This window comes from Artemia franciscana, chromosome 21 (genome assembly GCF_032884065.1).
Source record: "Artemia franciscana chromosome 21, ASM3288406v1, whole genome shotgun sequence".
Classification (NCBI taxonomy): domain Eukaryota; kingdom Metazoa; phylum Arthropoda; class Branchiopoda; order Anostraca; family Artemiidae; genus Artemia; species Artemia franciscana.
Window position 1 is genome coordinate 23,770,365 of NC_088883.1, and position 72,089 is coordinate 23,842,453.

Sequence of the window (72,089 nt, forward strand, 5' to 3'; positions counted from 1 at the left end):
AGACAGACAACTTATTTTTATATATATAGAAGATATATATAAAAATAAGTTGTCTGTGTGTGGATCTGTGGATCAGGTGACGTCATGTTTGTCCGCATATGACGTCTGAATTATTTCACACTAATACAAAATAAGAAAAAAAAACTAAAAAAGGTAAAAACTACAAAAAAACTAAAAAGAAAAAAAAAACTAAAAAAGCTAAAAAACTAAAAAAAACTAAAAAAAGGTAAAAAACTAAAAACTAAAAAAAATACTGAAAAAACTAAAAAAAGGCAAAAACTACAAAAAAAAACTAAAAACTAATAAAAAAACTAAAAAATCTAAAAAACTAAAAAAACTAAAAAAACTAAAAAAAGGTAAAAAACTAAAAAAAAACTAAAAACTAAAAAAGAAAAAAACTAAAAAAAGGAAAAGACTGAAAAATAAAAGAGAAAAAGAAAACTAAAAAAATATGAATAAAAATACAAAAAAATAAAAAAGATAAAAACTACAAAAAAATAAAAAGAAAAAACGAAAAAAAACTAAAAAAGCTAAAAAAATAAAAGAAGCAAAAATCTACAAATGACGACCGGGACACCGGCACATAGGGAATATGAATGACGACACTCAAAGAGAAAGCGACCGGGACAAAAGGAATGTTCGATTAGCAATCAACAAAGCACCGGGACACAAATGACTACCGGGACACAGGGAGTATAAATGACGACCATGATATAAGTAAAAAAAACTAAAAAAACTAAAAAAAAGGTAAAAACTACAAAAAAACTAAAAAGAAAAAAAAATAAAAACTAATAAAAAAACTAAAAAATCTAAAAATCTAAATAAACTAAAAAAGAAAAAAAATAAAAAAGGAAAAAAATAAAGGAGAAAAACAAAACTAAAAAACGAATGTATATACAGACCGGGACACCGGGATACAAATGACGACCGCGACACAGGGAATATAAATGACGACCGGGACACAGGGACACAACTACAACGGGGACGCCGGGGGCACAGGGGGATATAAATGACGACCGAGACACCGGGACACATGGAATATAAATGACGCCCGGGACACTCAAAGAGAAATCACAGACTGGGACACCGGGACACAAATGACGACCTGGACAAGGGCAATCATTAGAATCATGAGGTATAGATCTGAATACGGATTGTTTTCCCATGGACCATTATATGTTGCATTTTCAAGAGTCGGTAAACAATCTATTTATATGCACAGACAATGGGACAGCAAAGAATGTTGTATATTCGCAAGTTTTACGTAGTTAAAAACATATATATATATATATATCTATATTCACAGGTGGGACATAGGGACACAACTACAATGGCGCGTAACTAATATGGTGCGTAACGACTTACGCGCGCGGGGGGGCTTGGGGGGGGGGCGAAGCGCCCCCACCAACAGCTAGTATATATATATATATATATATATATATATATATATATATATATATATATATATATATATATATATATATATATATATATATATATATAAATTGACAGCATTACCTAGCTTTTGTTCTTCATTTAGATGTTCTATATAGAAACTCCGCGTGTAATCATACAGCCAGTCCCAAGCCTGGATAAAGGAGGAGGGTTTGGCGGCAGACTAGCAGCCTGCCCCTGGAAAAAAGATTAGCCATAGAACTGTCTAATTGAGAGCCAACATGATACCGACTATGAAACCTGCCGACGACTATGGACCGCCCCCGGACTCCTTGACGACGAATTCGGACCGCCCCCGGACACGATTTTTGAAAACGAATTGCGAAATTAAACTTGGTTTTTGGAACGTAAGGACCATGGTTCAACTTTCTAAAACAGAACAGGTTGTGAATGAGATGGACAATTATGGCCTTGACATCCTAGCTCTGTCGGAAGTCCGTTGGACTGGTGCAGGTAGTCAAACCCTCAAGAAGGGATCCACAATCCTGCACAGTGGCACCGAAAAAAAGAAAGAAGCAGGCGTCGCCATAATGCTGTCGAAATCTGCGTCCAGAGCCCTAACGAAATGGACGCCTATAAATGAGAGGATCATCGTGGCACGGTTCACAGGTCGCCAAGCTAAGTTAACAGTAGTCGCATGTTACGCACCAACTAATGAGGCAGACGATACCACAAAAGATAACTTCTACAACACCCTACAAGCTGTCGCCAAGGATATCCCCAGCCACGATCTCGTCTGCTTTGTTGGTGACTTCAACGCCAAGGTGGGGAGCGACAAGTCCTATTGTCCTGAGGTTCTTGGGAGCCAAGGCCTCGGTGATATAAATGAGAATGGGATACTGTTAGTTGACTTCGCATTAGCAAATGACCTTATCATCGGAGGAACCCAGTTTCAGCATAAAACTATCCACAAATACTCATGGAACTCGCCTGATGGTCGAACCCACAACCAGATTGACCATATCTTGATCAACAAAAAGTGGAAGTCAAGCCTTCAAGATGTAAGAGCCTACAGAGGAGCCGACGTCGCCTCAGACCACGCCTTGATGATTGCAAAGCTGTCACTCAAACTGAAAGCCACAAAAAAATCCCAAACCAAAGAGAAACCTGCCTACGACTCTGAAAAGCTCTCAAACGCAGCAGTTAGTCATAGGTTCAACATACAGCTTACAAACAGGTTTGAGAGCTTGGCCCTAGATTTGGATAGAGAAGCCACTGTGGAGACAACCTGGGCCACCCTAAAAGAAGCCTACAACCAGACAGCAATAGAAACAATTGGGCACAAAAAAAGACCCAAAGACGAGTGGTTATCCGATAAGACATGGACCCTTATCGAAGAGCGTCGGAAACTAAAACAACGTCTTCTAAATGATGGAGATAACAGCGACACAGTCTTGAGTAACCAGCTGTATCGATACCAAGACAAGCTGGTGAAAAAGAGCGCAAGGGGAGATAAACGGAACTTTCTAGAACAAAAGGCAGCTATGGCAGAAGAAGCGGCCAAGCGCGGCGATTCCAGAGCCGTCTATAAAATCACCAATGAAATCATCGGGAAACGTCGCAACCTAAATGGACCAGTAAAAGACGGAAACGGGAAGACAGTCACAGCCCCCGATGAAATCTCTGAAGTTTGGGCCCAACACTTCGAGAAAGTTCTCAACCGACCTAGTCCTCCGAACACAGCAGATATCCCCACAACCCCTTTCCTGGAACTTCAAATCAATACGGAAGAACCGTCAACCGAAGAACTGGTACAAGCCGCTCGCAAACTGAAGAACGGCAGAGCACCAGGAAGCGACAGGATATCAGCAGAAATGATTAAAGCCTCTTTAGGCGCTTGCATAACTGTGTGGATCACATTCTTTGCATGTATATGGAAATCAGAGAAAGTCCCCGAAGAATGGAGAAAAAGCACACTCATCAAGCTTTTTAAGAAAGGAGAGGCAGCAAAATGCGATAACTGGAGGGGCATCAGTCTCCTTTCTATCCCGGGGAAACTATTCTCACAGATAATCCTTCGTCGCATCCAGACAGCCTTAGATAAGCACTTGCGAGACGAGCAACATGGCTTCCGCCCATCCCGCTCCTGTTCCAACCTTATATATGTCCTACGCATGATGATCGAGGAATGCAATGAATGGAGGCAAAAGATGTACCTTGTCTTTGTGGATTTCGAAAAAGCCTTCGATTCAATACACCGAGATTCGCTGTGGAATATCCTCCGATATTACGACATTCCAGAAAAACTTGTATCCTTGATCATTGCCCTATATGAAAACACCGAGTGCTGCGTTCGGACCCACGAAGGAAATACAAGGTAATTCCATATCATGTCCGGTGTCAAACAGGGGTGTGTCCTCTCCCCCTTGCTTTTTGTCATTGTAATCGATTATGTGCTCCGAGACTGCACGGGGTTTGGTATCCAAATCTGCGACAACAAACGACTAGCAGATCTTGATTTCGCTGACGACATCACCCTGATGGAAGCAAACAAGGAAAGGCTCCAGGATCTTCTCGAAGTAATCCGAGAGAAAGCGAGTCTTTTGGGACTAAAGATCAACTCGGACAAAACAAAAAGCATGGCAACGAGCGACTCACCACTGGGCTTAAAGTGCGGGGACAATACAGTAGAGCAGGTAGTAGATTTTAGATACCTTGGAAGTACAGTCGAACGAACTGGATCCAGCGAAAAGGAGGTGCAGTCTAGGATTGGACAAGCCAGTGGAGCTTTTAATCGACTAAAGCCAGTGTGGCGATCGAAAAAGTACTCCCTGAAACTGAAAATGAGGCTGTTCAACAGTAACGTCATCTCCGCCCTCCTTTATAGCTGTGAATGTTGGAAACTAAACCAACACCAAGAAAAGAGGATTCTTGCCTTCGAGAACAACTGTCTTCGCAGAATACTGAACATTAACTGAAGAGACCACATAACCAACCAGACTGTTCGGTCTATCTCGCGCCAGCCCCTGGTAACAGAGGTCATACGCCAACGAAGATGGCGCTACCTGGGGCATGTTATCCATATGGCGGGAGATAGACTCCCCAGAACTGTACTGGAGTGGCAACCAGAGGGAACCCGAAGAAGAGGGAAGCCGAAGAATGCACTTCGTCGTACGTACCAGCGGGACCTAAAACACATCAATGCGATAGTCCAACCCCAGTGGGAAGACGTCTGGGCAGCAGCACATATGAGGGACGACTGGCGGCTCTTTTTGGATGCCCTGGGTCCCTCTGGCGGCACAGGAGGAACTAAGGTCTAAGGTAAGGTAATATTTGTCCATTGCAAAAAAATGATAATATCTACTAACAATTGTTTATCCTGATTTTTGTTTAGGGGGAGAGGTACAGAAAAAAGCTTTAAAAACTCGTCAAAAATTAGTTTATATGCTTTTTTGTTACGTTTTTATGAGCTTGAAATTTTTTGAAGGGAGGGGGTCTAATTCGACCACCCCTGGATACGGGCTTGTCTCCTAATACTGCTTACATTTCATTGTAGTGCCGAACCAATTTACACCGACACAACTGCGCAATAACTCCTCCGTCCTAACCTACTCAAAGCTTCACTCTTGAATGTACCTCCTATGAAGTTGCTGTTTCCTTTGAATCCTTTCTCACGACCTTTTCCCATCCCAATGGAAGGATGTCCTTCTCTGTCATGGAACAGGTGGAGTAGCAAAGCAACCATGCTACTTGAAGTTTTTAAATTTGTTGGTAGATTTTGTCCAAAAATACCATTTTTAAACATAAAAATACTTTTTGCTCAAATAAATGCTGTTAAAACACATGTTGTGCTGCTAAAATGTCTGCTAAAGTGTTGCTGCTTAGTTGCTTTCCAATCATTTTCGACTATTACAAAGGGCAATAGCCCTTTCGGTTCCTAATCAAATAAGCCGTTTTCAAAGTTTCTACGACAACTCCTTCGATACATAGTGCCCTGGCCTAAAACAAAAAAAAAATACATTGCGCCCACATCGCTCTTTACTTAGGCAGCGCTATTGCGCTGCATATGATATGCTAAGACAAACAAAAAGGCAATTCTAAGTGACGTTTGCTGCGGCTTTTCTTTCTTTCTTAACAATTTGATGGCGCTATTTTTGCTGTTTGCGTTCTGACAGGCATAACAGACCGATTTATTAATAAAAGTATGTGTTATTTGCTGTACACATTATATGTGTGCATATAAAGTGTCAATACAGAGGGGAGCTCAAAATCTAGGAAGATACCCCTCCCTAGCTCATCCATTGAGGTGCTTGAATAGGAGAACTAGCATCCAAGAGTCTTACGATTAAAGAGCATACGATATTTCTCTGACTCAAACTCACTTTGCGTCAGAGAAATATCAAAGCTGATTGAACATGCGTTTAAGTTATCAATTGCCAAAAAGTGCAATGATTAGCATCTTAAAATCCTTAATTTGTAAAACTTAGCCCTCTCATCTTAATATTTCTTTCATTGAAGCCCTAAAAGGGGGAATCGGAGCATAGTTTTTGTTTACAATTTATTATTTGATACACGATCGTTCCAAATCTTGGTTTTTTCATTGTCTAGCAACCTCTCTTTTTTCTTTTTTTGTTATCGGGAAAAATAGTGGGTCTTTGTTCATTTATCAAAGTGTTCAGTTATTTCTCTAACCCAAGAAAAACGAACGAAAAAAGAGAAAAACACGGAAGGAAAAAGAACAGCTTCTTTTATGCATATTGCAACAAACATTATAAGCTGGTTAGGAAAAAAGAGTGGAAAAAAGGAAAAAGAATATAACAAGTATAAAGATAAAATAGTCAATAAAGTATATAAGTAATAAGAAAAACGAAAGAAAAAAGAGAAAAACACGGAAGGTGAAGGAACAGCTTATTTTTTATTTCTCTAACCCAGGTGAAATCTGCATTCACTCGGACCTTTAATAAAGAGGGACACCTTACCACCTATGCTAATATGAAAATGTCTAAAGTCAGAGGAGGTGGTGGTTTCGCCACTGAAGGGCTAGATGAGGAAGGCATGACTGCAGAAGAAGAAGAAGCTCTTTTAGAAGAAGATGAAGATGAGGACGATCTGAAAAAAGGTTTTTATTTTCCCTTATTTGGTTTTACTCTTTCTTATGTAGTGGTACTGATTTGGTTTTTAACGTTTGAAGTTTTTGCTTTTAACATTTTTACCAGTATATTAGTACGTGGATTTTTAGTAAAACTCTAGTATAGCCGTTAGTTAGGCAAATGTAAATCTCAAAAATAAAACCACTAAATTGTATATATTTTTTTATTATATATCTATATACATAAAAATAAGTTGTATGTTTGTGTGTTTGTGCGCATATGACGTCATTATAAGTATATAAGCCTTTGTATATAACGTCATGATAAGTATATAAGGGGGCGATTCAAAGAGAAATTTTAGTATAAATCCTACAATAGCAGAAGAAAAAGCCAAGAAAGCTGCTCAAAGAGCTAATGCCAAAAAGCTCTTGGCTAAAAGAGAAAGTAACAAAAGAAAGCGTGCCGAGGAATCACAAGAACAACGTGAAAACCGGCTTGCGGCTCAAAGAGAAATTACCAAAAAAAAAACATGCCGAGAAATCACAAGTGCTACGTGAAAACAGGCTTGTGGCTCAAAGCGAAATTACCAAAAGAAAGTGTGCCAAGTAATCACAAGAGCAACTTGAAAACAGGCTTGCTGCTCAAAGAGAAATTACCGGAAAAAATCATGCCGAGGAATCACAAGAACAGCGTGAAAATAGGCATGCAACTCAAAGAGACAATGCCAAAAGTAAGCGTGCCAAGGAATCAGGTACAGTCCAGTCGATGATTATAGCTTGAGTAGATGTGTTTCGCCTCAGGAAAAGTTAAACTTCCTCAACTGGCTGCACCACCAGAGCCATTGAAAACTTTGCTTACTGGAACTACGTCAGAACCTAAGCGTTTTTTTATTAAACATCAGAAAATGCCACACCAACAGCTAGTAAAATATATATTTGCATATGCTCAATAAAGCCTAGTATAGCGTTAATTTTATTAAAGAGAACTTTCACAAATAAAACTAACCCAAAGTTACAGTCTCGAGAACCTCCAATTTAAAAACTTCACGCTCAAAACATGCAAGAAATAAAAGACCAATAAATTAGAAAAATTCAGTGACCTTAGAGTTCAAAAGAATTTGAGGAAAACAACTTGGAAAAGCAAATTTTGGGCCTATATTTTTCAAATGTACTAAAGATTATAAAGAACTTCAAAAGTATTTTTTTTTTACTAATCAAAGATTTTATATTATAATTTCAGTTTTTCCTTTATCCAGCTGATTGAAGATGATCATCGTATCCCTATAATTTTTTTTTACAGTTTTTTAAGGTTATTTGTTACTTTTTGATTTTGTTCTTTTTTGTATTTCACTTTTTTGGACCAAAATCACGCAAGGGTTTCAATCTTTATCTTTCAAGAGCCAAAATTGGCCTGTATAAAATTTGGAATAAATAAAATGGAATAAATAAAAATGGAATAAATTGAACAGAATAGTGAATTCAAAAATAACTCTTCTGTTAGATGATATGATCTTAGCTAACATCGTGAACACAGTGTCTACTGGCTACTGCTGCAATCTATTGTTTTTAAACCTGTTTTATTTCTTTAGGTGAAAACTAAGCCACGAAGCAAAAAAACTGAAGGTGATTCGACAAGCAAAGGCAAAGGCAAGGTAACTCAGGGTGGTAATAAACCTGCAAGAGGAAGAGGAAGAGGAAAATAAGATAAATAAACACATGTAACTTTTTGGCTCTGTGGATTTATTGATAAATTTGTCTAATTTCACCAATTTGTCTAATTAAAAAGTTCGAATTTTAAAAATGTCAAAATGTAGGGAAGCGATGCAGCATTTGATAATGGTTAAATAAACTAGCCGCAAGACCCACTGTACAAGAGGTTTAGTGGCAACATGTTAAAAAATCTGAAGACTGCAATTAGATTTAAACTTCTTTTCCGCTGGTTAGGTTAGGCGATCAATATTTTCATAAACACCTCCAGGTGGGGGGGGGGGGGCTGACGTATGAAAGAAATTGTTATAAGAATAACTTATTTTTTCCCAGATGGTTACAAAGTATGCCTTTTCTAAATTGTTGGTTTTCTAGAGGGGATGACCTCTCCCCCTCGAGGGCTCTTTCAAGCTGGTTTTGCCATGATTGTTTATTAGTAAATTATTCCAGAGTAGCGCATTCAGATCTCAATTTAACTAAGACTGCAAAATAAAGAATTAAGATAGCTTATAAAATTAGTTTATTACTGGTTTATCTTAATGCTTTAATCGTCAGGTAGTGAAATATCCTGGACGTTATTTTTTGTTTCCCGTTTCACTTGTGTATGAGCATGCGCTGGAGTATGAAAGATGTGTTTAAGTTCATTTTACTCTAGACTTCTGTAAAAAAAATAGTATACTACTACTGCTACTACCATTAACAACTCACCGCATCACCAAGCCGTCTGAGGCTAACAGAGCTACGCACGCTCTTCCTCTATCCCAATCCGTTCAAAGCCTCCCTTTTTACATCCTCCAAGAAAGTTTCCATTTCCTTTAAATCTTACTTTATGACGTCCAACCACCCCAGACGAGGACGACCTTCTTTCCGTTTAGCCCTAGTTGGTTGGTCGAAAAGGACAATCTTTGGCAATCTATCATCCTTCATCAGCACAACGTCCACGAGGAATTTCAACCTTTCTTTCGTTATAGTCATAGAAAGCAGGATTGAGCCACATTCTTCGTACAGTCATTTGTTCGACATACGGTAAGTAAGTTGGGTATCAAGATCAAACCCTAGGCAATTTCTCCAGAAAACATCTAGCAAATCTTCATCCGCTTTTCGGACCGCTGTCTGTCATCACTGTAGCTTGTAGTTTTCAAAGCTTTGTTGGCCGACTTATCTTCCTATTCTTCCAAGTCTTTTTTAACTGTGAAAAAAACATCCCGAGCCTTGGCTATTCTACTTTTAATATCTTTACTGCTCCTACTGTCTTTACTAATAATGCTACCAAGGTAAGCGAAGCTGCCCACCTGATCAATCTTTTCGTTACCCAAGGTCAACTTTTCATCTTCACTTATTCCTAGCCTTAAGGACTTGGTCTTATTAACATTAATTTTGAAACCTATTCTAGCACCCTGAACTCGCAAAACCTCTAAAAGTTCATTCATTTTGCTTTCATTTTCATATAGGATGCTTAAAGCATCAGCATAATTTAAGTCCAGGAGAATTTTTCCTCCCCATTTGATTCTGTGCTTTCTTATTGACTTTCCTGTGCTCCTTGTGACAAGATCCATCAAAACCATCCATATTAAATGGAATAGAACACAACCTTGCTTAATTGATGATTTAATACAAGACCAGCTGCTAACCTGATTTCCTACCTTAACCAAAGCAGTTGTATTCTCGTACATAGCACTGATCATTTTAATGTATTTGTCTGGTATACCATACACGGATTACCTGGCTTACCACACAAGGACAAGACATTTGCTAAATATCTTCTATCAGAAGAATCAAACGCTTCTCATAATCTATACAACTGAGGACCAAAGGTGTTTGACAAGTAAGGCACTTCTCAATTATTAACCTACAAGTGAAAATTTGGTCTACACATCCTCCACCTTTTCTACCTTTACCTTCACCTCCACCTTTTCTAAAACCGCACTGCTCTTCTCTTACAACTTTGTCTACAACATCTCTAAGTCTAAAAAGTATCATATTACTAAGCAATTCGCTCCCTAATTTTTTTCTAAATTCCTAATTCCTTTTCTTATACAGTGGTTTAATTAAGGTTTTCCTAAAATCTTTAGGTACCTCCGCTATTTCAAAAATCATATTCATAATTTTCTACAGCTTTTCACCATAGTCACCATATTTAAGAAACTTATTTACCCCAGTATCAGCCCCTAGATCCTTATTTTTTTTCATCCTTTTAATACTGTTGCTAATTCTTTCTCACAAAACAAATCTTCCTTCATATCCAAGATATCACACATTTCTTCATTTTCCTATATATCTTTCCGCGCAAATCTATCTTGGTTTAGCAGATTTTCAAACTGTTCCGCCCACCTCTCTTTAACTTTTTCCTTATTACTAATTGTGGTCTCGTTCCTATCTTTAACTGGGATAAGTTCTGATTGACTACTTCCTCTAAATTTACTAACATACTAATGCAACATTTTACTATTATGCTGTCTGCATCCTTCAGATCTTCGGTAATTGTATCCATGGCCTCTACTTCAAACCTCCTTTGTTCATATTTCAATTTTTTCTCCGCTTTCTTACATTCCTTTTGTTTTTATATGATCTATCACTCAGATAATTCTTGTAAACGCCCCTTCTCCTCTCTATTAAATACTCTAGTTTAGTATTCAACTGCTCCTGGAAGATTTATCTTTAATTCTCATCTTGGAGTCTACCAGCATTATAACTTCCTGATAAGTAGTTACCATTTAGATATTTTCTCTTTAAATTAACCCTAGACACTAGTAGATGATGATCTTCAGTACTCCAGTATTAGTATTGATCCTGTCAGTTTTCGTTTTACTATAACATAATTAATAAGGGTTGCTGTCTTACCCTCATGTGAATACCACGTTAATTTATTGACCATTTTATGATCAAACGCCGTATTGGTTATAACAAGATTAGTATACCTGTAAAATTGCAGAAGTCTTTAGCCATTAGGCTGCTGTTTTCTTTTCCTGCACCAAATTTATCTAGGCTAGGATATCATATATCCCTATTTCTACTCACCTGGGCATTAAAATATTCTAGTAAAAACATCATATTTCTACCTGGGTTTCTGTCTATTGGCTCCTGTATAGTAACACAGTAAACTGTAAGTAAAATTAATCTATGGGGAGTCACTAGAATCGCTGTCAGTCGGTTCTACAGGAGATATTACTCTAACGGATACCATGAACTTTTTAGTCATTAAATGAGCAATTAGTATTCTATTAGTAATACCTCCCCAGTCTAAACAAGACTTAACAGCTCCCATATTCATTAGGAGCCCTACTTCTTGTCTATATACCCCATCCTTCCTACCTGAGTAAACAAATCCCATATCACCTAATTTTATTCTTCCTACCCCTGAGATATGAGTTTCTGAAACTCCTAATAAGTCCAGTTTGAGTCATCTTCATTCGTCAGTCAAAATGTAACTACGATAGTAATTTTTAACCTCATTAAATCCCAAGTTCCAATGTTCATGTTCTTTAAATCATTGAAATTATTTTGGCCTCAGGAAAAGTAATGATCCGTTATGCCAGTGCAGGATCACATATCTTATCAAGGCTACACCGAAGCACTTAGGCTGGTTTAGCAGGGTTGCAAACCCTAGTGATTTATCACTAGTTCTCATAATTTTTAAGTTGCCTAGTAATTTTCTTCTAGCTAGTGATTTTTGTTCTGAAGCCAGTGATATTTCCCAAATGTAGTGGTTTTTCATGATATAGCGCGCAGTTTTGAATTACCAAAGACAGAAAATCAATGTCTACATAAAACTGACAAAGCATTTAGTTTTTCTATAATCTACTGTCATCAGCTCGAAATTCACTATTCAGCAAATAGGCCCATTATCTGGCACCGTATTTTTTTTTTTTTTTTTTTTTTTTTTTTTTCGGATAGACCAACACAATTTCTCAAGTCTGCACCGAAGTTCCTAAGCCGGCTTAGAAACGGACAGCATTAAGTCCCTGGGACCTCCAGTAGGAATGGAGTTTCTTCACAATCTTGGGTCCACTCTTAACCACAACATAGTTTTCAGCACTTTACGATGCTCTTCTATCATCAAGAGACGAAATCCTGCACAGACAGTCTCAATAGTACAAAAAAACAAATTGAGAGAAACAAATTTTCATAGAAGGTAAGTAAAACATTATTGAAACTATCTCCACCAAGATCATGAAGCTGTACGTCTTTCTAAGTTCCTTGCAACTCAAAGAATATAGTTGTAAAAGTGGCAGGTGACGGTCGGTCAGAATATTCTACGGGAGTCACCGGATCGAAATTCTGAGATAGGGATTTTATTCACCATAGTCAAAAAACCTAATAACTATGTCTTTGTGGACGACTTGCTCCCAAACAGTCCCTGTGGGAGGGGCTGCAAGTGTCAAACTTTGACCGTTGTTTGCATATACTAATGGATATTGGGAAGTGTACAAACGTTTTCAGGGGGATTTTTTGGTTTGGGGGAGGGGAAGCTGACGGGGGGTTACGCGGGAGGATTTTTCCATGGAGGAATTTGTCAAGGGGGAAGAGAATTTCAATGAAGGGGGCGCGGGACTTTCTAGTATTATTTAAAAAAAAAAACAATGAAAAAATAAATATGAAAAGTTTTTTCCACTGAAAGTAAGGAGCAGCGTTAAAACTTAAAACGAACAGAAATTATTATGCATATGAGGGGTTCTCCTTTTCGTAATACCTCACTCTTCACGCTTAAGTATTTTTAGTAATTTCAACTATATATTCCATGACCTTTGTGATTCAGTGGTCATTCTTAAGCAATTAGGACAAAATTCAAGTTTCAGTGTAAGGAGCCAGGTATTCACGAGGCTCATTTACGTAATAAAACATACGAATATAGAAGTTTGTTACATAAGTTACGTATATATTTTTACTAATGATAGCGTTAGTAAAACATTCAAAGTTCTAGTTGCCTTTTTAAGCAATCAAAAAATTAGAGAGCAGCTTGGCCTCCTCCCTCGCTCCTTTTTCTCTCAAAATCTTCCGATTTAAACTGTGAGAAAGCCATTTAGCCAAAAACAATTAATATACAAATTTGTTTTAATTATTTATGTGCGGAGAGCAAAAATCAAAACATGCAATAATTCAAAAACATTCAGAAATTAAATATAAAAAAACAAGTTTTTAACTGAAAGTAAGGAGCGACATTAAAACTTAAAACGAACACAAATTACTCCGTATATGAAAGAGGCTTTTACTCCTCTACGCCCCACTCTTTACGCGAAAGTTTTTTACTGTTTTAAAAAGTAGAATTAAGAAAAATAATCAAACTTTAGCGTAAAGAGCGGGGCGTAGAGGAGTAAAAGCCCCTTTCATATACGGAGCAATTTCTGTTCGGTTGAAGTTTTAATGTCGCTCCTTACTTTCAGTTAAAAAACTGAAAAAACTTTTTTTCTATTTAATAGCGTAAAGAGGGAGGTGTTAAGGTGCAGTAGTTTTTTATTTTCATCTAATACAAGCTTAGCAGGAAGTATTACGGTAATTTACATTTGGTTAAATGGATTTATTATGTTTATTTCTATTCGTTTCCTTTTACACCATACCTTTATCATTATTTTAATATCTAACAGAAATAATATATCTTAAGATATAGTTTTACAATTAGCACCGTCAGAGACTTTAAATGACCTTAGAACAGTTTTGATATGGGTCAGACTTCAGATGCACATCATGCTTTTTATCTTGTCTCTGCGTCTTCTTCCGTCTCCTGCGTCTTCTTCCGTCTTCTTGAATCAAGATTCAATTCTTTTGATGTATCTATCGTTATCTAAACTCTGTAACTTACAGTTTCGATTACTATTGAGCCACATCGCTCCTTTCTTACAGTTCTTTACCAGGAACTGTTTGAGAAATTATCTTTGTTTCAAATAATCATTGACTTATTAGTTGCTCTCAAATTTTTTTAGCATTAAATTGCTATACCCAAGAAGTTGGCTCATTCAAAACTCAATAATTTCTCTACAGAAATGACATCTGTTTTACTTACACCTAGCATTTCTAAAAAGAAACGTCCTTGAAAGAAGCTGAAGAAATTGTCGAAGGGCGTATTGTGCAGAAAGTTTAAAAAAAGAAAAATGCTGGATTTCTGAATTAGTCAAAGCTTGATTTTGTCTCTTTGTAAGGCGTGTGTAATTTAAGAAGGATTGGAATAGTGGGTAAGTCAATTGAATTTGCTTAATTTAGTAGAGCAGATGTAGGCTATAACTTAACAAAATGTTTTCATTTGCTCATTGATCCTAAAAGGCTCAGTCCAAAACTAGCTTATATGTTCCTTAATTTGCACCTTGGAGCCACCTTAGGATCTGATCTGTGTGGATTTCAAATTTATACTGTTAAAATTGTGTTTTATCAAATAATTTGCTTGCTCAAAATTTGAATAGCCAACACCACTTCATGCATCCTTCAAAATGGATAGGCCTATCATTTACACTAATCAGTAAAATTCTATTTAATTGACTTCTTGCTATCTTAGAAAGGATTTTGGTTAGGAAAATGAAACTTTCATGGATGTATCTACAGGCTAAGGTAGTTTATGTCCCAGGAAGATATGTTAAAGTACCTACCTCCACTTCTTCTACCTCTAGAGGGCCCTGAAATTTGCCTACATGTCAGGTGAAATTTTGAATTGAAATTTTGACAAAACAACATTTTACCTTAATTTTCAGTTAGCCTAATAGTTTTTTTTCTCTGCCTTTAGTTCTGAAAATGCAATTCCTTTTATTTGAGTAGCCTTGAATTCTGAGCTGTATCAGTGTTTTTTTTTCAAAATTTAGGAAATGTATTTGCATGTCTTTAAAACCTTATAAAATAGAGTTGAGCAAAGTTATGAAGCTGAAAACAATTTTGTTGTAGCCTACTTTAATTAAGCAGAAGATCTATTTTGCAAGGTTTTACTTTTATAACACACATATTTGTACAGGTCATCAAAGGTCAGGGCCCTCTAGAAAGAGAAGGAGAGGAGGAAGTTGCTTCAAAATACCTTCCCAGTTCCTAGGACATACTTTAGTCTGTAGATTCATCCCTGAAAGTTTCATTTCCCTAACCTAAACCCTTTCTGAGATAGCAAAAAGTCAATTAACTAGAATTTTACCCACTAATCATTATGTTTGCAATTTTGACCCAGCCCTTCCTCCTAATGGGGCCAGATATAGACTGTATAAGTAGTATATATGACTATCAGTTATAACATCATACAACTTAATAGGCAAGGCTAGTAAGGGAGCTCAGGGTTGTTTAGGACACAGGTTGGCTTTGATACTGCCATTACAAGAGGCCATTCTAAGAAATGTCCTAAATGCCACATGAACACAAGAATGTATCAAAACTTCTTCTCCAAAAGAATTGTCAATGACTAGAATTCCCTCTCTGAGTCTACAGTGTCAGCAACTTCACCTATTACTTTCAAGAAGTCACTGGATAACAAGTGGTCATGCAGGAACTAGAAATACTGCTTGCAAGATTCAGATCAGTTACAGATGTCAGTCATCATCACTCACAGAGCAACACAGATCCATTGGACCTTATTGCTCTGAAGTGCAAATTAAGATCATGCCTTTTCTATGCTCTTTCCTTTTTTCATCCTAGGAAATAAGGGCACAAGCTTCAATAGAGCTGGATGAATGCATTCCTGAGGTGAGAACAGTGCAATTTCCATCTAATCCTCCAAGGCAACATGTCAAGATAAGTTAAAGGGCTTCAACAAAGTGTTTATGGGGAGATTACTTGCTAACCTTACCTTAGTCTATGCCTAATACCAAATCCCTCCAGACCATGTTTGGCACATCTACAAAACAGGGGTCCCAACTCTATTACCTACTCCTAGAGTGCTTGCCCAGAAGGACTAGAGGCAAGTGGCCTTGACAACATCAGCAAAATATTCTCAAAACATGACCATGGTATCTTTTATGTGATACCATGTAGGTAAACATAACATGTTTATGTGAACCAAGTAGACTACTTCTGTTTTTATTGTTAAAGGGTTGATTTCCAATCACAGATGCAGAAATATAGGTCACCTGGGTACTTTGGAATTAGTTTATCTAAGTGGTCATATTAATTCTGAATTTTCTGTGAAGACCATGAAACATTTTTGTAAAGCACACCAGATCATCAAAAGAGACCAAACTTTACTGTTGCTAGGTAATCATGACAGTCACTTGGACATCCAAGTAGTCAACTACTGCAAAGAAAATGAGGTATTCTTAAATATCTCCCAACCTCACTGCTTGCATCTCTTGTAACTCTACAGACAATTCAAATAATGATGAGAAGTAAATTTAATGAGTGGTTGAATCTTTGTCCAGGGCAATGAATCTCCATATGTGAAATAATAGAACTCAGCCATGTTCCATAACATAAGAAGTTTAGTATGGGTAATATTATGGCTGGCTTTAGAAAGCCTGGACTATGGTCATTTGACTACAACACTTCCTTCTGTGCTGAATTTTCTGCTGCTTCAATTTTAGATAGTCAATTGCTAGACAGCCATTCTCAACTTGCCCAGCCAGACCAGGGTGCTAACAAAACTAAAGAGCCTTCTGTAGTCTTCTCTGTAACTCTTGAGCAGGTAAGACCATTTCCCCATATGCCACTTACAGTTACCTACGGTAGATGAGTAAAACAAAGAGGAAGAACTAGAATACTTACAGGAACGCTAGAAAAGGAAGAACTAGAGCAACTAAGTTCTAAAACTTGGTCAATCTACCTGAGATTTTAGGCAGTGGACTGGATGCTTGTTTTCCTGTGATTCCCTACAACTTAATGCTCATGTGTCAGTTCTAAAACTTTGTCACCCTGCATGAGACTCTTGATTGGCATACCTATGTAAAAGCTAACATAGAAGTATTTGTCTAATAAGAGAGTCATGGCTACTCACACCGTTTACCTAATCACTTAAGAAACTATAGGTATCCCCATTTGCCTGTGTGTCCAGGGGACTTGTTGGTTATATGTTGAACCTAAAACATGGTAGTCCACTTGAGACATTAAGTGGGTTATCCTGTTAGGTCTTGGTTACTAGTTTGCCTGTAAATCCATGTGAATTCAGTCCCCCTTTATTATATCAGTCTAGTCAACATAGTCCATCATCAGAGTCCTGTCCATCTCTTGAGTCCTGGTTGAACTTCGTTGAAGTAAGGATGCTAAGGCTATTTTTAAAAAAAGTTTTAAAAAGTGTTTTTAATTATTCAGTTTTTAATCCTCACAATTTGATGTAATTTCTTTTATATATATATATAGTTTCTCTCTTATTCTTGTATTGTGCTGAAGACGGCCATTGGACATAGGGCCGAAATATCTACAGAAATAATTTCCACTGTCTTAAAATTTTCCCTATTGTCCCTACATTGTATTTGTTTGTTATGGAAAGGCAGTGTGGTCTTCTTTGCTATTTTAGTGATATGCTGAAAAAACAGAACTGATACCATTGAGCAGACAGGGGGCAAAGGCCCTTCCAGACCCCAGTTTACCCCTTCCAGACTCCAATATCATCCCCAGCTGAAATTTAGTTTCTTCAATTAGAATAGTTTTGCAAATATATTTTGCTTAACTGAGAACAATAAGTTTTGTTTATTTGAAATGTTTGTTTGCTTCCATAAGAAAAACTTTTTTCTTAAGATTAATTTTTTTTTTCTTTTTTTTTTTATTCTGAATAAACACTAAACCTTCCACCCAACGCTTTGTATAACTTAGGTGATGAAACTAAAGAAGGCATCATAAAAAAAATCACCCGGAAGTAATGAGTAGCATTAAAACTTAAAACGAACTTTGGGGAGGGTGTGTGGGTCAGATATTCAACCTTTGTTTCCTAGGGGGAGGAGGTTGTAATCGGGAAACACGCATTTTTAGGCCAGTAAATAGCTATTTTATCAGGGAAAATGTTTCCTGAAACTTTACAGGGGAAGCGATCCTTTCTTAACGTTTCAATTTAAGCTAAATATGGTCCCCGCAGATCTATGGACCTGGTCGGATCCAGCATTCGCTCCCGAAATACTCCTCCGAACACAAGTTTGAGCTGCCACATAGAAAGTACAAAATTTTGTACTTTCGCTCCCGAATATACTCCCTCATGCAAAAGTTTGAGCAGCCATATTGAAAATACAAAATTTTGAATTTTTTGGACAATATTTTTGAAAAATACAATTATGAAAAAGATGGTTATCTCAAAATTTTGATCGGATACATTGGGAAAAAATGGGGTGGGTGATATCTTGTTGCCCTTCAACCACTTTTGACTCTTATAAACAGCACTACAACTTTTAACTTGCAGTCTAATGAGCCACCTCCAAAGTTTATACAGCTATCTCTTCCATAAAAAGAGCCTCTAAAAAAGATAATAGTACATTGAACCCTTTTGGCTTTTTACTATAGGCAACGCTATAGCATTACCTCTGACTTAAACAGGTGAGTATAAATTTCAATTTTACTACTACTACTAATAATAACTCACAGCAGCATCAAGCCGCCTGAGGCCAACACAGCTACGCACGCTCCTCCTCCAACCCAATCTATTCAAGGCCTCCCTCTTTAGACCCTCCCAGAAAGTTCCCATTTGATTTAAATCTTTATTCATAATATCCCAACCCAGACGAGGATGACCTGCTTTCCGTGAAGCCCCAGACGGTTGGCCAAAAAGGACAATCTTCGGCAATCTATCATCCTTCATCCGTAGAACGTGGCCTAACCATCTCAACCTTTCTTTCATTATAGCCCTAGAAAACGGGATTGAACCGCATTCTTCGTATAGCCTACCGTTTGAAACACGGTCAGTCAGTCGGGTACCCAGAACAATCCGTAGGCAATTTCTGTGGAAAACATCTAGTAAATTTTCGTCTGCTTTTCAGAGCGTCCATGCTTCAGAGCCACATTTGACCACTGTCATCACTGTAGATTCCAATATTTTAATCTTGGTTTGCAGACTTAACGTGGCCTAACCATCTCAACCTTTCTTTCATTATAGCCCTAGAAAACGGGATTGAACCGCATTCTTCCTACCGTTTGAAATACGGTCAGTCAGTCGGGTACCCAGAACAATCCGTAGGCAATTTCTGTGGAAAACATCTAGTAAATTTTCGTCTGCTTTTCAGAGCGTCCATGCTTCAGAGCCACTGTCATCACTGTAGCTTCCAATATTTTAATCTTGGTTTGCAGACTTATCTTCCTATTCTTCCAAACTTTTTTTAACTGTGAAAAAACGCCCTGAGCCTTAGCTATTCTACTTTTAGCATCTTCACTGCTCCAACCGGCTTTACTAATAATACTACTAAGGCAAGTGAAGCTGCCAACCTGATCAATCTTTTCGTTACCCAACGTCACCTTTTCAACTTCACTTATTCCTAGCCTTAGTGACTTAGTCTTCTTAATATTAATTTCCAAGCCTATTCTAGCACCCTGAACTCGCAAAAGCTCTAAAAATTCATTCATTTTGCTCACACTTTCATCTAATATTCTTAAATCATCAGCATAATCTAAGTCCAGGAGCGTTTTTCCTCCCCATTTGATTCCGTGGTCTCCAATTGCCTTTCCTGTGTTCCTTAAGACGAAGTCCATAAAAATGATCCATATAAAGGGGGAATAGAACACAACCCTGCTTAACTCCTGATTTAATACAAAATCAGTTGCTAACCTCATTTCCTACCCTAACCGTAGCAGTATTATTCTCGTACATAGCACAAATCACTTTAATGTATTTTTCCTGTATACCATATAAGGATAAGACTCTTACTAACGCTCTTCTATCAACAGAATCGAGAGCTTGCTCATAATCAATAAAAACTGAGGACCGAAGGTATTTGACAACGAAGGGACTTCTCAATTATTAACTAAGAGTGAAAACTTGGTCGACACATAAATTTTCCTTCTAATTAACTTCCAAAATTATCCAGGGGTTATTTTCCGGGAGGCGAATTTTTGAAGGAGAACTTCCCGAGGAGGTATTTTTCCCAGGGAAGAATTTTCCGGGGGGACATCTAGACCTGGGCCTGGTAGTTAAATCAAGCAGAGAAAAAGAGATTGATCTTCTATACTTCCATGTTAAAAAGTGAGTTTTTCTTTCTTTTTTGTTTATTTTCGTCAAGCCAATTCGTCACCTTTTTAAACATAATCACAGATTTCATAGCAAAAAACAAGTTAATAAAAGTACTCCTAATTCACTTTGTATCAAAGTGGAGGAGATACATTTAAGCAAGTTGGCTATCTATATGTCACGACTGTCCCTGTATGGATGAAAGTATCTCAGTACCCCCACCCCCCCCCAAAAGAAAAAACCCTCCCGACTTTTCTGGCCAAGTTTGTTTTCAGAGAACCACCACCCTCCCAAATACTGGAAAAATATAGTGAGTCCTATGTAATTTTATCCCTGTAGCGAGCGAAGAGTAAATACTTTTAATTTCTTACACCACAATACCTTTCCATTTTGAATTAAATGAATGGAAATGTAATAAAAGGTACATTTATTTTCAATACTATTACAATTTAGTTAGTATGTTACATTTAACCACTTTACCCGTCGTTGTATTTTCAATTTTGTGTTGTTAGTATACAAAAAATTTAGAAATTTCGTCTGTGTTTTATCAATTTATAACAAATACTGCATTTTGTTTTTTACTTTCATAATTAATATACTAGTACAAATTATACCTTCAAAATTCCGTAGCCATAACAGCAAGTTTTGAAATTATTACTTCAAGACCACAAAGGTTTACTTTGGTGACATTTTAACTACTATACCTAAGTACACCAGTGGGGAAGGATCTCCCTATCTTTAAAAAAATCTTTAAAAAAAAATACAAAATTTTGTACTTTCTATGTGGCAGCTCTAACTTGTGTTCGGAGGAGTATTTCGGGAGCGAATGCCGGATTCGGCCAGGTTCATAGATCTGTGGGAACTATATTTAGCTTAAATTGGAACGTTAAGACAGGATCGCTTCCCCTGTAAAGTTTCAGGAAACCTTTTCCCTGATAAAATAGCTATTTACTGGCCTAAAAATGCTCGTTTCCCGATTACGACCTCCTCCCCCTAGGAAACAAAGGTTGAATATCTGACCCACACACCCTCCCCAAATACGCTTCTTGGACCTTATTCGAAAACAAAAAACGAGTTAATATCCCTCGTCCTTTATGGTAGAGATATTTCTTCGACTCATAATAGATGTGCCACCACCATCTCAAATTTTTCTACCTTCTTTAGCATTCACCTACTTCTGCTAGATGATTTCCAAATTTTCAAAGGTACCTGAAAGGTTATCGTTCGAAGACAACCTGTCAATGTACCCTTGCTGGTCATAAAAATGCAACCCTGAGGTAAAATTTTACCTACGGCTCAGGTACCAAAGCCTCCCAGCATTTTTTATTTATGTATTAAATTACTTCTCAGAAGCCAGGTTTCTCTGTTACACTGAGAGTCACTTTCAAACGGGTTTTAATTGAAGAAACGGAGCACTTTTCACTTTTGTGATTTCGTCGTTGACACTTTAATTTAATTTTGGATTTGGGCTAGAGACCCGATGCCTAAGAACGCCTCATTCGAGGGAGGCGGTATGTCTTTCCTTGTTTTCAATGACAGGTGTGAAATGGAAATTTTGATTAACAGAATGTTTTCTATTGTTTCGGCTAATCTTAAAAGTAATTAAATGAGATAAAAACTTTTTTTTATTTGCAAGTAAGGAGCAACATTAAAATTTAAAACGAAGAGAAATTATTCCGTATATTAAAGGGGTTGTCCCCTCCATAACGCCCCGCTCTTTACGCTAGAGTTTGACTCTTTCTCACAGCTCTACTTTTTAAAACAGTAGAAAACTTTAACGTAAAGAACGAGGCGTTGTGGAGGGGTCAACCTCTCTCATATACGGAATAATCTCTGCTCGTTTTAAGTTTTAATGTCGCTACTTACTTGCAGTTTAAAAAAAAACTTGTTTTTTTTTATTTAATTTCTGAACGTTTTTGAATTAATCCAAAATTTGATTTTGGCTTACCGCACATGAATAATTAAAACGAAATTTGTCTCTTTTTTTTTGCTAAATGGCTTTCTCATAGTGTTAATCAGATGATTTTGATAAGAAAAGGGCGGGGGAGGAGGCCTAGTTGCCATCCAATTTTTGGTTACTTAAAAATGAGACTCGATTTTTTATTTTATTTTTTTACGAACGTTTTTGTTAGTAATAAACATACGTACCTTGCGAATTACCTTACGTAACGAACTTCTATATTTGTGTCTTTGTATTATGTAAATGAGGGGGTTTTCCCCCTCGTCAATATATCACTCTTTGCACTAAAGCTTGAATTTTATCCCAGATCTTTAAGAATGACCCCTGAATCACAAAGGCCGTAAAATAAATAGTTGAAATTACTAAAAATACTTAAAAGCGTAAAGAGTAAGGTATTGTGGAGGAGAAAACCTTCTTTTACATGTAATGTTTTATGTTCGTTTTAAGTTTTAAGGCTACTCATTACTTCCATGTGATTTTTTTTTTTTTTTACTTATTTTCTCATTGTTTCTTTTTAAATAATGCTAGAAAATCCTGCCCTCCCTTCATGAAAATTTTCTTCCCTCATGATAAATTCCTCCATGGAAAGATCCTCCCACGTAACCTTCTCCCCCGACCCACTCCCACCCCAACGCGGAAAAGTCTCCCCGAAAACGTCTGTACACTTCCTAATAACCATTACTATGGGTAAAAAATGGTCAAAGTTTGTAACTTGCAGTCCCTCCTCCGGGGACTGTGGGGGATTAAGTCATCCACAAAGACATAGTTATTAGGTTTTCGACTAAGCTGAACAGAATGGCTATCTCAAAATTTTGATCCGGTTACTTTGGGGAAAAAGTTGCGTGGGAGGGGGCCTAGGTGCCCTCAAATTTTTTGGTCACTTAAAAAGGGCACTAGAACTTTTAATTTCTGTTTGCAGCAGTAGCTGCAACCTAGTAAAGAGCAACCCACAGCCCATAGTAACCAAAAGTTGAAAAGCGCGTTTTGAAATAAAATACCTAATGATGAAAAAAAAATGACCATGTGACATTGATTCGGGATATTAACTATTATTTCGGTATATCTTAAAAGTAAAAGTTTATCGTGAAAACAAATTTATAGTGATTTCGAAAAAGAGCCTGAAACCCCTCAAAAATGGCGTCAAATCAAAATAAAGATTGCACCATTGGAATCAGTATGGTTAAAAACTTTGAAGTAACTTGAGTTCCCCACCTTGAAAAACAATAAAAATCATTTTTTACATGGGTAGTAATGATGTGTCATATAGCGATCACAAATTCTGTCTGTCTGTCCCGGTTTTGCTAGTTTGGGCACTTCCAGATAAGCTAGGACGATTAAATTTGGCAGGCATATCATAGACCGAACCATATTAAATCAGAAATAGTCGTTTCTCCGATTCTACCATCTGGGGGAGGGGAGTGGGGGGACAGTTAATTCGGAAAAATTAGAAAATGAGGTATTTTTAACTTACGAATGGGTAATTGGATATTCATAAAATTTTATATTTAGAAGGATAAATCCATAAAGGAATAGTACTGGCCAGGAAAGTACGCGGGAATAAGGGGCGGTGACGGTTTCAAGATGCCCATCCACAACGTGTGCTTGCCCTATCATTGTTACTCCCTAATGACTTTCTAGGGAAGGTCGAATAAAGAAGATCACGTCCTATTGGATTCATAAACCAGTTACGGTTTATGTCTAAATACGTTTCAGATCAGATCTTAAATTTTTGTCGGAAAAGTAGTGACCTGTAGCTTCAATGTTTCCGGGTTAACTATTGACGTTGAATGTGTAACCACGGAGTATTAAACGGAGATAGCATAATGAATACTACAGAAAATGCCTGCGTTTTTCAAGTTCTTTAAATTTAAGATGTTGATCGAATATGTCAGGTAATTTTTTTTCCTGAATTCAGGCTTTTAGAAATGCTGGCTGCTTGCCTCCTCCCTAACTAACTCCTCTCTAACCTAACCTCCTAACTCCTCCTTAACTCCCTAAATGATATTCATGCTATGATGATGTGTACACTTTTCTTCCAAAACGAGGAAGGGACTTTGAGATTCTCAGGGTCTTGTAGTGGCACCGTGGGTTTAACCTCAGCTTGGTAATACGAAACCCAGGGTTTGAACTCAGCCTCAACATACTGAAATATAGAAAATTCAAATTTATCGCGTTTTTTAGTTGTTGTCATTTCTTTTTAGAATCTCTGGTAGCAAAAGAGCAGTGAATTTGGACTACATTCAGTATATAAGGGACGCAGTCACTAGGCCTCTGATAAAAGAGGGTACAGATGGTGTAGAAAAGTCAGTTGAGGCTATGACATCGTATGATTTGATTCGAGAAGATTTGGGTGATATTTTATCTTTGACAACCTGGCCTGGAAGGAAAGATCCTATGAGCCAAGTGGAAGCTAAGGTTAGAAAATTATCAGTTGTTAGACTTTTAGAAAGAAGAAGGCTATGATTTGGATATACTCTAGGGACCTTTGGACACAGTGCTCACTTGTTTTTTTACTGTTTGTACTCCCCATCTCCCCTCAATACTTCTCAATTTTACTCTACCTTCCCTTCCTCAATAAAAACATATTTTTGCTATTATTATTAACCTGAACCTGAAGCTTAAACGTTACTTATATGTAGGGCTGGGGTCCTTGGAAGTGCCCCACAGTATACATTTCCACCCTTTTTTTTTCCCTTTGTATAGGAGATAGGCCGTTGCTAAAAGCTAGACGAATAGTTCATCTTTAAAGATCAGGAACCCAATCTTTTTCTAAAATATTTAAGACATTATCACAATTTATTTTGTTTATCAATAATGAGACATTCAAATATTCTGCCACCTTAACCCTAAAAGGTACACATCAAGATATTCTAGCTTTGTATATGACATAAAATCCTCTTCAACGGACCATTTTGCAAAAACTGAAACATAAGTTTCCATTATATAATTTAATATTAATATGGCATAACATAATGTTATATGTTACACAATATTGTTTAAGGTTTATGTTCATTGTTGAACTTTCTTATGTTATTTTCTACTCTCCTACGCAAGGCCGTATCCAGTGTGTGTTGGGGGGGGGGGATTTTTGTCCGACTAGCAAAAACGTAACAAAAATCTATATGAAAAAATTTTGTATATTTTTTATTGTAGCCCTCCCCTCCCCCCCCAAAAAAAAGAAGAAAAATCTTGGATACGGCCTTGATCCTATAGTTTTAATGTATCAACGAAAGGCAACACTTTTGCTTTTATTCTATAGTCGAAAGTTGGCTATCCTTCTGGTGAATTGCATTTTCGAAATTTAGAGTATATTTTTTTTTTAGATTTAAAATAGGATTAATATTAGCTGAAAATTGTTGAAAAAAAGACAATATCCCTTTCTTGTCCTTTTGGTGCAAACTATATCTGATTGTCGCAAAAACGTTTTTTCTGAGGGAACATATACATATATATATATATATACTAGCTGTTGGGGTGGCGCTTCGCGCCACCCCAACACCTAGTTGGTGGGGGCGCTTCGCGCCCCCCCCAAGCCCCCCCGCGCGCGTAAGTCGTTACGCGCCATTGTAGTTGTGTCCCTATGTTATATAAACTTGCGAATATACAACATTCTTTGCTGTCCCATTGTCTTTGCATATAAATAGATTGTCAGGTTATCCCCCTGTTTCCCCCGGTGTCCCCGTTGTAGTTGTGTCCCTGTGTCCCGGTCGTCATTTATATTCCCTGTGTCCCGGGTCCCGGTCATCATTTGTATCCCGGTGTCCCGGTCTGTATATACATTCGTTTTTTAGTTTTGTTTTTCTCCTTTATTTTTTTCCTTTTTTTTCTTTTTTAGCTTATTTAGATTTTTAGATTTTTTAGTTTTTTTTATTAGTTTTTAGTTTTTATTTCTTTTTAGTTTTTTTGTCCCGGTCGTCATTTATATCCCCCTGTTTCCCCCGGTGTCCCCGTTGTAGTTGTGTCCCTGTGTCCCGGTCGTTATTTATTTTTTAGTTTTTTACCTTTTTTTAGTTTTTTTAGTTTTTTAGCTTTTTTATTTTTTTTATTAGTTTTTAGTTTTTTTGTAGTTTTTGCCTTTTTTTTAGTTTTTTTTAGTTTTTTAGCTTTTTTATTAGTTTTTAGTTTTTTTTGTAGTTTTTGCCTTTTTTTAGTTTTTTTAGTTTTTTAGCTTTTTTATTTTTTTTATTAGTTTTTAGTTTTTTTTGTAGTTTTTGCCTTTTTTTAGTTTTTTCAGTTTTGACGTCACCTGATCCAGTTTTTTCAGGTGACGTCACCTGATCCACGATCCACAGATCCACAGACAACTTATTTTTATATATATAGATAGTTTTTTTTTTTTTACTTATGTCCTGGTCGTCATTTATACTCCCTGTGTCCCGGTGCTTTGTTGATTGCTAATCGAACATTCCTTTTGTCCTGGTCGCTTTCTCTTTGAGTGTCGTCATTTATTAGTTTTTTCCTTTTTTTTTTTTAGTTTTTTATTGGTTTTTACCTTTATTTTAGCTTATTTTTCAGTTTTTTCCTTTTTTTTAGTTTTTTTTTATTTTTTATTTTTTTTATTTTTTTACCTTTTTTTAGTTTTTTTAGTTTTTTTAGTTTTTTAGCTTTTTTACTTTTTTTATTAGTTTTTAGTTTTTTTTTGTAGTTTTTGCCTTTTTTTAGTTTTTTCAGTTTTTTTTTTAGTTTTTTATTGGTTTTTACCTTTATAGTTTTTTTAGTTTTTTAGCTTTTTTATTTTTTTTATTAGTTTTTAGTTTTTTTTTGTAGTTTTTGCCTTTTTTTAGTTTTTTCAGTTTTGACGTCACCTAATCCAGTTTTTTCAGGTGACGTCACCTGACACATCCATCCACACATCCATCCACACATCCACAGACAGACAACTTATTTTTATATATATAGATATATCTATATATATAAAAATAAGTTGTCTGTCTGTGGATGGATGGATGGATGTGTCAGGTGACGTCACCTGAAAAAACTGGATTAGGTGACGTCAAAACTGAAAAAACTAAAAAAAGGCAAAAACTACAAAAAAAACTAAAAACTAATAAAAAAAATAAAAAAGCTAAAAAACTAAAAAAACTATAAAGGTAAAAACCAATAAAAAACTAAAAAAAAAACTGAAAAAACTAAAAAAAGGCAAAAACTACAAAAAAAAACTAAAAACTAATAAAAAAAGTAAAAAAGCTAAAAAACTAAAAAAACTAAAAAAACTAAAAAAAGGTAAAAAACTAAAAAAAATAAAAAATAAAAAAAAACTAAAAAAAAGGAAAAAACTGAAAAATAAGCTAAAATAAAGGTAAAAACCAATAAAAAACTAAAAAAAAAAGGAAAAAACTAATAAATGACGACACTCAAAGAGAAAGCGACCAGGACAAAAGGAATGTTCGATTAGCAATCAACAAAGCACCGGGACACAGGGAGTATAAATGACGACCAGGACATAAGTAAAAAAAAAAAAACTATCTATATATATAAAAATAAGTTGTCTGTGGATCTGTGGATCGTGGATCAGGTGACGTCACCTGAAAAAACTGGATCAGGTGACGTCAAAACTGAAAAAACTAAAAAAAGGCAAAAACTACAAAAAAAACTAAAAACTAATAAAAAAAATAAAAAAGCTAAAAAACTAAAAAAACTAAAAAAAGGCAAAAACTACAAAAAAAACTAAAAACTAATAAAAAAGCTAAAAAACTAAAAAAACTAAAAAAAAGGCAAAAACTACAAAAAAACTAAAAACTAATAAAAAAAATAAAAAAGCTAAAAAACTAAAAAAACTAAAAAAAAACTAAAAAAGGTAAAAACTAAAAGAACTAAAAAAGAAAAAAATAAATGACGACATCGACCGGGACACAGGGAATATAAATAACGACCGGGACACAGGGACACAACTACAACGGGGACACCGGGGGAAACAGGGGGATATAAATGACGACCGGGACAAAAAAACTAAAAAGAAATAAAAACTAAAAACTAATAAAAAAAACTAAAAAAGCTAAAAATCTAAATAAGCTAAAAAAGAAAAAAAAGGAAAAAAATAAATTAGAAAAACAAAACTAAAAAACGAATGTATATACAGACCGGGACACCGGGATACAAATGATGACCGGGACCCGGGACACAGGGAATATAAATGACGACCGGGACACAGGGACACAACTACAACGGGGACACCGGGGGAAACAGGGGGATAACCTGACAATCTATTTATATGCAAAGACAATGGGACAGCAAAGAATGTTGTATATTCGCAAGTTTTACGTAGTTAAAACCATATATATATATATATCTATATTCACAGGTGGGACATAGGGACACAACTACAATGGCGCGTAACTATTACGCGAAGCGCCCCCACCAACTAGGTGTTGGGGTGGCGCGAAGCGCCAGTCCATTGCAAAAAAATGATAATATCTACTAACAATTGTTTATCCTGATTTTTGTTTAGGGGGAGAGGTATAGAAAAAAGCTTTAAAAACTCGTCAAAAATTAGTTTATATGCTTTTTTGTTACGTTTTTATGAGCTTGAAATTTTTTGAAGGGAGGGGGTCTAATTCGACCACCCCTGGATACTGGCTTGTCTCCTAATACTGCTTACATTTCATTGTAGTGCCGAACCAATTTACACCGACACAACTACGCAATAACTCCTCCGTCCTAACCTACTCAAAGCTTCACTCTTGAATGTACCTCCTATGAAGTTGCTGTTTCCTTTGAATCCTTTCTCACGACCTTTTCCCGTCCCAATGGAAGGATGTCCTTCTCTGTCATGGAACAGGTGGAGTAGCAAAGCAACCATGCTACTTGAAGTTTTTAAATTTGTTGGTAGATTTTGTCCAAAAATACCATTTTTAAACATAAAAATACTTTTTGCTCAAATAAAAGCTGTTAAAACACATGTTGTGCTGCTAAAAGTCTGCTAAAGTGTTGCTGCTTAGTCGCTTTCCAATCATTTTCGACTATTACAAAGGGCAATAGCCCTTTCGGTTCCTAATCAAATAAGCCGTTTTCAAAGTTTCTACGACAACTCCTTCGATACATAGTGCCCTGGCCTAAAACAAAAAAAAATACATTGCGCCCACATCGCTCTTTACTTAGGCAGCGCTATTGCGCTGCATATGATATGCTAAGACAAACAAAAAGGCAATTCTAAATGACGTTTGCTGCGGCTTTTCTTTCTTTCTTAACAATTTGATGGCGCTATTTTTGCTGTTTGCGTTCTGACAGGCATAACAGACCGATTTATTAATAAAAGTATGTGTTATTTGCTGTACACATTATATGTGTGCATATAAAGTGTCAATACAGAGGGGAGCTCAAAATCTAGGAAGATAACCCTCCCTGGCTCATCCATTGAGGTGCTTGAATAGGAGAACTAGCATCCAAGAGTCTTACGATTAAAGAGCATACGATATTTCTCTGACTCAAACTCACTTTGCGTCAGAGAAATATCAAAGCTGATTGAACATGCGTTTAAGTTATCAATTGCCAAAAAGTGCAATGATTAGCATCTTAAAATCCTTAATTTGTAAAACTTAGCCCTCTCATCTTAATATTTCTTTCATTGAAGCCCTAAAAGGGGGAATCGGAGCATAGTTTTTGTTTACAATTTATTATTTGATACACGATCGTTTCAAATCTTGGTTTTTTCATTGTCTAGCAACCTCTCTTTTTTCTTTTTTTGTTATCGGGAAAAATAGTGGGTCTTTGTTCATTTATCAAAGTGTTCAGTTATTTCTCTAACCCAAGAAAAACGAACGAAAAAAGAGAAAAACACGGAAGGAAAAAGAACAGCTTCTTTTATGCATATTGCAACAAACATTATAAGCTGGTTAGGAAAAAAGAGTGGAAAAAAGGAAAAAGAATATAACAAGTATAAAGATAAAATAGTCAATAAAGTATAAAAGTAATAAGAAAAACGAAAGAAAAAGAGAAAAACACGGAAGGTGAAGGAACAGCTTATTTTTTATTTCTCTAACCCAGGTGAAATCTGCATTCACTCGGACCTTTAATAAAGAGGGACACCTTACCCCCTATGCTGATATGAAAATGTCTAAAGTCAGAGGAGGTGGTGGTTTCGCCACTGAAGGGCTAGATGAGGAAGGCATGACTGCAGAAGAAGAAGAAGCTCTTTTAGAAGAAGATGAAGATGAGGATGATCTGAAAAAAGGTTTTTATTTTCCCTTATTTGGTTTTACTCTTTCTTATGTAGTGGTACTGATTTGGTTTTTAACGTTTGAAGTTTTTGCTTTTAACATTTTTACCAGTATATTAGTACGTGGATTTTTAGTAAAACTCTAGTATAGCCGTTAGTTAGGCAAATGTAAATCTCAAAAATAAAACCACTAAATTGTATATATTTTTTTATTATATATCTATATACATAAAAATAAGTTGTATGTTTGTGTGTTTGTGCGCATATGACGTCATTATAAGTATATAAGGCTTTGTATATAACGTCATGATAAGTATATAAGGGGGCGATTCAAAGAGAAATTTTAGTATAAATCCTACAATAACAGAAGAAAAAGCCAAGAAAGCTGCTCAAAGAGCTAATGCCAAAAAGCTCTTGGCTAAAAGAGAAAGTAACAAAAGAAAGCGTGCCGAGGAATCACAAGAACAACGTGAAAACCGGCTTGCGGCTCAAAGAGAAATTACCAAAAAAAAACATGCCGAGGAATCACAAGTGCTACGTGAAAACAGGCTTGTGGCTCAAAGCGAAATTACCAAAAGAAAGCGTGCCAAGTAATCACAAGAGCAACTTGAAAACAGGCTTGCTGCTCAAAGAGAAATTACCGGAAAAAATCATGCCGAGGAATCACAAGAACAGCGTGAAAATAGGCATGCAACTCAAAGAGACAATGCCAAAAGTAAGCGTGCCAAGGAATCAGGTACAGTCCAGTCGATGATTATAACTTGAGTAGATGTGTTTCGCCTCAGGAAAAGTTAAACTTCCTCAACTGGCTGCACCACCAGAGCCATTGAAAACTTTGCTTACTGGAACTACGTCAGAACCTAAGCGTTTTTTTTTATTAAACATCAGAAAATGCCACACCAACAGCTAGTAAAATATATATTTGCATATGCTCATTAAAGCCTAGTATAGCGTTAATTTTATTAAAGAGAACTTTCACAAATAAAACTAACCCAAAGTTACAGTCTTGAGAACCTCCAATTTAAAAACTTCACGCTCAAAACATGCAAGAAATAAAAGACCAATAAATTAGAAAAATTCAGTGACCTTAGAGTTCAAAAGAATTTGAGGAAAACAACTTGGAAAAGCAAATTTTGGGCCTATATTTTTCAAATGTACTAAAGATTATAAAGAACTTCAAAAGTTTTTTTTTTTTTTACTAATCAAAGATTTTATATTATAATTTCAGTTTTTCCTTTATCCAGCTGATTGAAGATGATCATCGTATCCCTATAATTTTTTTTTACAGTTTTTTAAGGTTATTTGTTACTTTTTGATTTTGTTCTTTTTTGTATTTCACTTTTTTGGACCAAAATCACGCAAGGGTTTCAATCTTTATCTTTCAAGAGCCAAAATTGGCCTGTATAAAATTTGGAATAAATAAAATGGAATAAATAAAAATGGAATAAATTGAACAGAATAGTGAATTCAAAAATAACTCTTCTGTTAGATGATATGATCTTAGCTAACATCGTGAACACAGTGTCTACTGGCTACTGCTGCAATCTATTGTTTTTAAACCTGTTTTATTTCTTTAGGTGAAAACTAAGCCACGAAGCAAAAAAACTGAAGGTGATTCGACAAGCAAAGGCAAAGGCAAGGTAACTCAGGGTGGTAATAAACCTGCAAGAGGAAGAGGAAGAGGAAAATAAGATAAATAAACACATGTAACTTTTTGGCTCTGTGGATTTATTGATAAATTGTATTTTAAGTTTTTCACCAATTTGTCTAATTAAAAAGTTCGAATTTTAAAAATTTCAAAATGTAGGGAAGCGATGCAGCATTTGGTAATTGGTAAATAAACTAGCCGCAAAACCCACTGTACAAGAGGTTTAGTGGCAACATGTTAAAAAATCTGAAGACTGCAATTAGATTTAAACTTCTTTTCCGCTGGTTAAGTTAGGTGATCAATATTTTCATAAACACCTCCAGGTGGGGGGGGGGGCTGACGTATGAAAGAAATTGTTATAAGAATAACTTATTTTTTCCCAGATGGTTACAAAGTATGCCTTTTCTAAATTGTTGGTTTTCTAGAGGGGATGACCTCTCCCCCTCGAGGGCTCTTTCAAGCTGGTTTTGCCATGATTGTTTATTAGTAAATTATTCCAGAGTAGCGCATTCAGATCTCAATTTAACTAAGACTGCAAAATAAAGAATTAAGATAGCTTATAAAATTAGTTTATTACTGGTTTATCTTAATGCTTTAATCGTCAGGTAGTGAAATATCCTGGACGTTATTTTTTGTTTCCCGTTTCACTTGTGTATGAGCATGCGCTGGAGTATGAAAGATGTGTTTAATTTCATTTTACTGTAGACTTCTGTAAAAAAAATAGTATACTACTACTGCTACTACTATTAACAACTCACCGCATCACCAAGCCGTCTGAGGCTAACAGAGCTACGCACGCTCTTCCTCTATCCCAATCCGTTCAAAGCCTCCCTTTTTACATCCTCCAAGAAAGTTTCCATTTCCTTTAAATCTTACTTTATGACGTCCAACCACCCCAGACGAGGACGACCTTCTTTCCGTTTAGCCCTAGTTGGTTGGTCGAAAAGGACAATCTTTGGCAATCTATCATCCTTCATCAGCACAACGTCCCAGAGCAATTTCAACCTTTCTTTCGTTATAGTCCTAGAAAGCAGGATTGAGCCACATTCTTCGTACAGTCATTTGTTCGACATACGGTAAGTAAGTTGGGTATCAAGATCAAACCCTAGGCAATTTCTCCAGAAAACAACTAGCAAATCTTCATCCGCTTTTCGGACCGCTGTCTGTCATCACTGTAGCTTCTAGTTTTCTAATCTTGGTTGGCCGACTTATCTTCCTATTCTTCCAAGTCTTTTTTAACTGTGAAAAAAACATCCCGAGCCTTGGCTATTCTACTTTTAATATCTTTACTGCTCCTACTGTCTTTACTAATAATGCTACCAAGGTAAGCGAAGCTGCCCACCTGATCAATCTTTTCGTTACTCAAGGTCAACTTTTCATCTTCACTTATTCCTAGCCTTAAGGACTTGGTCTTATTAACATTAATTTTGAAACCTATTCTAGCACCCTGAACTCGCAAAACCTCTAAAAGTTCATTCATTTTGCTTTCATTTTCATCTAGGATGCTTAAAGCATCAGCATAATTTAAGTCCAGGAGAATTTCTCCTCCCCATTTGATTCTGTGCTTTCTTATTGACTTTCCTGTGCTCCTTGTGACAAGATCCATCAAAACCATCCATATTAAGTGGAATAGAACACAACCTTGCTTAATTGATGATTTAATACAAGACCAGCTGCTAACCTGATTTCCTACCTTAACCAAAGCAGTGTTATTCTCGTACATAGCACTGATCATTTTAATGTATTTGTCTGGTATACCATACACGGATTACCTGGCTTACCACACAAGGACAAGACATTTGCTAAATATCTTCTATCAGAAGAATCGAACGCTTGCTCATAATCTATACAACTGAGGACCAAAGGTGTTTGACAAGTAAGGCACTTCTCAATTATTAACCTACAAGTGAAAATTTGGTCTACACATCCTCCACCTTTTCTACCTTTACCTTCACCTCCACCTTTTCTAAAACCGCACTGCTCTTCTCTTACAACTTTGTCTACAACATCTCTAAGTCTAAAAAGTATCATATTTCTAAGCAATTCGCTACCTAATTTTTTTCTAAATTCCTAATTCCTTTTCTTATACAGTGGTTTAATTAAGGTTTTCCTAAAATCTTTAGGTACCTCCGCTATTTCAAAAATCTTATTCATAATTTTCTACAGCTTTTCACCATAGTCACCATATTTAAGAAACTTATTTACCCCAGTATCAGCCCCTAGATCCTTATATTTTTCTAAGTTTTTAAGGATTTTATTCACCATAGTCAAAAAACCTAATAACTATGTCTTTGGGGACGACTTGCTCCCAAACAGTCCCTGTGGGAGGGGCTGCAAGTGTCAAACTTTGACCGTTGTTTGCATATACTAATGGATATTGGGAAGTGTACAAACGTTTTCAGGGGGATTTTTTGGTTTGGGGGAGGGGAAGCTGACGGGGGGTTACGCGGGAGGATTTTTCCATGGAGGAATTTGTCAAGGGGGAAGAGAATTTCAATGAAGGGGCTTGGGACTTTCTAGTATTATTTAAAAAAAAAAAACAATGAAAAAATAAATATGAAAAGTTTTTTCAACTGAAAGTAAGGAGCAGCGTTAAAACTTAAAACGAACAGAAATTATTACGCATATGAGGGGTTCTCCTGTTCGTAATACCTCACTCTTCACGCTTAAGTATTTTTAGTAATTTCAACTATATATTCCATGACCTTTGTGATTCAGTGGTCATTCTTAAGCAATTAGGACAAAATTCAAGTTTCAGTGTAAGGAGCCAGGGATTCACGAGGCTCATTTACGTAATAAAACATACGAATATAGAAGTTTGTTACATAAGTTACGTATATATTTTTACTAATGATAGCGTTAGTAAAACATTCAAAGTTCTAGTTGCCTTTTTAAGTAATCAAAAAATTAGAGAGCAGCTTGGCCTCCTCCCTCGCTCCTTTTTCTCTCAAAATCTTCCGATTTAAACTGTGAGAAAGCCATTTAGCCAAAAACAATTAATATACAAATTTGTTTTAATTATTTATGTGCGGAGAGCAAAAATCAAAACATGCAATAATTCAGAAACATTCAGAAATTAAATATAAAAAAACAAGTTTTTAACTGAAAGTAAGGAGCGATATTAAAACATAAAACGAACACAAATTACTCCGTATATGAAAGAGGCTTTTACTCCTCTACGCCCCACTCTTTACGCGAAAGTTTTTTACTGTTTTAAAAAGTAGAATTAAGAAAAATAATCAAACTTTAGCGTAAAGAGCGGGGCGTAGAGGAGTAAAAGCCCCTTTCATATACGGAGCAATTTCTGTTCGGTTGAAGTTTTAATGTCGCTCCTTACTTTCAGTTAAAAAACTGAAAAAACTTTTTTTCTATTTAATAGCGTAAAGAGGGAGGTGTTAAGGTGCAGTAGTTTCTTATTTTCATCTAATACAAGCTTAGCAGGAAGTATTACGGTAATTTACATTTGGTTAAATGGATTTATTATGTTTATTTCTATTCGTTTCCTTTTACACCATACCTTTATCATTATTTTAATATCTAACAGAAATAATATATCTTAAGATATAGTTTTACAATTAGCACCGTCAGAGAGTTTAAATGACCTTAGAACAGTTTTGATATGGGTCAGACTTCAGATGCACATCATGCTTTTTATCTTGTCTCTGCGTCTTCTTCCGTCTCCTGCGTCTTCTTCCGTCTTCTTGAATCAAGATTTAATTCTTTTGATGTATCTATCGTTATCTAAACTCTGTAACTTAGAGTTTCGATTACTATTGAGCCACATCGCTCCTTTCTTACAGTTCTTTACCAGGAACTGTTTGAGAAATTATCTTTGTTTCAAATAATCATTGACTTATTAGTTGCTCTCAAATTTTTTTAGCATTAAATTGCTTTACCCAAGAAGTTGGCTCATTCAAAACTCAATAATTTCTTTACAGAAATGACATCTGTTTTACTTACACCTAGCATTTCTAACAAGAAACGTCCTTGAAAGAAGCTGAAGAAATTGTCGAAGGGCGTACTGTGCAGAAAGTTTAAAAAAAGAAAAATGCTGGATTTCTGAATTAGTCAAAGCTTGATTTTGTCTCTTTTTTAGGCGTGTGTAATTTAAGAAGGATTGGAATAGTGGGTAAGTCAATTGAATTTGCTTAATTTAGTAGAGCAGATGTAGGCTATAACTTAACAAAATGTTTTCAGTTGCTAATTGATCCTAAAAGGCTCAGTCCAAAACTAGCTTATATGTTCCTTAATTTGCACCTTGGAGCCACCTTAGGATCTGATCTGTGTGGATTTCAAATTTATACTGTTAAAATTGTGTTTTATCAAATAATTTGCTTGCTCAAAAATTGAATAGCCAACCCCACTTCATGCATCCTTCAAAATGGATAGGCCTATCATTTACACTAATCAGTAAAATTCTATTTAATTGACTTCTTGCTATCTTAGAAAGAATTTTGGTTAGGAAAATGAAACTTTCATGGATGTATCTACAGGCTAAGGTAGCTTATGTCCCAGGAAGATATTTTAAAGTACATACCTCCACTTCTTCTACCTCTAGAGGGCCCTGAAATTTGCCTACATGTCAGGTGAAATTTTGAATTGAAATTTTGACAAAACAACATTTTACCTTAATTTTCAGTTAATAGTTTTTTTTTTCTCTGCCTTTAGTTCTGAAAATGCAATTCCTTTTATTTGAGTAGCCTGGAATTCTGAGCTGTATCAGTGTTTTTTTTTCAAAATTTAGAAAATGTATTTGCATGTCTTTAAAACCTTATAAAATAGAGTTGAGCAAAGTTATGAAGCTGAAAACAATTTTGTTGTAGCCTACTTTAATTAAGCAGAAGATCTATTTTGCAAGGTTTTACTTTTGTAACACACATATTTGTACAGGTCATCAAAGGTCAGGGCCCTCTAGAAGGAGAAGGAGAGGAGGAAGCTGCTTCAAAATACCTTCCCAGGACATACTTTAGTCTATAGATTCATCCCTGAAAGTTTCATTTCCCTAACCTAAACCCTTTCTGAGATAGCAAAAAGTCAATTAACTAGAATTTTACCCACTAATCATTATGTTTGCAATTTTGACCCAGCCCTTCCTCCTAATGGGGCCAGATATAGACTGTATAAGTAGTATATATGACTATCAGTTATAACATCATACAACTTAATAGGCAAGGCTAGTAAGGGAGCTCAGGGTTGTTTAGGACACAGGTTGGCTTTGACACTGCCATTATAGAATCAAGCTTTATGCCAAAAATCCCGCCAAAACCACAACCAAGAATTGACAAGTGGCCAACTTTGTGCAAAAGTTTCTTTACACACATCTCAAAGATATTTTCTTTGAATCATTTTTTAAGCTATTTTTTTATTTCCACTAACATACACAAGTTTTGATAGGTGTGTTGTTTATGTGATTACATATCTGAGTTTAGCAAGTACTTGGATTTATCATATTGCTAGCTAACAATAGTCACAAATTATATCCACCTTAACTATTTTGTTTTCTTCAAGCATTTTTTAGAAATGGTCAGTGTGGGGTTGATTTGGGTTGGCCTAGACAACTTTTCAAAGGCATCTGGAACAACCCCCTTTTGTCAAATTAGCCCTAGGAGAGGAGATACAAAGGCTAATTATCACATTTAATACAGTGCTTCTGTATTTAGCCCAACAACATAGGTTACAGCTTTGTTGTTGAGGTAAACCTAGAGCAGTCCACATTTTTGACCTATGAATAAACTGAATAAGCTATACCACTTAATAAGTCAGGTCAATAGGATAACCTCTTTATAAGGTCATCATAAGACCAAACCTTGACTTTGGAAACTGCATAGCCACTCCCCAATATAAAGGCAACATGAGAATTCTTGAGGGTGTGCAGAGGCATGCCACTAAGGTTATAAATGGGCTGAAAGACCTCCTCTACAATGAAAGACTAAAAAAACTCAAATTACCCAATCTACTGTACTGCTGCAGATGAAGTGACATGCTGCTTACCCATAAACTCTCTACTGACACATCTAGTCTCCTCAACTTGAATATGTCCTACCAATCCCATACAAGAGGCCATTCTAAGAAACGTCCTAAATGCCACATGAACACAAGAATGTATCAAAACTTCTTCTCCAAAAGAATTGTCAATGACTAGAATTCCCTCTCTGAGTCTACAGTGTCAGCAACTTCACCTATTACTTTCAAGAAGTCACTGGATAACAAGTGGTCATGCAGGAACTGGAAATACTGCTGGCAAGATTCAGATCAGTTACAGATGTCAGTCATCATCACTCACAGAGCAACACAGATCCATTGGACCTTATTGCTCTGAAGTGCAAATTAAGATCATGCCTTTTCTATGCTCTTTCCTTTTTTCATCCTAGGAAATAAGGGCACAAGCTTCAATGGAGCTGGATGAATGCATTCCTGAGGTGAGAACAGTGCAATTTCCATCTAATCCTCCAAGGCAACATGTCAAGATAAGTTAAAGGGCTTCAACAAAGTGTTTATGGGGAGATTACTTGCTAACCTTACCTTAGTCTATGCCTAATACCAAATCCCTCCAGACCATGTTTGGCACATCTACAAAACAGGGGTCTCAACTCTATTACCTACTCCTAGAGTGCTTGCCCAGAAGGACTAGAGGCAAGTGGCCTTGACAACATCAGCAAAATATTCTCAAAACATGACCATGGTATCTTTTATGTGATACCATGTAGGTAAACATAACATGTTTATGTGAACCAAGTAGGCTACTTCTGTTTTTATTGTCAAAGGGTTGATTTCCAATCACAGATGCAAAAATATAGGTCACCTGGGTACTTTGGAATTAGTTTATCTAAGTGGTCATATTAATTCTGAATTTTCTGTGAAGACCATGAAACATTTTTGTAAAGCACACCAGATCATCAAAAGAGACCAAACTTTACTGTTGCTAGGTAATCATGACAGTCACTTGGACATCCAAGTAGTCAACTACTGCAAAGAATTTGAGGTATTCTTAAATATCTCCCAACCTCACTGCTTGCATCCCTTGTAACTCTACAGACAATTCAAATAATGATGAGAAGTAACTTTAATGAGTGGTTGAACCTTTGTCCAGGGCAATGTGTCTCCATATGTGAAATAATAGAACTCAGCCATGTTCCATAACATAAGAAGTTTAGTATGGGTAATATTATGGCTGGCTTTAGAAAGCCTGGACTATGGTCATTTGACTACAACACTTCCTTCTGTGCTGAATTTTCTGCTGCTTCAATTTTAGATAGTCAATTGCTAGACAGCCATTCTCAACTTACCCAGCCAGACCAGGGTGCTGACAAAACTAAAGAGCCTTCTGTAGTCTTTTCTGTAACTCCTGAGCAGGTAAGACCATTTCCCCATATGCCACTTACAGTTATCTAAGGTAGAGGAGAAAAACAAAGAGGAAGAACTAGAATACTTACAGGAACACTAGAAAAGGAAGAACTAGAGCAACTAAGTTCTAAAACTTGGTCAATCTACCTGAGATTTTAGGCAGTGGACTGGATGCTTGTTTTCCTGTGATTCTCTACAACTTAATGCTCATGTGTCAGTTCTAAAACTTTGTCACCCTGCATGAGACTCTTGATTGGCATACCTATGTAAAAGCTAACATAGAAGTATTTGTCTAATAAGAGAGTCATGGCTACTCACACCGTTTACCAAAACACTTAAGAAACTATAGGTATCCCCATTTGCCTGTGTGTCCAGGGGACTTGTTGGTTATATGTTGAACCTAAAACATGGTAGTCCACTTGAGACATTAAGTGGGTTATCCTGTTAGGTTTTGGTTACTAGTTTGCCTGTAAATCCATGTGAATTCAGTCCCCCTTTATTATACCAGTCTAGTCAACATTGTCCATCATCAGAGTCCTGTCCATCTCTTGAGTCCTGGTTGAACTTCGTTGAAGTAAGGATGCTAGGGCTATTTAAAAAAAAAAAGTTTTAAAAAGTGTTTTTAATTATTCAGTTTTTAATCCTCACAATTTGATGTAATTTCTTTTATATATATATATATAGTTTCTCTCTTATTCTTGTATTGTGCTGAAGACGGCCATTGGACATAGGGCCGAAATATCTACAGAAATAATTTCCACTGTCTTAAAATTTTCCCTATTGTCCCTACGTTGTATTTGTTTGTTATGGAAAGGCAGTGTGGTCTTCGTCGCTATTTTAGTGATATGCTGAAAAAACAGAACTGATGCCATTGAGCAGACAGGGGGCAAAGGCCATTCCAGACCCCAGTTTACCCCTTCCAGACTCCAATATCATCCCCAGCTGAAATTTAGTTTCTTCAATTAGAATAGTTTTGCAAATATATTTTGCTTAACTGAGAACAATAAGTTTTGTTTATTTGAAATGTTTGTTTGCTTCCATAAGAAAAACTTTTTTCTTAAGATTGATTTTTTTTTTCTTTTTTTTTTATTCTGAATAAACTCTAAACCTTCCACCCAACGCTTTGTATAACTTAGGTGATGAAACTAAAGAAGGCATCATAAAAAAAATCACCCGGAAGTAATGAGTAGCATTAAAACTTAAAACGAACTTTGGGGAGGGTGTGTGGGTCAGATATTCAACCTTTGTTTCCTAGGGGAAGGAGGTCGTAATCGGGAAACACGCATTTTTAGGCCAGTAAATAGCTATTTTATCAGGGAAAATGTTTCCTGAAACTTTACAGGGGAAGCGATCCTTTCTTAACGTTTCAATTTAAGCTAAATATGGTCCCCGCAGATCTATGGACCTGGTCGGATCCAGCATTCGCTAAAAAAGCTCTTGGCTAAAAGAGAAAGTAACAAAAGAAAGCGTGCCGAGGAATCACAAGAACAACGTGAAAACCGGCTTGCGGCTCAAAGAGAAATTACCAAAAAAAACATGCCGAGGAATCACAAGTGCTACGTGAAAACAGGCTTGTGGCTCAAAGCAAAATTACCAAAAGAAAGCGTGCCAAGTAATCACAAGAGCAACTTGAAAACAGGCTTGCTGCTCAAAGAGAAATTACCGGAAAAAATCATGCCGAGGAATCACAAGAACAGCGTGAAAATAGGCATGCAACTCAAAGAGACAATGCCAAAAGTAAGCGTGCCAAGGAATCAGGTACAGTCCAGTCGATGATTATAGCTTGAGTAGATGTGTTTCGCCTCAGGAAAAGTTAAACTTCCTCAACTGGCTGCACCACCAGAGCCATTGAAAACTTTGCTTACTGGAACTACGTCAGAACCTAAGCGTTTTTTTTTTATTAAACATCAGAAAATGCCACACCAACAGCTAGTAAAATATATATTTGCATATGCTCATTAAAGCCTAGTATAGCATTAATTTTATTAAAGAGAACTTTCACAAATAAAACTAACCCAAAGTTACAGTCTTGAGAACCTCCAATTTAAAAACTTCACGCTCAAAACATGCAAGAAATAAAAGACCAATAAATTAGAAAAATTCAGTGACCTTAGAGTTCAAAAGAATTTGAGGAAAACAACTTGGAAAAGCAAATTTTGGGCCTATATTTTTCAAATGTACTAAAGATTATAAAGAACTTCAAAAGTTTTTTTTTTTTTTACTAATCAAAGATTTTATATTATAATTTCAGTTTTTCCTTTATCCAGCTGATTGAAGATGATCATCGTATCCCTATAATTTTTTTTTACAGTTTTTTAAGGTTATTTGTTACTTTTTGATTTTGTTCTTTTTTGTATTTCACTTTTTTGGACCAAAATCACGCAAGGGTTTCAATCTTTATCTTTCAAGAGCCAAAATTGGCCTGTATAAAATTTGGAATAAATAAAATGGAATAAATAAAAATGGAATAAATTGAACAGAATAGTGAATTCAAAAATAACTCTTCTGTTAGATGATATGATCTTAGCTAACATCGTGAACACAGTGTCTACTGGCTACTGCTGCAATCTATTGTTTTTAAACCTGTTTTATTTCTTTAGGTGAAAACTAAGCCACGAAGCAAAAAAACTGAAGGTGATTCGACAAGCAAAGGCAAAGGCAAGGTAACTCAGGGTGGTAATAAACCTGCAAGAGGAAGAGGAAAATAAGATAAATAAACACATGTAACTTTTTGGCTCTGTGGATTTATTGATAAATTGTATTTTAAGTTTTTCACCAATTTGTCTAATTAAAAAGTTCGAATTTTAAAAATTTCAAAATGTAGGGAAGCGATGCAGCATTTGATAATGGTTAAATAAACTAGCCGCAAGACCCACTGTACAAGAGGTTTAGTGGCAACATGTTAAAAAATCTGAAGACTGCAATTAGATTTAAACTTCTTTTCCGCTGGTTAAGTTAGGTGATCAATATTTTCATAAACACCTCCAGGTGGGGGGGGGGGGCTGACGTATGAAAGAAATTGTTATAAGAATAACTTATTTTTTCCCAGATGGTTACAAAGTATGCCTTTTCTAAATTGTTGGTTTTCTAGAGGGGATGACCTCTCCCCCTCGAGGGCTCTTTCAAGCTGGTTTTGCCATGATTGTTTATTAGTAAATTATTCCAGAGTAGCGCATTCAGATCTCAATTTAACTAAGACTGCAAAATAAAGAATTAAGATAGCTTATAAAATTAGTTTATTACTGGTTTATCTTAATGCTTTAATCGTCAGGTAGTGAAATATCCTGGACGTTATTTTTTGTTTCCCGTTTCACTTGTGTATGAGCATGCGCTGGAGTATGAAAGATGTGTTTAATTTCATTTTACTGTAGACTTCTGTAAAAAAAATAGTATACTACTACTGCTACTACTATTAACAACTCACCGCATCACCAAGCCGTCTGAGGCTAACAGAGCTACGCACGCTCTTCCTCTATCCCAATCCGTTCAAAGCCTCCCTTTTTACATCCTCCAAGAAAGTTTCCATTTCCTTTAAATCTTACTTTATGACGTCCAACCACCCCAGACGAGGACGACCTTCTTTCCGTTTAGCCCTAGTTGGTTGGTCGAAAAGGACAATCTTTGGCAATCTATCATCCTTCATCAGCACAACGTCCCAGAGCAATTTCAACCTTTCTTTCGTTATAGTCCTAGAAAGCAGGATTGAGCCACATTCTTCGTACAGTCATTTGTTCGACATACGGTAAGTAAGTTGGGTATCAAGATCAAACCCTAGGCAATTTCTCCAGAAAACAACTAGCAAATCTTCATCCGCTTTTCGGACCGCTGTCTGTCATCACTGTAGCTTCTAGTTTTCTAATCTTGGTTGGCCGACTTATCTTCCTATTCTTCCAAGTCTTTTTTAACTGTGAAAAAAACATCCCGAGCCTTGGCTATTCTACTTTTAATATCTTTACTGCTCCTACTGTCTTTACTAATAATGCTACCAAGGTAAGCGAAGCTGCCCACCTGATCAATCTTTTCGTTACTCAAGGTCAACTTTTCATCTTCACTTATTCCTAGCCTTAAGGACTTGGTCTTATTAACATTAATTTTGAAACCTATTCTAGCACCCTGAACTCGCAAAACCTCTAAAAGTTCATTCATTTTGCTTTCATTTTCATCTAGGATGCTTAAAGCATCAGCATAATTTAAGTCCAGGAGAATTTCTCCTCCCCATTTGATTCTGTGCTTTCTTATTGACTTTCCTGTGCTCCTTGTGACAAGATCCATCAAAACCATCCATATTAAGTGGAATAGAACACAACCTTGCTTAATTGATGATTTAATACAAGACCAGCTGCTAACCTGATTTCCTACCTTAACCAAAGCAGTGTTATTCTCGTACATAGCACTGATCATTTTAATGTATTTGTCTGGTATACCATACACGGATTACCTGGCTTACCACACAAGGACAAGACATTTGCTAAATATCTTCTATCAGAAGAATCGAACGCTTGCTCATAATCTATACAACTGAGGACCAAAGGTGTTTGACAAGTAAGGCACTTCTCAATTATTAACCTACAAGTGAAAATTTGGTCTACATATCCTCCACCTTTTCTACCTTTACCTTCACCTCCACCTTTTCTAAAACCGCACTGCTCTTCTCTTACAACTTTGTCTACAACATCTCTAAGTCTAAAAAGTATCATATTTCTAAGCAATTCGCTACCTAATTTTTTTCTAAATTCCTAATTCCTTTTCTTATACAGTGGTTTAATTAAGGTTTTCCTAAAATCTTTAGGTACCTCCGCTATTTCAAAAATCTTATTCATAATTTTCTACAGCTTTTCACCATAGTCACCATATTTAAGAAACTTATTTACCCCAGTATCAGCCCCTAGATCCTTATATTTTTCTAAGTTTTTAAGGATTTTATTCACCATAGTCAAAAAACCTAATAACTATGTCTTTGGGGACGACTTGCTCCCAAACAGTCCCTGTGGGAGGGGCTGCAAGTGTCAAACTTTGACCGTTGTTTGCATATACTAATGGATATTGGGAAGTGTACAAACGTTTTCAGGGGGATTTTTTGGTTTGGGGGAGGGGAAGCTGACGGGGGGTTACGCGGGAGGATTTTTCCATGGAGGAATTTGTCAAGGGGGAAGAGAATTTCAATGAAGGGGCTTGGGACTTTCTAGTATTATTTAAAAAAAAAAACAATGAAAAAATAAATATGAAAAGTTTTTTCAACTGAAAGTAAGGAGCAGCGTTAAAACTTAAAACGAACAGAAATTATTACGCATATGAGGGGTTCTCCTGTTCGTAATACCTCACTCTTCACGCTTAAGTATTTTTAGTAATTTCAACTATATATTCCATGACCTTTGTGATTCAGTGGTCATTCTTAAGCAATTAGGACAAAATTCAAGTTTCAGTGTAAGGAGCCAGGGATTCACGAGGCTCATTTACGTAATAAAACATACGAATATAGAAGTTTGTTACATAAGTTACGTATATATTTTTACTAATGATAGCGTTAGTAAAACATTCAAAGTTCTAGTTGCCTTTTTAAGTAATCAAAAAATTAGAGAGCAGCTTGGCCTCCTCCCTCGCTCCTTTTTCTCTCAAAATCTTCCGATTTAAACTGTGAGAAAGCCATTTAGCCAAAAACAATTAATATACAAATTTGTTTTAATTATTTATGTGCGGAGAGCAAAAATCAAAACATGCAATAATTCAAAAACATTCAGAAATTAAATATAAAAAAACAAGTTTTTAACTGAAAGTAAGGAGCGATATTAAAACATAAAACGAACACAAATTACTCCGTATATGAAAGAGGCTTTTACTCCTCTACGCCCCACTCTTTACGCGAAAGTTTTTTACTGTTTTGAAAAGTAGAATTAAGAAAAATAATCAAACTTTAGCGTAAAGAGCGGGGCGTAGAGGAGTAAAAGCCCCTTTCATATACGGAGCAATTTCTGTTCGGTTGAAGTTTTAATGTCGCTCCTTACTTTCAGTTAAAAAACTGAAAAAACTTTTTTTCTATTTAATAGCGTAAAGAGGGAGGTGTTAAGGTGCAGTAATTTCTTATTTTCATCTAATACAAGCTTAGCAGGAAGTATTACGGTAATTTACATTTGGTTAAATGGATTTATTATGTTTATTTCTATTCGTTTCCTTTTACACCATACCTTTATCATTATTTTAATATCTAACAGAAATAATATATCTTAAGATATAGTTTTACAATTAGCACCGTCAGAGAGTTTAAATGACCTTAGAACAGTTTTGATATGGGTCAGACTTCAGATGCACATCATGCTTTTTATCTTGTCTCTGCGTCTTCTTCCGTCTCCTGCGTCTTCTTCCGTCTTCTTGAATCAAGATTTAATTCTTTTGATGTATCTATCGTTATCTAAACTCTGTAACTTAGAGTTTCGATTACTATTGAGCCACATCGCTCCTTTCTTACAGTTCTTTACCAGGAACTGTTTGAGAAATTATCTTTGTTTCAAATAATCATTGACTTATTAGTTGCTCTCAAATTTTTTTAGCATTAAATTGCTTTACCCAAGAAGTTGGCTCATTCAAAACTCAATAATTTCTTTACAGAAATGACATCTGTTTTACTTACACCTAGCATTTCTAACAAGAAACGTCCTTGAAAGAAGCTGAAGAAATTGTCGAAGGGCGTACTGTGCAGAAAGTTTAAAAAAAGAAAAATGCTGGATTTCTGAATTAGTCAAAGCTTGATTTTGTCTCTTTTTTAGGCGTGTGTAATTTAAGAAGGATTGGAATAGTGGGTAAGTCAATTGAATTTGCTTAATTTAGTAGAGCAGATGTAGGCTAGAACTTAACAAAATGTTTTCATTTGCTAATTGATCCTAAAAGGCTCAGTCCAAAACTAGCTTATATGTTCCTTAATTTGCACCTTGGAGCCACCTTAGGATCTGATCTGTGTGGATTTCAAATTTATACTGTTAAAATTGTGTTTTATCAAATAATTTGCTTGCTCAAAAATTGAATAACCAACCCCACTTCATGCATCCTTCAAAATGGATAGGCCTATCATTTACACTAATCAGTAAAATTCTATTTAATTGACTTCTTGCTATCTTAGAAAGAATTTTGGTTAGGAAAATGAAACTTTCATGGATGTATCTACAGGCTAAGGTAGCTTATGTCCCAGGAAGATATTTTAAAGTACATACCTCCACTTCTTCTACCTCTAGAGGGCCCTGAAATTTGCCTACATGTCAGGTGAAATTTTGAATTGAAATTTTGACAAAACAACATTTTACCTTAATTTTCAGTTTATTTTTCTTTCTTTTTCTCTGTAATAGTTTTTTTTTCTCTGCCTTTAGTTCTGAAAATGCAATTCCTTTTATTTGAGTAGCCTGGAATTCTGAGCTGTATCAGTGTTTTTTTTTCAAAATTTAGAAAATGTATTTGCATGTCTTTAAAACCTTATAAAATAGAGTTGAGCAAAGTTATGAAGCTGAAAACAATTTTGTTGTAGCCTACTTTAATTAAGCAGAAGATCTATTTTGCAAGGTTTTACTTTTGTAACACACATATTTGTACAGGTCATCAAAGGTCAGGGCCCTCTAGAAGGAGAAGGAGAGGAGGAAGTTGCTTCAAAATACCTTCCCAGGACATACTTTAGTCTGTAGATTCATCCCTGAAAGTTTCATTTCCCTAACCTAAACCCTTTCTGAGATAGCAAAAAGTCAATTAACTAGAATTTTACCCACTAATCATTATGTTTGCAATTTTGACCCAGCCCTTCCTCCTAATGGGGCCAGATATAGACTGTATAAGTAGTATATATGACTATCAGTTATAACATCATACAACTTAATAGGCAAGGCTAGTAAGGGAGCTCAGGGTTGTTTAGGACACAGGTTGGCTTTGACACTGCCATTATAGAATCAAGCTTTATGCCAAAAATCCCGCCAAAACCACAACCAAGAATTGACAAGTGGCCAACTTTGTGCAAAAGTTTCTTTACACATATCTCAAAGATATTTTCTTTGAATCATTTTTTAAGCTATTTTTTTATTTCCACTAACATACACAAGTTTTGATAGGTGTGTTGTTTATGTGATTACATATCTGAGTTTAGCAAGTACTTGGATTTATCATATTGCTAGCTAACAATAGTCACAAATTATATCCACCTTAACTATTTTGTTTTCTTCAAGCATTTTTTAGAAATGGTCAGTGTGGGGTTAATTTGGGTTGGCCTAGACAACTTTTCAAAGGCATCTGGAACAACCCCCTTTTGTCAAATTAGCCCTAGGAGAGGAGATACAAAGGCTAATTATCACATTTAATACAGTGCTTCTGTATTTAGCCCAACAACATAGGTTACAGCTTTGTTGTTGAGGTAAACCTAGAGCAGTCCACATTTTTGACCTATGAATAAACTGAATAAGCTATACCACTTAATAAGTCAGGCCAATAGGATAACCTCTTTATAAGGTCATCATAAGACCAAACCTTGACTTTGGAAACTGCATAGCCACTCCCCAATATAAAGGCAACATGAGAATTCTTGAGGGTGTGCAGAGGCATGCCACTAAGGTTATAAATGGGCTGAAAGACCTCCTCTACAATGAAAGACTAAAAAAACTCAAATTACCCAATCTACTGTACTGCTGCAGATGAAGTGACATGCTGCTTACCCATAAACTCTCTACTGACACATCTAGTCTCCTCAACTTGAATATGTCCTACCAATCCCATACAAGAGGCCATTCTAAGAAACGTCCTAAATGCCACATGAACACAAGAATGTATCAAAACTTCTTCTCCAAAAGAATTGTCAATGACTAGAATTCCCTCTCTGAGTCTACAGTGTCAGCAACTTCACCTATTACTTTCAAGAAGTCACTGGATAACAAGTGGTCATGCAGGAACTGGAAATACTGCTGGCAAGATTCAGATCAGTTACAGATGTCAGTCATCATCACTCACAGAGCAACACAGATCCATTGGACCTTATTGCTCTGAAGTGCAAATTAAGATCATGCCTTTTCTATGCTCTTTCCTTTTTTCATCCTAGGAAATAAGGGCACAAGCTTCAATAGAGCTGGATGAATGCATTCCTGAGGTGAGAACAGTGCAATTTCCATCTAATCCTCCAAGGCAACATGTCAAGATAAGTTAAAGGGCTTCAACAAAGTGTTTATGGGGAGATTACTTGCTAACCTTACCTTAGTCTATGCCTAATACCAAATCCCTCCAGACCATGTTTGGCACATCTACAAAACAGGGGTCTCAACTCTATTACCTACTCCTAGAGTGCTTGCCCAGAAGGACTAGAGGCAAGTGGCCTTGACAACATCAGCAAAATATTCTCAAAACATGACCATGGTATCTTTTATGTGATACCATGTAGGTAAACATAACATGTTTATGTGAACCAAGTAGGCTACTTCTGTTTTTATTGTCAAAGGGTTGATTTCCAATCACAGATGCAAAAATATAGGTCACCTGGGTACTTTGGAATTAGTTTATCTAAGTGGTCATATTAATTCTGAATTTTCTGTGAAGACCATGAAACATTTTTGTAAAGCACACCAGATCATCAAAAGAGACCAAACTTTACTGTTGCTAGGTAATCATGACAGTCACTTGGACATCCAAGTAGTCAACTACTGCAAAGAATTTGAGGTATTCTTAAATATCTCCCAACCTCACTGCTTGCATCCCTTGTAACTCTACAGACAATTCAAATAATGATGAGAAGTAACTTTAATGAGTGGTTGAACCTTTGTCCAGGGCAATGTGTCTCCATATGTGAAATAATAGAACTCAGCCATGTTCCATAACATAAGAAGTTTAGTATGGGTAATATTATGGCTGGCTTTAGAAAGCCTGGACTATGGTCATTTGACTACAACACTTCCTTCTGTGCTGAATTTTCTGCTGCTTCAATTTTAGATAGTCAATTGCTAGACAGCCATTCTCAACTTACCCAGCCAGACCAGGGTGCTGACAAAACTAAAGAGCCTTCTGTAGTCTTTTCTGTAACTCCTGAGCAGGTAAGACCATTTCCCCATATGCCACTTACAGTTATCTAAGGTAGAGGAGAAAAACAAAGAGGAAGAACTAGAATACTTACAGGAACACTAGAAAAGGAAGAACTAGAGCAACTAAGTTCTAAAACTTGGTCAATCTACCTGAGATTTTAGGCAGTGGACTGGATGCTTGTTTTCCTGTGATTCTCTACAACTTAATGCTCATGTGTCAGTTCTAAAACTTTGTCACCCTGCATGAGACTCTTGATTGGCATACCTATGTAAAAGCTAACATAGAAGTATTTGTCTAATAAGAGAGTCATGGCTACTCACACCGTTTACCAAAACACTTAAGAAACTATAGGTATCCCCATTTGCCTGTGTGTCCAGGGGACTTGTTGGTTATATGTTGAACCTAAAACATGGTAGTCCACTTGAGACATTAAGTGGGTTATCCTGTTAGGTTTTGGTTACTAGTTTGCCTGTAAATCCATGTGAATTCAGTCCCCCTTTATTATACCAGTCTAGTCAACATTGTCCATCATCAGAGTCCTGTCCATCTCTTGAGTCCTGGTTGAACTTCGTTGAAGTAAGGATGCTAGGGCTATTTTAAAAAAAAAAGTTTTAAAAAGTGTTTTTAATTATTCAGTTTTTAATCCTCACAATTTGATGTAATTTCTTTTATATATATATATAGTTTCTCTCTTATTCTTGTATTGTGCTGAAGACGGCCATTGGACATAGGGCCGAAATATCTACAGAAATAATTTCCACTGTCTTAAAATTTTCCCTATTGTCCCTACGTTGTATTTGTTTGTTATGGAAAGGCAGTGTGGTCTTCGTCGCTATTTTAGTGATATGCTGAAAAAACAGAACTGATGCCATTGAGCAGACAGGGGGCAAAGGCCATTCCAGACCCCAGTTTACCCCTTCCAGACTCCAATATCATCCCCAGCTGAAATTTAGTTTCTTCAATTAGAATAGTTTTGCAAATATATTTTGCTTAACTGAGAACAATAAGTTTTGTTTATTTGAAATGTTTGTTTGCTTCCATAAGAAAAACTTTTTTCTTAAGATTGATTTTTTTTTTTCTTTTTTTTTTATTCTGAATAAACTCTAAACCTTCCACCCAACGCTTTGTATAACTTAGGTGATGAAACTAAAGAAGGCATCATAAAAAAAATCACCCGGAAGTAATGAGTAGCATTAAAACTTAAAACGAACTTTGGGGAGGGTGTGTGGGTCAGATATTCAACCTTTGTTTCCTAGGGGAAGGAGGTCGTAATCGGGAAACACGCATTTTTAGGCCAGTAAATAGCTATTTTATCAGGGAAAATGTTTCCTGAAACTTTACAGGGGAAGCGATCCTTTCTTAACGTTTCAATTTAAGCTAAATATGGTCCCCGCAGATCTATGGACCTGGTCGGATCCAGCATTCGCTCCCGAAATACTCCTCCGAACACAAGTTTGAGCTGCGACATAGAAAGTACAAAATTTTGTACTTTAGCTCCCGAATATGCTCCCTCATGCAAAAGTTTGAGCAGCCATATTGAAAATACAAAATTTTGAATTTTTTGGACAATATTTTTGAAAAATACGATTATGAAAAAGATGGTTATCTCAAAATTTTGATTGGATACATTGGGAAAAAATGGGGTGGGTGATATCTTGTTGCCCTTCAACCACTTTTGACTCTTATAAACAGCACTACAACTTTTAACTTGCAGTCTAATGAGCCACCTCCAAAGTTTATACAGCTATCCCTTCCATAAAAAGAGCCTCTAAAAAAGATAATAGTACATTGAACCCTTTTGGCTTTTTACTATAGGCAACGCTATAGCATTACCTCTGACTTAAACAGGTGAGTATAAATTTCAATTTTACTACTACTACTAATAATAACTCACTGCAGCATCAAGCCGCCTGAGGCCAACACAGCTACGCACGCTCCTCCTCCAACCCAATCTATTCAAGGCCTCCCTCTTTAGACCCTCCCAGAAAGTTCCCATTTGATTTAAATCTTTATTCATAATATCCCAACCCAGACGAGGACGACCTGCTTTCCGTGAAGCCCCAGACGGTTGGCCAAAAAGGACAATCTTCGGCAATCTATCTCAACCTTTCTTTCATTATAGCCCTAGAAAACGGGATTGAACCGCATTCTTCGTATAGCCTACCGTTTGAAACACGGTCAGTCAGTCGGGTACCCAGAACAATCCGTAGGCAATTTCTGTGGAAAACATCTAGTAAATTTTCGTCTGCTTTTCAGAGCGTCCATGCTTCAGAGCCACATTTGACCACTGTCATCACTGTAGCTTCTAATATTTTAATCTTGGTTTGCAGACTTATCTTCCTATTCTTCCAAACTTTTTTTAACTGTGAAAAAACGCCCTGAGCCTTAGCTATTCTACTTTTAGCATCTTCACTGCTCCAACCGGCTTTACTAATAATACTACTAAGGCAAGTGAAGCTGCCAACCTGATCAATCTTTTCGTTACCCAACGTCACCTTTTCAACTTCACTTATTCCTAGCCTTAGTGACTTAGTCTTCTTAATATTAATTTCCAAGCCTATTCTAGCACCCTGAACTCGCAAAACCTCTAAAAATTCATTCATTTTGCTCACACTTTCATCTAATATTCTTAAATCATCAGCATAATCTAAGTCCAGGAGCGTTTTTCCTCCCCATTTGATTCCGTGGTCTCCAATTGCCTTTCCTGTGTTCCTTAAGACGAAGTCCATAAAAATGATCCATATAAAGGGGAATAGAACACAACCCTGCTTAACTCCTGATTTAATACAAAATCAGTTGCTAACCTCATTTCCTACCCTAACCGTAGCAGTATTATTCTCGTACATAGCACAAATCACTTTAATGTATTTTTCCGGTATACCATATAAGGATAAGACTCTTACTAACGCTCTTCTATCAACAGAATCGAGAGCTTGCTCATAATCAATAAAAACTGAGGACCGAAGGTATTTGACAACGAAGGGACTTCTCAATTATTAACTAAGAGTGAAAACTTGGTCGACACATAAATTTTCCTTCTAATTAACTTCCAAAATTATCCAGGGGTTATTTTCCGGGAGGAGAATTTTTGAAGGAGAACTTCCCGAGGAGGTATTTTTCCCAGGGAAGAATTTTCCGGGGGGACATCTAGACCTGGGCCTGGTAGTTAAATCAAGCAGAGAAAAAGAGATTGATCTTCTATACTTCCATGTTAAAAAGTGAGTTTTTCTTTCTTTTTTGTTTATTTTCGTCAAGCCAATTCGTCACCTTTTTAAACATAATCACAGATTTCATAGCAAAAAACAAGTTAATAAAAGTACTCGTAATTCACTTTGTATCAAAGTGGAGGAGATACATTTAAGCAAGTTGGCTATCTATATGTCACGACTGTCCCTGTATGGATGAAAGTATCTCAGTACCCCCACCCCCCCAAAAGAAAAAAACCCTCCCGACTTTTCTGGCCAAGTTTGTTTTCAGAGAACCACCACCCTCCCACATACTGGAAAAATATAGTGAGAGTCCTATGTAATTTTATCCCTGTAGCGAGCGAACAGTAAATACTTTTAATTTCTTACACCACAATACCTTTCCATTTTGAATTAAATGAATGGAAATGTAATAAAAGGTACATTTATTTTCAATACTATTACAATTTAGTTAGTATGTTATATTTAACCACTTTACCCGTCGTTGTATTTTCAATTTTGTGTTGTTAGTATACAAAAAATTTAGAAATTTCGTCTGTGTTTTATCAATTTATAACAAATACTGCATTTTTTTTTTTACTTTCATAATTAATATACTAGTACAAATTATACCTTCAAAATTCCGTAGCCATAACAGCAAGTTTTGAAATTATTACTTCAAGACCACAAAGGTTTACTTTGGTGACATTTTCACTACTATACCTAAGTACACCAGTGGGGAAGGATCTCCCTACCTCCCAAAAAATTTTTTCGATTACTGTAGGCCCAAAAATTGGCTTTATTTAAGGTACTTCTGAACCCCATCCCAACTGAAAACCTTATATATGTAAGCAATTTTAGCTCCATGCGCAAAAACAGCAAACAGCGGCTCATTTTCTTCCTGGGCATTTTCACAATTGGTGGACTTACAATTAAACTTAGGAGGTGGCTCATTTGACTGCAAGTTACAATTTGTAGTGATATGTTTAAGAGTCTAAAGTGATTGAAGGGCAACAAGACATCACCCACCCCGTTCTTTCCCAAATGTATCCGATCACAATTTTGAGATAGCCATCTTTTTCAAAATATTATTTTTCTAAAAATCTTTAAAAAAGAATACAAAATTTTGTACTTTCTATGTGGCAGCTCAAACTTGTGCTCGGAGGAGTATTTCGGGAGCGAATGCCGGATTCGGCCAGGTTCATAGATCTGTGGGAACCATATTTAGCTTAAATTGGAACGTTAAGACAGGATCGCTTCCCCTGTAAAGTTTCAGGAAACCTTTTCCCTGATAAAATAGCTATTTACTGGCCTAAAAATGCTCGTTTCCCGATTACGACCTCCTCCCCCTAGGAAACAAAGGTTGAATATCTGACCCACACACCCTCCCCAAATACGCTTCTTGGACCTTATTTGAAAACAAAAAACGAGTTAATATCCCTCGTCCTTTATGGTAGAGATATTTCTTCGACTCATAATAGATGTGCCACCACCATCTCAAATTTTTCTACCTTCTTTAGCATTCACCTACTTCTGCTAGATGATTTCCAAATTTTCAAAGGTACCTGAAAGGTTATCGTTCGAAGACAACCTGTCAATGTACCCTTGCTTACTGTTTTTACTGTTTTAAAAAGAAGAGTTGAGAGAAAGAGTCAAACTTTAGCGTAAAGAGCGGGGCGTTGATGAGGAAGCAGCCCCTTTCATATACGAAGTAATTTCTGTTCATTTTAAGTTTTAATGTCGCTCCTTACTTTCAGTTGAAAAAACTTGTTTTTTTTTTATTTAATCTTGAAAAGGGGCTAGGTTTGGAAAATGAAACTTTTGGTATTGAATCCAGGGCCAATAACATACTCTGGGAAGGTTAACCCTTCCCAGGTTAACTAAGCTTCCGTGTTAACCCTCTTTTGATTTCTACACTTAAAAATTTGCCTACTTGACAGGTCTATACCTATTGAAGTTTTGACAAAACTATATTTTATTTAGTCAATTTTTGACTGAGGAAAGTTATAAAGCTGGAAACAATTTTGTTGTACTTGGAGATGTTGACAATGTTTCTGGGGATGTCAACCCCTTACAGCCCTCAGGGCAAAAGCCACAAGTTATTCAGTGTTTACATATAGTATTTGTAATTGGGAAAGCAGACATGTTTGACCTGTTAGTGTTCAAAAAGACCAATGATATTCAGGTCAAACTTTCAGAGAAATAAAGCTTTCAATTAAGTGAAATAATTTTCCAAGTGGAAAACTACCAAAAATAACCATCAGTAAATATATTCAGTCCACAACAAGCAATATTCAATATTATGAGAAACAGATGTATTCAGGTAGAAATTAGGGTTGTTTTCAGGTCTTTGGAAGGCACAGGGTATATCGACCCTGTTCACGTTATTTTCTGGTCATTTTGAGTTTAAGTCAGCTATTCATTGTGAATCATGTTTACTCATTTTCGGTTTAATTTAGTTATTTACTTTTCTTTGAAAAACGTATGAGAAAATTCTAGTTTAGCTGCTTTTGTTATCTCTGAGAGGGGTAAGGTTAGAAAAATGAAACCTTAGGAATGAATCCATGGCCAAAAACATACCCTGGGAAGGTATTGCCAAGCAATTTATAATAAAAAATAAAATTTAATATAAAAGCAATTTAAATAAATTTTGCCTCAATTTTCAGCTATCAGTTTCTTTTCTCTGGTTTTGTTCTGAAAATGCAATTCCTGCTATTTCAGAAGATTTTAAAGCCTTATCAATGGGTTCTTTCTTAATTTAGGATGTGTATTTGCAGATCAAAAATTGGTACGTTTGTTTCTGCAAATACTACAGTTTGTTACCACGAAATGATTATTATCTATTGTAAGGATATTGCAATAAGAACATTATTATCGTATTATATTGCATAAAATATTATCACATTTATCATATTATTTAACATAGTGTTATTATTTATGCTGTTATTAGGAGTTACCAGACTGAGTCATGGCTCAAGTGACAAAGGCCATCTAAAATTAGTATTAGAGCCTCACAACATAAAACCCTCACAAGGGTTCGTAATCCTTTTTATTCTGTCTTTTATACTTCTCTCTTATTTACCCTTATCTATATTACTGCTCATCTACTGGGATGTCTACTTTTCCATCTCTACTTTCACCCATCTGTAATGTCCAGCTGAAAGCAGCAAAGCTCTTATATTACACCAGCCCCTTATGCTCCTTATCCACCTTATGCTCCTGCCCAGCTCTCACAGCTGAAGGATAAATTGGTGTTTGCTTGCAAAAACTGAGATTGAGCAAAGTTGTGAAGCTGAAAATAGTTTTATTATATTTTATTTAAGCAGGTCTCTTTTGTAAGGTTTCACTTTCATAACCAAAAGATTTTTAAAGGTCGTCAAAGGTCACTTGCCTCTAGAGAGAAGGAGTGGAGGTAGATGCCTCAAAGTACCTTCCCAGGACATGCTTTAGTCTTTAGACCTATCCTTGAAAGTTTCATTCATCCAACCTAATTCATTTCAAAGATAGCAAAAAAGTAGCTAAACTAGAATTTTACCAAGGCTTAGGTTTTGACCAGTCTAAGTCTTTCTTAAATTACAGCTTGGAGCCATTGAAGGATTCGACACTTAGGACAACATAATGCCTGTGGTAGATTTTGGTTTTCTTAAATAATTTGCTTGCTATAAGATGAATACACCACTTCATGTGCCATTCAGTGTGGAATTGGGTTCTAAATACACTAATCATTGCTCCTGCAAATTTGCCCCAGCCCTTCTTCCTAATGAAACCAGATCTTAGCCTAGATTATATAGAAAACTTTGCTATTTTTGATAAGCTATATCTGTTTAATGGCAGGCTAACTACAAAAGAAAACTAAATCAGATAAACGCCAAATATATTATTCTTTCCCCTCCCACCCCTCCTCTAATGTGCAAAATATTGCACAAATTATATGTTTTTTATGTATTTTGCCATTTATCACTCTTATTTTGACCCATGTACCTACAAATTGAATCAGTGCTAACAAAATCAAGAAATGGAAAAACACATAGAAAACATACAATTTGGGCAGTAAAGATGGAGACTTTTTCATTACTGGCCTACAAATTCTATGGACATACCACTCAATGCCTGTTCTTTATGTCCTTTCTGGATATTAAATATAAAAAAACAAGTTTTTTAACAGCAAGTAAGGAGCGACATTAAAACTTGAAACGAACAGAAACTGTTTCTTATATAAAGTGGCTGTCCCCTCCTCAACGCCCCGCTCTTTATGGTAAAGTTTTTATTTGTTTAAAAAAGTAGTGCAGTGAGAAAGAGTCAAACTTTAGCGTAAAGAGCAGGGTATTGAGGAGGGGACGGTCCTTTTCATATACAGAATAATTTCTGTTATTTTTAAGTTTTAATGTCACTCCTTACTTGCAGTAAAAAAAAAAAAAAAAAAAAAAAATTAATTTCTGAACTTTTTTGAATTAATGCAAGTTTTGAATTTGGCTCACTGTACATGAGCAAATTAAAACAAGATTTGCATGTTTATTTTACATTTTTTGACTAAAGGGCTTTTTCATAGTTGTGATTGGACGATTTTGAGAAACAAGGGGCGGGGGAGGGAGCCTAGCTGCCTTCCAATTTTTTGGTTAATTAAAAAGGCCACTAGAAGTTTAAATTTTATTTAAGAACGTTTTTATTAGTAATAAATATACATAACTTACAAATTGACTTGCCTAATGAAGATCTATGCTCGTATATTTATATTACCTATATGAGGGAGTTCGCCCCCTCGTCAATACCTCGCTCTTTACATTAAAGTTCGAATGTTCCAATTCTTTAAGAATAACCCCTGAATCATAAAGGCCGTTTAATTAGAATAAATGGCTCTTTTAAATTACTAAAAATACTTTAGCGTAAAGAGCAAAGTACCAACGAACGAACTCCCTCCTATACGTAATAACTTCTGTTCGTTTTAAGTTTTAATGTTACTCCTTACTTTCAGTTGAAAAAAACTTTTTTTATTTACTTTCTCATTGTTGTTTTTTTAATTATACGGGAAAATTCGGCGTCCCTTTCATGGAAATTCTCTTCAGCCATGATAAATTCCTCCATAGAAAGATCCTCTGGCATAACTCCTTCCCCCTCGCCCTAACCAGAAAAAATGTTATATTAACACGTCTGTATACTTCCCGATAACCATTATTATGACCAAATTCATAACTTGCAGCCCTTCCTCCTGAGACTGTTGGAGATTATGTCGTCCTCAAAACATAGTTATTAGATATTTTGACTCTGCTGCACAAAATGGCTGTCTCAAAATTTTGATACAATGACTTTGGAAAAATTGAGTGTGGAAGGGGGCCTAGTTGCCCTCAACTTTTAAAATTTCTGCTAGAATGAGCCCTCTTGCAACATTCTTGGACCTCTCTGTCTTCACCAAGATGGCTAAGAGCCCCAAACATGTTGTGGAGATTCAAAAAGAACTTTTTCTTGACTTTTGGTTGAGCAAGCATATCAGAGTCATATAGGGGCATCAAGGGGTTTGTCTTCATTTTCGGGGTCTTTAGTTTGAACACAATCTTAAAGATATAGAGACTGTGGTCTGAGCCGGTGTCAGCTCCTCTGAGTGTCCTTACGTCTTGGAGACTTGATCGCCATTTCCTGTTTATAAGAAAGTGGGCATATTCCAAGGCTGGATGAAGGCAGAGTTGGTGCAAAGGTGAGAGGAGTTGTTTTTGATTAGGATAGTTTTTTCGGAGCTCCTTGAAAGGTCCTATTGAAAGTCATTTTCATCATGGATAGTGACATACACCCCTCCTCTCGACTGTCGTCATATCCATGGAATTTGACCCATCATGAGCTTTGAGAGAGACTTGACCAGCCAAGATGGGGCGAATGTGGAATTTTTTTGGGAGTAATTGGGGTAGGGTCCCGGGGGAATTTGAAGACGGGTGTTCTTTGCATTGTTTATTTGAACAAGCTTTAATGCCCACGAAAATAAATTGCAATACCAGACAATTAGCACTCTTGTGAAGGGAGGTCTCTACCATCCCCTTAAAAAATTACCACATTCTAGTCCAGAAAGGAATTTGGTGCACTAGATTAAAATAGAAAATTTTTATTTTTAAGCCAAAGACATGAAAACTTGAGAAATATTCACTATATTAACCAATAATAAACTTTGGCAATCAAAAAATTAACAAATAATAATGTAGAAAAAAAAGAAGTTTTTAAAAGCAAAGAGCCATATTTTAGATTGGAGGGATCGGGATGAAACTTGGTTGGAAAAATAAGCAGACGTCTTAAATACGTGATTTACATAATTGGAACGGATCTGCTCTATTGGGGGGGGGGGGGTTAATTCTGAAAAATAAGAAAAAATTACGTATTTTTAACTTTCGAAGGAGTGATCGGATCTTCATGAAACTTCATATTTAGAAGGACCTCATAACTCAGATCTCTTATTTTAAATCTCAACCGGATCAAGCGTAATTGGGGGGGGGGGGCAGTTGGGGGGACCGGAAATCTTAGAAAATACTTGAAGCGGTGAGATCGGGATGAAACTGGATGGGAAGAATAGAAACCTGTCCAAGATACGTGACTGACATAACCGGACCGGATCTGCTCTCTTTGGTGGAATTGGGGGGGGGGGAGGTAATTTTGAAAATTGAGGTATTAGTAACTTACGAAAGGGTGACCAGATCTTAATGAAATTTGATATATAGAAGGATCTTGTGCTTTAAAGTTCTAATTTTAAATTCCGACCAGATCCTGTGACATTGGGGGGAGTTGGAGGGGGAAACCGGAATTCTTGGAAAACGTGAAAATTCGGGCATTTTTATCTTACGTATAGATGATCGGATCTTAATGAAATTTGATTTTTAGGAGGGATTCATGTCTCAGAGCTCTTATTTCAAATCCCAACCAGATCTTTTGACATTGGGGGAGGGGTGGAGGGGGAAATCTTGGAAAAAACACTTGGAGTGGAGGAATCGGGATGAAACAAATGTCCTTGATACGTAATTGACAGAATCATACTGGATTTGCTCTCTTTGGAGGAGTTGGGGGGAGGGGCTCAGTGATTTGGCGAGTTTGGTGCTTCTGGACGTGCTAGGACGATGAAAATTGGTAGGCGTGTCAGGGAGCTGCACAATTTGACTTGATAAAGTCGTTTTCCCAGATTCGACCATCTAGGGGGCTAAAGGGAGAGGAAAAATTAGAAAAAATTATTTATTTATAACTTACGAGTGGGTGATCGGATCTTAATGAATTTTGATATTTAGAAGGACATCGTGACTCAGAACTTTTGTTTTAAGTCCTGACCGGCATTAAGCCTCTTATTCCTTTTTAAATCAATCTATTGATTCATAGAATTTTGTTAAAGCTCATACTATATGATCTCTTGGCTCTTAGCTCTTCTTGTCTCGCCAAGTGCCATATGAGCTCTTAGCTCTTGTTGATTTTAGTATGTATAGTATGTAATTTTTTTTATTGTTATTTTTTTTAGTTTGCGGTCCAAGGTATTGTTAAATATTTGTCACTAGTCCTTTATCAAGGTTTTAGTAGACTAATGAACCTTCTTTTGAAAGAGCAAACAGAAAAAACTTTTAGGGATAACTTCTTCAGGAAGATCATTCTAGATCAAAGTGCAACATCGAATGAAACTAATTGTTTTGTTTTGTTTTTTTGAAATTTTTGGTTTCTTTTTTTTCTTTATTTTTGTTTTGAACTGTTTAACTTGACCTTTCAGATAATGCAACAAGTGAGCTCTTATGCCCCAATGCAGTCTCCAGGGTCTTCGCCACTATCTCATGCCTCTGTTACTTTGAGTGTAGGGACTTCACACCAAAGTCCAATGTCACAAACTACCATTCATCCATCTCAGACTAACGCTCCCAGCACAAACACATGAGTAGATTTCACACAAATATCTTCCAGTTGTGATTCCAAGTAGTGTTGGCTCACCAGTGTAGGTTATACCAAACAATGTGAAAATGCAAACTACCAAATGTTAGAAGGTAAATGTCAATAAAAAGGACGGTCATTTACCTTGGTCACAAACTTTGACAACAGTGAATGAACCTCATTTTGAACAGGCGCTCCCTTAGCCTCCTTCAGTTGAATGTAGTCCTAAAGAAGTTCAAAATCCTGTTGTGTACAGTGCTAGTGAGCAAATTCATATTTTAAATGACAAAAAAATCCCTGATAAAGGGCCTCAAGAAAAAGACCAAAAAACAAACTTCAAAAGGACAAAGGATAAAGTCCAGTTTTGGTTGAATAAAACATTATATAGAAGTTCGGCACAGTAATTGTTGATGGTGATAGAGTTATGAAAATTGTAGAGAATGAAAAATCTAGTGTAAAGAGTGTAAAAACTGATAATTGGATTTAACTGCCAAAAGGCTCTAAGAATATTGGAATGATGAAGCCATCAATGACGCTCAGCAAACTATCGCCTGAGGTATTTTTTTGGGGTTTTAGGAGTAGTTTTTACTTTTTTATTTATCTTTAATTATTTTACACTCTTTTACTAAACCTTTTATTTTAATTTATTATAATATTATTTATATATATATATATATATATATATATATATATATATATATATATATATATATATATATATATATATATATATATATATATATATATATATACATAATACTATAAATATTATTTATATTACTTTCGATAATATTTTATTATCATTCCTATTACTTTATTTATTTAATTCTGCCAAAAACAGTAAGTATACAGTGCTTAATCATTGCTTAACACTTACGCAGTATAGTAAACTATAGGTCTAATAGTAAACAAACAAGGTCAAGGTAATTAGGTTTGTCTTGGTTAACCTGTAATACTTTGAAATTTGCTTTTATCAGGATATATCTAGACCTGTTATTCTCCCCTCATTGTTCTTTGAATCTGGTTAATCGAAAGAGCCTTCTTCCCAAAAACAATACTGAAGTTTTGAGACAAATTTATTTTTGAGATTCACTTACCAAGATGGGGGGGGGAGATTCTTGCAAATTTCCTTGTATTTTTCAGAAAACTCAACGTATTTCCTATTTTGACAAATTAGATCCCCCTCAAAATAAATGGGAGTGCTTTCCCCAAATTATCAAAAATCACCATTCAAACTATTTTGTTTGTGCCTCTGTCGCAGATACACTTCCCCATCCCGCTGTACAATCCTCAAGATGGATCTGTGTTAGACATATAAATTGACGGGGAGGGGGAGAGCGGTAAGGACAGTCGAAAAAACAACAAAATTAACCCCTAGATTTTGAGAAACATATTTACTCCCCTCTCCCTAAAGTTTTGTGAATGGACACTCCTAGTATGCGTTGACTTAGATAAGATTTATATCTTAGAAAATGACTTATCCTAAGTCAAAATAAGCCAATTCACAATTCCGAAACAAAACAAAGACAGTAAAAAAGAGAAATATGGTAATATTGATCAAGAAAAAGACAGATTGATAAGTTGACATGTTACAAACATTGAAAACATAAAAAAAAACTAACAGAATTTAAAAAGAAATTAAACTAGTGAACAAAAAGGAGGTTGATGAGGAGGTAAATGGAATAAAAAATAACAAGGAAGAGGGTTTTTGGTAATGTAAGAGGCAAAAGAATATAAGGAATTTAGTCAGAAATAGATTTTACAAACACATCTACTTAAAGTCTATTAAACAACTATGGATCTATGCAGTTAAATGGAGAGAGACTCTATCCTAATATTTTGTCTTTCAAAATACTGTGTTCTAGCCTATTTAATCCTGCCCGCATTTTGTGGGCATATAAGTAAAAAAAAAATGACTTTATTCTTTAATGGACTTTATCAGAGACGCAGTGATCATAACCAAGGACTTAGTGTTGCAACACAATTGTTGAAACAATTTAACAAGAGTATAACTGGATTTAATGTTGAAAATAATGATAATTAATGATTATTATTTATTTAATGACTTAATTAATTGTTTTAGTTCTAATTCTAATTACAGTGTCTCAATTCTCATTGATAAGAAGGATGTGTATACCATTGTTTTATCATATTAGGATTTCTCTGGAATCAGCCGAAATGTTTTTCTCCCTCTTCCGATAGGGGGCGCAGGATAAATCATCAGTTTTGGATTACCCCCTCTTTGTTTTTTGTTAACCTTTTCAATTTCTGTACATTATTTTATATATTTGGGTGGGGGAGGCTAGCATAAATCCCAAGGGGAGATGAACCATTTACCTCCTTTTTGTTCTTTTATTAACCTTTCTAATTTCCTCGTAAATTCATTTATTTTTTCGTTTGACGAATCCAAGTATAAACTAATTGCATTGAAAATAATAAATTAGAATACAAGAGGAGGCAGGTTCAATTCAACCCGATACCTCAATTGCAATATATTTTTTGATTTCAATAATATTTATATTTTTCATAATTTTTAAAAAATTATGAGACTCCTTTAAAGAAAGGAGCAACATTAAAACTGAAAACGAACAGAAATTATTCCACATATGAAGGGGTCCTCAATACCTTGATCTATACGCTAAAGTCTTCAGCACTGAATAACTTGTTGTTTTTCTAATCGCTAAAATGACACAAGTAAATTAGATACATATGCTAGTAAACGAAAAGTTGAAAGTCAGACAAATAGAAAATTTTTTTGTAATCTTAACTTCTATTATTGACAAAACAAGATGGATTACTACTATTTATTTATCTTTTGGGTTGATTCGATTTTGATTCGATTCGTCAATTTTGTATTGTCAATTTTTCAGTATTTTTTAAGCCTACATTGTTCACTAAAGATGGATTAACAAAGATTTTGTGTAGGTGTCAGCACTTTTTTTCTTACTGCAAGTTTATCTTTTTATTCTTTGTCATCAGTACAGCCAGCATCGTCTTTGAAACCAGGCGTTTGGACAGTCTCAACCCCCAATATCCCAAGATATTTGAGGTTTCCTGTGTCTTATTTCCCTCGTTGTTTTCTGATGAGTTTTTTCTTCAGTGTACGTTTACCCTTCTCCCCTCTTGAAATGAAAACAGTGCATAACTAATCCATATTTTTTAGCTGTATAATTTCTAGCACTCTTTCAAGTCTCCTGTCCCTCCCACACTCCCAGTGGAGGTTAGTTAAAAGGTCCTTTAACTATGCCTCCGGAGATGGTATTGACCCCTGTAGTCCCTGAGGAAAGGGCTATAAGATATGTAATTTGCCCATTGTTCATATAGGCTATACTATTTGTTATCGGGAAATATACATTTTTTTTTGGGGGGGGGGGTGTTTTTCATAGGGGAAAACGTTCCCAGGGGAATGAAAGGGGATTTCTTGGCAAGATTTAAGTAAGGTCAGAAATTAAAAAAAGGTTTTTTGACTTAAAAGTAAGGAGCAGTATTAAAAATTAAAACAAACAGAAATTATTCTATATATGAGGAGGACTGATCTCTTGCTCAATATTCCTTTTTTGTTTTACTTTTTGTCACAATACTTTTAGGAGATTGATGGAACAGAAGGGCCGTTTAATTTTTAATGTACGTATTTCTAAAGAAGATTAAGATTTTAACATAAAGACTGAAGGTTGTGGAAGGGGCAGATTTACTTATATTATGGTAGTTTTAGCAAGCTCCCAAGTCCCCTCGCTTACTTTGAAGCGAGTATTATCTGCTCAGCCGACAGGGGTTTCATGAAGGGGCCACCTTCACTCATTGTCGCCCGGTTGTGCTAAAATTACCATTTTCTGTGCCAAAAAAGAACTGGGAAGATGTTTTTTTTCTCTCTATATATATATCATATATATATATATCCAAATTCGAGGCAAAAAGATCATCTTCAAGAAAAATAATCATAATATAAAACTAACTTACGAAAAATTTAAAACTAACCTAAGGAAAAAGTAATTTTGATATCTCGAAAATGAGAATTTTCCAAACTGGAATCCTGTAAAAGCATATCAGCATCTAAAACAGAAAATTTTTATAAAACCTATGGTCTCCTCCAGAAAGATTTTGGAGCCTCATATTTCCTTCTTCTCTCATAGCTGTCTTCTCTCCTATTTCTTGAAGACCGTGAGCTATCCCTGTCGGGAGATCCATCTTTTCTATGTCTCTTCTTTCGATCTTCCTCTTCCTTTTCTGCCATATCCAACCTTCGTTTGCGATACCTTCCTTGGAATGGAGAGGGTGTCCTTTGTTTGTATTGTTTCTTGTGATATTGGCCACTCTCTTCCACTGCAGAAATTGATGAGCCTAACCTGACTAAATTTCTCTCCATTTCATCCTAGATTCTTCGCCTCATTTCTTCCAAATTATCCTCATCTATTCCATTTTTCACTGTTTCTAAATTTGCTGCATTACTCTCATAAGAATTGCTAAAGTCGTGGTAATGGCCTTTACAAGTCGCACAGTCACAATAAAAAGATATTTCTAATTCAAAACTTTGATCCATGTCAATATCTATTATGTTGTTGCTTGATGTAAGTAAGTTTCACAACTGGAAAGTTTTAACGAATTCATTTCCTTATATTAATGAACGACATAGCTCTCAGATTTTTGCACCAATCAATGCAAAGAGAATTGCTGACGTATGATCTTCGGAAACATTCCGTTTAACGGTTGTAACAGCCCAATTCACCTGTTTCTTGGATGTAACAGCCTTGCATAAAAGGCCCAGTAACAGCGCTATTTTAGTTATGGTTGTAATTAAAATCTTGTTTTCCAAAATCTTACAGTCGTAAAAAACCTAGTATGCATTTCACGTTGGAAGCAACGCATAGCAATAGTATGATTCAAATCATTAGAAATACATTCAGCCATTGAAATATATGGCTGAAACCAAAAATCAATGCACTTAAAACTGGCAATTAGGCTCAAATAAATATCAGTGGAGCATTCTTTTTGTGAATAGAACTTATTTACCTTTTTTGGGTGCTTATTTTTATCTTTTTAGTTTTTTTCTAGAATAAAATGTATCAGCATATCAATATTTGTAATTATTAATTCGAGTTACATTCTTGAAATTGGTTTAGGTTTTGAAATCCAGGTTAGGTTCTGGGGCTTGAACCCCTCCCCTCCCCCGAAATGTTTTCTGACTCGTAAAAACATAACAAAAATGGATATAAGCACATTTGTGTCGTTATTAGTTGTTTTTTTTTTGTTTGTGTGAACCCCCCCCACCTCACCCTCGGAAAAATTCATGTTTTTATTCAATGTTTTAACACTGTAGCTTAAAAAATTTTCTTTAGAAAACTACTCCGATAAGCCCGAAGCTATTCTGAGTTACTTAATTAGAAGGGGCTTCTGAAGTTTGAAAGAACATTTCAAACAGTTCGTGGTAACGAACTGTAGTAAGGAGCGACCCGGCTCAATAGTAACCAAAACTCTAAAAAATGGAATTTCGATACCAATAGCTACATCAAAAGAATCGCTATTTTAATGCTGATTTTAAATATATAAGTTTCATCAAGTCTTACCCATGAAAAATTATGACCCTGAGAAAATTTACCATATTTTAGAAAATAGGGGGAAACACCCCCTAAAAGTCATAGAACGAAAATCACACCATCAGATTCAGCGTATCAGAGAACCTTTATTGTAGAAGTTTCAAGCTCCTATCTACAAAAATGTGGAATTTTGTATTTTTTTGCCAGAAGGCAGATCACGGATGCGTGTTTATTTGTTTGTTTTTTTGTTTTTTCCCCAGGATTGACCGGATCGACCCAGTGGTACTAGAATCTTGCGAGAGGTTTCATTCTAACAGAAATGAAAAGTTCTAGTGCCCTTTTTAAGTGACCAAAAAAATTGGAGGGCACCTAGGCCCCCTCCCACGCTAATCATTCTCCCAAAGTCAACGGATCAAAATTCTGAGATAGCCATTTTATTCAGCGTGGTCGAAAAACCTTATAACTATGTCTTTGGAGACGACTTACTCCCCCACAGTCCCCGTGGGAGGTGCTACAAGCTACAGACTTCGACCAGTGCTTATCAGTAATGCTATTTTTGCTATCAGTAATGCTTATTGGGAAGTGTACAGACGTTTTCAGGGGGATCTTTTGGTTGGGGGGAGGGGTTGACAAGAGGGGGATATGTTGGGGGAACTTTCCATCGAGGCATTTGTCGTGGGGGAAGAAAATTTCCATGAAGGGAGCGCAGGATCTATCATTATTTAAAAAAAAAAGTAAATATGAAAAGTTTAACCTTATAACTATGTCTTTGGGAACGATTTACTCCCCCACACTCCCCGTGGGAGGGGCTACAAGTTACAAACTTTGACCAGTGCTTAATCACTGTATGTAAGATAGTCAAAATAGTATATATTGAATGATTAAATTATTCAATTTAGCAATAGGATTTTTTCAATTGATTTAAGAAATCAAATAATTTGAATGGTGATAGGGAGAAGCGGACACTTTCATCTATTGAGTAAACCTATAAAGTGAATTGCTAAACTGACTTAAAGTTTACAATAAGCCAGAAAAAGCCTATGGTGACCATAAGATTGATTAACGGTACAATTAATCTTGTTCTTAGGTTAATTGATAAAATTAGCTGATTACATTAGATTGTTATAAAAAACTTTTAAACTGTGATAATAATAAGAAAAGGGGGAATAACATTTGCCAATATGTCCTCTAAAATATATTTTAGTTTTTGGAAGTTCGATGAACACTTTTTCTTTTGAAACACCATTATTAAAAAGTATTAATAATCAGATAAATGATAAAATATTCTAATCGGCTAATGTCCATCATTCTCAACTCCGAAAACAATCAGGTTACATTAAACAACGAGTACTTGAAGCATGAAATCAAATAAGTACTTCTCTTTTTTTACTCTGCCTTATTGTCTGAGAATATGCAATTTTCATTGTTTAATGCCTGGCGTCATTTGTTCATAATAAGTTAAGGAATCAATTTTTTTTATTGTGGTGCATAGCAACAAGTTGATTTCAATCATACCTTTGTTGATATGCTGTTGTTTTGATGTGCTGTTGTTGTCACAGATAGTGTTGTTTTGAATGGAAAAAAGTGACGAAGCAATTTACCTTTTTGGAAATGTTCCCAACGGTTAAAATCTTTGGAATTATTGCCAAGTACTAAAGCTTGTTTCCGTCGTAATCATGTTTTTTTGTTGTTGTTGGCTATTTGTCAATGGGTTAGTAATGCCTTTCTGTTAGAATTTGTCATACAACACATTGTATTGTGCTTAAAAGTGGGGATTGGTCGCGATTTTTTTTATTGTAATCATTTTTAGGAAACTTTTTCTTTTCTTAAAATAAAAAGCAATGTATGAGACAAGGATTTAACTTAAATCACTTAAAGCTAATTCAACTTACTCTATGAAGATAGGGTAAATGGACTTGGAACTAATGGTCCAAGAATCCCCCTTGTCCTACGCCCCCTTTTTCCCAAAGTAGTCTGATCAAAGTTTTGAGGTAGCCATTTTATTCAAGATCGAGTTTTTTTTTTTTATTTCGTACCATATCGTTTGTTTATTAATGCCACAACAATATCCATAGAATAACAAATGACCAGCCACAACGATATTAATAATGAACTGTAGATGTCAGACAAAATTAAAACAGACTAGGGACGTTGTTAATAACAACACTTTACATATAAGAGTAATACAACCCCCATAGAAGAGGTTATTTTGCACAAAAGATTTAAGTTGTCTAGCAAAATGTCCAAAATGGAATGTAAACGACAAGTAAACAACACAATGCTATCAATCACAAGAAATACTTCATATTGTGTTTCGATACTTCAAACCTTGAAACTAATGAGTTTTGAATATATATTATTCTTATTTATAATAGATGTGCTATTCTATATATAAGTGATAGCTCTTGCTCTAGTATTCTTCCCAACGGCTTGTTCCTTTGCGTACGCTATAAGATTATGGGAAACCCTAAAATAAATTTTATTTTTCGGGGTTTTATTAGTTAAGTAAACTTATTCTGTGTGTATTTTACGTGGTATGTAATAGCTAAAAAAATGGGGCTCAGAAAACGGAATTTAAAGTTAGCTGCTCATCAAATAAGGATCTGAAATTGAAAATTATTGATCTCTCCCTCTATGTATAACCTTCTCAAAATTACAAGTTTAAATGTTATCATCGGATCCAGTTTTTTCTAAAAAAAAATTTGTCCCTATTTGTAGAGGATAATTATTTAGCAATATGCATAAATTGCAAAAAACACTGCTGGTCAAATGCTGGGTGAAAACACGGTATTTCAGACTTATGATCTAAATTCTAAAAGTTATAATTTTGGACATGTGAATACATCATTGGAAAGGTAAGAATCCAAATCGTTTGGTTGTGAAGTTCATTTTCAAAATAATAGAAGAAAAAGTGCGGTAATTGAGCTTTTTATATAACAAAAGAAAAATTATCGCGACTTACCCTCGCGAACCGGTCCGGCAATATAAGAAATATTTCTTATAATTACACTTTACTGAGGAAAGTAAAAGAAACTCTAAGAGGGGCCAATCTTTACATTTGTTATCTCCTACAGTAGTCTGAATGGGAGTCTTGCACACTTGAGCTGTGCAGTCGTAAGTGACGACCTAACCCATGACAAGAATGCTGTTGCAGCTTGTAAGAAGATTTGTGGACTATTTTCGTGCACATCATTTCCAACCTATTAATGTTTGCTTATGCAATAACATTGCTAATATATAACAATACTAGCATTTAAAATATAAAATATTATATAAAATAACGCTTGTGAAATATTTGACTGTCAATGTGTGTTTATTTATATCCAACCCTATATATAAAATAAGATTTTGTTTAGGAATAGCTATGGAATTTGTATTTTGCATCACATAAAGCTGTAAATATTCAAGCCAACCATTAAAAATATAATATATGGAATGAAACAACATGAACATTAAATTATATATATATATATATATATATATATATATATATATATATATATATATATATATATATATATATATATGTATATGTATATGTATATATATATATATATATATATATATATATATATATATATATATATATATATATATATATATATATATATATATATATATATATATATACTAGCTGTTGGGGTGGCGCTTCGCGCCACCCCAACACCTAGTTGGTGGGGGCGCTTCGCGCCCCCCCCCCAAGCCCCCCCGCGCGCGTAAGTCGTTACGCGCCATATTAGTTACGCGCCATTGTAGTTGTGTCCCTATGTCCCACCTGTGAATATATATATATATATATATATATATATATATATATATATATATATATATATATATATATATATATATATATATATATATATATATATATATATATATATATATATATATATATATATATATATATATATATATATATATATATATATATATGTTTTTAACTACGTAAAACTTGCGAATATACAACATTCTTTGCTGTCCCATTGTCTGTGCATATAAATAGATTGTCAGGTTCACCGACTCTTGAACATGCAACATATAATGGTCCATGGGAAAACAATCCGTATTCAGATCTATACCTCATGATTCTAATGATTGCTCTTGAGCTTTGTTGATGGTGATTGCTAATCGACCATTCCCTGAGTCGCCATCGTCATTTATATAACCCCCTGTGCACCCCGGCGTCCCCTTTGTAGTTAGGTCCCTGTGTCCCGGTCGTCATTTATATTCCCTGTGTCCCGGTCGTCATTTGTGTCCCGGTGTTCCAGTCTGTGATTTCTCTTTGAGTGTCCCGGGCGTCATTTATATTCCTTGTGTCCCGGTGTCCCGGTCGTCATTTATATCCCCCTGTGCCCCCCGGCGTCCCCATTGTAGTTGTGTCCCTGTGTCCCGGTCGTCATTTATATTCCCTGTGTCCCGGTCGTCATTTGTATCCCGGTGTCCCGGTCTGTATATACATTCGTTTTTTAGTTTTGTTTTTCTCCTTTATTTTTTTCCTTTTTTCTTTTTTTTCTTTTTTAGTTTATTTAGATTTTTAGATTTTTTAGTTTTTTTATTAGTTTTTAGTTTTTTTGTAGTTTTTACCATTTTTTTAGTTTTATTAGTTTTTTTTTTTTTTACTTATGTCCTGGTCGTCATTTATACTCCCTGTGTCCCGGTCGTCATTTGTGTCTCGGTGCTTTGTTGATTGCTAATTTATATTATATTTATATTTATATTTTTTATATTTATTAATATTTTTTTAGTTTTCTTTTTCTCTTATTTTTCAGTTTTTTCATTTTTTTTTAGTTTTTTCTTTTTTAGTTTTTAGTTTTTTTTTGTTTTTTACCTTTTTTTAGTTTTTTTAGTTTTTTTAGTTTTTTAGCTTTTTGTCTGTGCATATAAATAGATTGTCAGGTTTACCGACTCTTGAACATGCAACATATAATGGTCCATGGGAAAACAATCCGTATTCAGATCTATACCTCATGATTCTAATGATTGCTCTTGAGCTTTGTTGATGGTGATTGCTAATCGACCATTCCCGTAGTCGCCATCGTCATTTATATATCCCCCTGTGCACCCCGGCGTCCCCTTTGTAGTTAGGTCCCTGTGTCCCGGTCGTCATTTATATTCCCTGTGTCCCGGTCGTCATTTGTGTCCCGGTGTTCCAGTCTGTGATTTCTCTTTGAGTGTCCCGGGCGTCATTTATATTCCTTGTGTCCCGGTGTCCCGGTCGTCATTTATATCCCCCTGTGCCCCCCGGTGTCCCCATTGTAGTTGTGTCCCTGTGTCCCGGTCGTCATTTATATTCCCTGTGTCCCGGTCGTCATTTGTATCCCGGTGTCCCGGTCTGTATATACATTCGTTTTTTAGTTTTGTTTTTCTCCTTTATTTTTTTCCTTTTTTCTTTTTTTTCTTTTTTAGTTTATTTAGATTTTTAGATTTTTTAGTTTTTTTATTAGTTTTTAGTTTTTTTGTAGTTTTTACCATTTTTTTTAGTTTTTTTAGTTTTTTTTTTTTACTTATGTCCTGGTCGTCATTTATACTCCCTGTGTCCCGGTCGTCATTTGTGTCTCGGTGCTTTGTTGATTGCTAATTTATATTATATTTATATTTATATTTTTTATATTTATTAATATTTTTTTAGTTTTCTTTTTCTCTTATTTTTCAGTTTTTTCCTTTTTTTTAGTTTTTTCTTTTTTAGTTTTTAGTTTTTTTTTGTTTTTTACCTTTTTTTAGTTTTTTTAGTTTTTTTTAGTTTTTTAGCTTTTTTAGTTTTTTTATTAGTTTTTAGTTTTTTTTTAGTTTTTGCCTTTTTTTAGTTTTTTCAGTTTTTTTTAGTTTTTAGTTTTTTACCTTTTTTTAGTTTTTTTTAGTTTTTTAGCTTTTTTAGTTTTTTTTCTTTTTAGTTTTTTTTGTAGTTTTTACCTTTTTTAGTTTTTTTTCTTCTTTTGTATTAGTGTGAAATAATTCAGACGTCATATGCGGACAAACACGACGTCACTCGACAGACAGACAGACAGACATAACCCACAAACAACTTATTTTTATATATATTTATTCATATTTTTTTAGTTTTCTTTTTCTCTTTTATTTTTCAGTTTTTTCCTTTTTTTTAGTTTTTTTCTTTTTTAGTTTTTAGTTTTTTTTAGTTT

At 35.6% G+C, this 72,089-nt stretch overlaps 2 protein-coding genes and 1 long non-coding RNA gene across 4 annotated transcripts in view; all 3 read left to right on the forward strand.

The window, feature by feature from the left end:
* The window catches only part of LOC136040860 (replication factor C subunit 1-like), a 15,665-nt gene extending 7,380 nt beyond the window's left edge, over window positions 1-8,285 (forward strand). For both annotated transcript variants that reach the window (XM_065725245.1, XM_065725246.1), the window contains exons 3-4: window positions 6,328-6,514; window positions 8,074-8,285. In XM_065725245.1, coding sequence (XP_065581317.1) covers window positions 6,328-6,514; window positions 8,074-8,084 — 198 coding nt within the window. In that variant the 3' untranslated portion in view covers window positions 8,085-8,285. The remainder of the gene's footprint in view (window positions 1-6,327; window positions 6,515-8,073) is intronic.
* A 15,757-nt stretch (window positions 8,286-24,042) lies between these two features.
* Window positions 24,043-32,134, forward strand: LOC136040929 (replication factor C subunit 1-like). The gene is made up of 4 exons (XM_065725354.1): window positions 24,043-24,077; window positions 24,387-24,600; window positions 30,169-30,355; window positions 31,918-32,134. The coding sequence occupies exons 1-4, from the start codon at window positions 24,058-24,060 to the stop codon at window positions 31,926-31,928; spliced, it is 432 nt and encodes a 143-aa protein (XP_065581426.1). The 5' UTR covers window positions 24,043-24,057; the 3' UTR covers window positions 31,929-32,134.
* Window positions 32,135-35,931: 3,797 nt separating this feature from the next.
* On the forward strand, window positions 35,932-42,143 carry LOC136040639 (uncharacterized). Its single transcript, XR_010620846.1, has 2 exons — window positions 35,932-36,117; window positions 41,933-42,143. It is a non-coding gene; the product is annotated as an uncharacterized LOC136040639 (long non-coding RNA).
* Window positions 42,144-72,089: the final 29,946 nt, after the last annotated feature.

Excerpts from the sequence above, each read along its gene's own strand:
- LOC136040929 (XM_065725354.1), top strand. The coding sequence starts at position 24,058 with ATGTTGATCGAATATGTCAG. Across the intron at positions 24,078-24,386 it reads ATGTTGATCGAATATGTCAG|AATCTCTGGTAGCAAAAGAG; the intron begins GTAATTTTTTTT and ends ATTTCTTTTTAG. Across the intron at positions 24,601-30,168 it reads TGAGCCAAGTGGAAGCTAAG|GTGAAATCTGCATTCACTCG; the intron begins GTTAGAAAATTA and ends TCTCTAACCCAG.